Source organism: Platalea leucorodia (assembly GCF_965183815.1).
Source record: "Platalea leucorodia genome assembly, chromosome: Z".
In the NCBI taxonomy this organism is placed as follows: domain Eukaryota; kingdom Metazoa; phylum Chordata; class Aves; order Pelecaniformes; family Threskiornithidae; genus Platalea; species Platalea leucorodia.
This window is the reverse complement of record NC_138858.1, coordinates 20,017,188-20,078,135: the sequence shown is the minus strand read 5'-3', so window position 1 is coordinate 20,078,135 and position 60,948 is coordinate 20,017,188. Positions and strand designations below refer to the sequence as shown.

At 41.6% G+C, this 60,948-nt stretch overlaps 3 protein-coding genes across 3 annotated transcripts; 2 read left to right on the top strand and 1 right to left on the bottom strand.

Annotated features, from left to right (window-relative positions):
- Positions 1-2,169: 2,169 nt before the first annotated feature.
- GZMA (granzyme A) lies at positions 2,170-7,772 on the bottom strand. The gene is made up of 5 exons (XM_082335609.1): positions 7,696-7,772; positions 6,389-6,536; positions 4,569-4,707; positions 3,605-3,877; positions 2,170-2,829 (listed from the first exon to the last, which is right to left on the bottom strand). Exons 1-5 carry the CDS (start codon positions 7,754-7,756, stop codon positions 2,671-2,673), a joined length of 780 nt encoding a protein of 259 aa, XP_082191735.1. The 5' UTR covers positions 7,757-7,772; the 3' UTR covers positions 2,170-2,670.
- Positions 7,773-12,461: 4,689 nt separating this feature from the next.
- LOC309602085 (granzyme A-like) lies at positions 12,462-19,027 on the top strand (the record flags this gene model as incomplete). The annotated part of the gene is made up of 5 exons (XM_082335390.1): positions 12,462-12,522; positions 12,610-12,751; positions 15,369-15,516; positions 17,858-18,124; positions 18,866-19,027. 5 exons carry the CDS (start codon positions 12,462-12,464, stop codon positions 19,025-19,027), a joined length of 780 nt encoding a protein of 259 aa, XP_082191516.1.
- Positions 19,028-33,617: 14,590 nt separating this feature from the next.
- ESM1 (endothelial cell specific molecule 1) lies at positions 33,618-40,273 on the top strand (the record flags this gene model as incomplete). The annotated part of the gene is made up of 3 exons (XM_082335884.1): positions 33,618-33,921; positions 37,880-38,035; positions 40,173-40,273. Exons 1-3 carry the CDS (start codon positions 33,621-33,623, stop codon positions 40,271-40,273), a joined length of 558 nt encoding a protein of 185 aa, XP_082192010.1. The 5' UTR covers positions 33,618-33,620.
- Positions 40,274-60,948: the final 20,675 nt, after the last annotated feature.

The window sequence follows — 60,948 nt, the reverse complement described above, 5'->3', positions numbered from 1 at the left end:
TCTGTCTGTAATGCAATGAAATGGATTAAAGAAACTCCGGCTAGAGAATCCTTTTGTTTCTGCTCATAAATGCACTAAATAGTCTCTAGCAGACAGTCCCCTGTTCTTCAGGCACTATATTATCTGACTTGATGCTACCTACATAAATGTTGCATTAGTTTGCGTAATGCAGTTTATACCGGTTCATTTTCCCCAGTTATCTCATATACCCACAGTGACAGGAAATTGTTATATTCTAGATGTCAAAATGACACTGAATGGTCATAACATTTTTCTTAGCTAGTACATAAACTTGCATGGGCTCCATCCCGTAGTGGTGGAGCTGTACTGGGAATGGATTCATGCCTCTTGATCAGAGAGAGTCCCAGCCTCGATGAAAACTCAGTTCCATTTATTTGCTTCTGCTTTTTTCCCCAGGTTTCTGCTACTGGCAGTGGTGACAGAGGCTTGAATGTTTTGTTTACCATGTAAGTCCAGTTCCATTGGCTCATTTTGCACAATTCACTAAATAATACTCATGTAAAAAACCAAATTTTTAAAGTATTTTGCGCTAGATCCTAAATTTCAAGCTAGAGGAGGAAGGCTGCCCATTTTTTCTTGCACATTTCTTCATGCATTGTAAACTTCTTCTTGGTCAGAACCTGTCCTTCCTTCTGACCTCACCTGGGTCAGAACTACTGTCTGAAAAACGGAGAAATGCTGAATGATAGGCTTTGAGTGGGATCTTCCACTGACAAGGGTGCTGCCTGGGACTTCCAGGGAGGAGGAAGAAGGAGACCAAAGAGGAAGCAGTAACATGGAAAAAATACTCTAGCAGGATGAGACAGTGAAAAAGTGGGCAAAGAGGAAAGAAATTAAGTAAGGCTAATGTATGGGAAGAGTGAAATAGCCCTAGGTGATCAGTTGTCTTGAAGATCAGCTACAGATTTTTCACTAGATTGATGAGGATATTTTTGTTTTCTGAAGGTTTTTATAATCAGTTCTTTCCTAAGCAAGGGTTTGGTAGTTTGCAAGAATAGAAGCAGCCTGGGCTTGTCTTGCTTATTTCCTGTGTGTTTAAAGACCGAATCGAAGTTACCGCCTCGGGTGTCAGTACCCATCAGTGGGCTCCTCTCAGTTTCACTGACGCCATCGTACTTGGCTGGGAACTCCCTCTGCTCCTGCTTTGCTCCTGTGTTTGTGGGCTTGTTTGTGTCTTCAGCCCAAGAGTCAGGACAAACATTTTAGGAATAAGGAACATGACAAGTTCTGACTGTGTGATGTTTGTAATGGACAGAAAACATAAAAGAAGATGTTCAGCATAAAAACTTTCAGTGAAGATCCCTGTAGTTTAGTCCTTCTCCTTCCTTCGTGCTTCATTATTCCTCTATGACAAAACTACTGTTTCTTCTCAACAAGATCAGGTGAAGGCAGTTGCATAAAAGAGTTTTAGTCTGTATTTTCCCATGTTGTGTTTATAAGGGATGTTTAATTGCTCATAATGAACTGAACAATCATTTTTTAATTAAAATTAATACAAGATTTCTCCACCCTTCGAATGTCCTCTGCTTTCTCGTAGCTAATGCCTACTTTCTGGTAAAAAAACCCCAAAGCAACACAAAATAAAACCAAGCCCTTTTTGAGGTGTTAATGGCATTGAAAGTGCCCAAGACTGTTTATACAGAGATGAGTAGAAACAATTTTTCACAGCTTTGCTCTTTAACAAGTGGTTGTTGAAGCACTTAAAAATTACACTGCATATCTGAAACAGCAGTAGTGGCATCATAAAATTAAGATTGTTTTATGTTATGAACAGTGCTTTATCATACTGATACTCCAGCTGAGACATGTTCTGTCATTTCTCTGGAGGATGGGTTTTCAGCTGATTTTTTAACATAATGTTACTGATCTTGGTGCCTTCTGCAAACATATTGCACATCCAAAATGTTATGTACACAGGCTATCTGCACTTCAACAGACGGAGCTTTCCACATAAATTGACAGTTTCAAGCAGTAGGTTTTTATTGCCATTTCTTTATTAAATGCAAAGTACATAAAGAGGTGAAATCTAGAGCTTTTCAAATAGTTAGGAAACGCACACTTACTATGTCGTACAACCAAATGCAGTTGCTGAAACTTAGTTTTCTGAAGCTTAGCAGTCCCCTACACCTGTGAAATCAGGAGCTCTGCTGCAGAGAAACTAACAAGTTTTTCAGGTGTCTGGAGTTGCGCTTAGGACCTCAGTAAACTCTCAGGGTTATTTGCAGAAGTCCAGATACAGAAGAGTGCAGTATATACTCAGCGTGCAGTGAGGACAGAAGCAGCTGGATTACATTTTTGGTCAGAAGTACTCATCCATGTAGAGCTCAGTCCGACTGAATGTGCAATGCGGGAATGTTGGAAGCCTAAGTCACAAATACCCGTCAAATGACTCCATGGCTGACAGTATAAGCTACAAATGCTGTTGTAGCAGAGCACTTTGTTCTGGCCCTGTTAAGATCACATCTGCCCTGAAAACAGACATACGTATTTTCATCTATAAGGACATCAAGCTGCTGAAATTCAGCATGGGAATACCTCTTGACCAGTATAATGAAACTATTTTTAAAAGCGTATTTCAAAACTAGATATTGTTAGTAATGTATTGTTTTAAGTACAAAGCAGGAAACCACTTGGTCAAAATGCCATCTGTTAGGCTCCCCCTATGGTTTTCCTTATCCACTGAACGTATTGCTTTGTGAGTCGAGTGTAGACACCAGGGCCATCAACAGTACCACACCTGTTTGCTTTCCCGAAAGCAGTGATGCCCCTCATCACATTGTTGCATCTTAAAGGTCCGCCTGAATCCCCCTGGAAGAAGGGAAAAAAATTGTCATTAAAATTTATGAAAGCTAAAAAAATGCTTCTTTTAAATAAAATTTGCACCAGTTGCATGGAGGAAATAAAAACGTAGACAGTGCTATTGTGGATTTCTTTTTTTTCCTCTTTGGAAGGTAAGATTTTCATTAGCAAAAAAGAAAAAAAGGCTTCGATCTGATCTTTCAAGTGTGAGTGATGGGGAATGAATCTAGCTCAGTGCTAAGGAATAGTTAGTCTTTTTGAATATGACAAGAAAAAGCTGGAAACTCTCCTCTTGAAAATCAGAAAGTCTCTAGAAATTGGTACCTTTTTTGTAACTTCGTTAATTCAATATTTAAATCTTTTAAAACATGGTAGTTCTTACACAGTTGCGCATTTGACTTGGGGCCCAGTCAAAATGCCTTTTATCAGCAAAACCTGTTTCAAAGCCCTCTGACATCAGAGAAGTTGTTCCATTGAGGTTAGCTGCTTGAGAATGGGCTCATAAGCTATTTTGTGGAGATTTTTCTATTAAAATCATTTTATTGAAGAAGAGACTAGCTATCTGCCATGCCTTGATAAAACCACAATATCCAAAGTCTGTGAAGGTGAATTTATCAATCACAAGTTTTGATTTTAAGGCTTAGAAGAACAAGCCTTGGTAAATTCACTCATTTCTAGTAAAATTCTTCATTGAACTGAAGAGAGGCAGAAATTATAAATGTGTAAAAGCTTATCTTTTATTTTTAATGTAATCTATGTGGATATAGACAGTAAATATACTTACAGAACATGAGTCCTTTCCTCCGTTCTTAGCCCCTGCGCATATCATGTTTTCTGTTATAACAGGGTTGTTTTCATAATGACTCTTGTCGTTGCAGGTTTGCCTACTGATGACAGTGATATTGACCTCCCTCAGGGTATCAGAATGCTTTCTCGGATGATTGTGAGTTTGTCCCCATCCTGCTACTGTGCAAGTTGTTCCTGGTTTGGGATCATCATCTGAGGTAGGCAGGGGAATGAGCTGCACAGCTTTATTAAGTCTTGCTCTTTTCCCAAGCTGTAGAAGATATGGAAAAAAGTTATTATGGGGCAGAGTCTAATAGAGGCCCCTGCATGTTAACCGTTGAATCTTGTCCATTACGGTAATGGGGGATTACTGCAACCCCTTTTTCAGATTCCTCAGTTCTTTGTGACAGGATTTATGTAATCAATGTAAGAATGAGGAAAATGAGTATTCTTTGTCTCATGAAAACCCATTTAGCTTCTGCTGAAATATTAGCTCTAAAAAATACCCTATTTTACCTCTCTGGCTCTCAGACCATCGGGAGGACAAAATAACAGTAATCACTGGAGCTGGCAAAATTGAGAATCAGAGAAGTCAGAAATTTTTAATTAGAACTGTTTTTAGACAGAACATTAGGGTTTTTAACCAAATTATTTCTGTATGTATAACACGCTTCTTTCTGTGGACAATCTTTATTCTTTCACTGAAAAAACAGAACCTGAAATATCTTAGTCAAGCTCCAGAATTTTTCTACTTCTAGTATTGGCATGCATTACAGGAATTGTTGATTGCCTTGGTTCCCAGTGTATCCCCAGTTCCCCAGTCTTCTGGGTTAGTAGACCAGACTATATCACCCCAGAAAAAAAGTAATCAGAAACTCCCTTGGCTCATCTCCCTCACAAGAAGGAAGAAACTGGTACATCGTAGGAGGTGAATATTCAATAAGTGATGTGTAAGTCTATACCTGCAGCAGCATAATGTCGTTTTCCTTAGAATTGGAAGAGTAGCATGGGTAGCGAACTTGTTTTGCAATCTGAAAAAACTGTTTTTCTTTTTCTCTTGCTTTCTGTGAATGAGCTCCAAGAATAACTTTGCCTCCTTCCCTGAGAAGAGAGAGAACATGGTTAGTGACATCCACTTGCTCTAACTCCATAATTCTGTGCTGTTATATGTGGTGCTATAATGTCAAGCTGCTACGGAGTCTCTTTTCTTGTGCCTGAAAAGCAACAGTAATTTAGAAAAATATAAAAGATGACCCTGTTTTTAGAAGTAGTTAAAAAAATTGACTCCATGAATCAAAATTTGTGCTATCCTATTTTCAGCTTCCCAGGAGCATAGACAGGGTTCTGGTACTTGATGCTGAACCTGCCCCCATTGCTTCCCTTTAGGAACTGAACGAGGGGTGGATGCATCAGCTGTGCTGTTGGTAGTGGTCTCACCAACTGTGCCCTCTGCAATTTGTGCTGAAAATTTAGGAGAATAGCTCACAGCACTGTTAACTCAGAGATCATCAGGACTGGACTGAATTGTACCGTTGCTTTGCCCTAATACCATTTCAACACCATTTTCTGAGTCTACGTGAGACATAGCTCATTCCCTCCCTCTAACTTATTCTGCAACTTCATATACTTACTAGATACTGAAGGGGTGACAGTTGTGCCTGCTGTGGCTCTCTGGTATAGAAACCAGGAGTCTAGCACTCCTTGGTCAAGCAGTCCAAGCAGATCTTTATATCAGACCACGGGTATAGCTGTTTGTGGGAGAGCAATGTACTTTACAGCTGAATGGGACATTATTCTTTGAGTAGATGTGTATGCTGGTCCTCCTTTGCAACTTACTGCAGCAAACACAACCCTGAGGAAGTGGTTGCTCCTTTCCTTCAGCTATTAACAGCTGTCTGACCATTGACTGAGCATCATTGGGTTAATTTATTGTATTTTCTCTTAAATGCGATCTCATTTGGAAACACTCTTTACCTTATGTTAATACAAAAGCTTTTGGGCCCTGTATTCTCTTTGTAGTAGGTCCCATATATCTCCCTGTTTGGATGGGGACAGGAGGGATGGATACATTTCTCTGCTGCCTGTGGAGTCCAGTGATTCACTGGTCCCAGGCAGGCCATTGACAGAGCCTGTGTGAGGTCTGGCTCAGCAGCAGCTCCAGTCCTCCCCGCAAAGGCAAGGGGTAGGACGTGTCACTTAAACCTCACATCTTGCCTCGCGGGGCCAAACAGCCATTTGCATCTTGAGTCAGACAGGAAGAAGAAGGGTTGGCTGGCAGACCAACATATCCAGTAGAGCAGAGATCTCAGTGTCTCGGGTCATGTGTCTGGAGGATTTTTGCTCCTGTATAACTGCATGCTGTCTCTTTCTGTGGTGAACTGCATATCTTTTACAGAATAAAATGACAAGAATTTTTTTCTGTTTTCTAAGCAGCTATTTAGACTGGCCAGTTCTCTGGTCTAGTGCATGGGCGGACTGAGAAAACAGGGACAAACCTTTCCCTCAAATTCACTACTTCAGTGTTGCTATTCTGCGCTTGCATGCTGCTAGAAGCTTGTAAAATATCTCTTCAGAAACAGTGAAGATCAGTATACCTTGTTATATTTTTTTTTTTACTCACTGAAACACATTTGTCAATATACACTATAAAACACAGTAATTAGAACATGATCATGGTCATGCTAAATGCACAAAACCACCAGGGATATTAACTTTCCTTCTTGAACAGAGACACCAGATGATACTCACTAAGGACAATCTCTGAATCAGAGCACGAACTTACACATTACAGTGGGCAGCTGTTAACACCCAGTTTTCCTTGATCAAAGCTCCTCCACAAATCAATTTTCCATTTGGTCTCCTGATTAGGGCCATAAATGGTCTCGAGTGTGGTGCTACTTCATTTCCTCCAATAATATCCACACACAAACCTAAAAATAAAAATAGGCCACAATACACACAGCTGGGCTAACAAATACTGTAAGATACTCAAAGTCTCTTATTAAAAACAGTTAAGGTAATTACAAAGTATACAGACACACAAGTATGTACATATATCACAATGCTGTCTTCAGGGTAGACTTTTAAAATTGCTCAGCAGTACTACTTTCTACGTTTGGAGCTGTTGGACCGAGTCCAGTGGAGGGCCACAAAGATGATCAGAGGGCTGGAGCACCTCTGCTATGAGGACAGGCTGAGAGAGCTGGGGTTGTTCAGCCTGGGGAAGAAAAGGCTCTGCAGAGACCTTATAGCAGCCTTCCAGTACCTGAAGGGGGCCTGGACAAGGGGTAATGGCTTTAAACTGAAAGAGGGTAGATTTAGATTAGATATAAGGAAGAAATTCTTCACCATGAGGGTGGTGAGGCACTGGAACAGGTTTCCCAGAGAAGCTGTGGATGCCCCATCCCTGGAAGTGTTCAAGTCCAGGCCAGATGGGACTCTGAGCAACCTGGTCTAGTGGAAGGTGTCCCTGCCCATGGCAGGGGGGTTGGAACCAGATGACCTTTAGGTCCCTTCCAATCCAAACCATTCTATGGTTCTATGTTTCAATGGGACCAAAATTAGATCAGTGCGGTAAGCTTTGAGAAGAAAAACACCGAAGTATTATTACTCTTGCACAGATTTCTTTTCCTGAAGTTTGCTGCTATGGTTAATTTCTTAGCTTTCATTGTGAGTAACAACCTCAGATCTGCCACATGATAAGTGTTATACAATATGTGACTTATGTGGACACTAGGAAACGAAGCTATATAGTGTAAGTCACATTATATGAACCTGTTTTTCAGAAAAACAGAAAATCAAGAGATTAATATATGTTTGCCTCTAGAGAGAAAGGTCAGATAATCATTATGCTAACTCCTCTGAAATCCTCTAAATAGCCTGTCCTCTGTGCAGCTTTAATTAATACTGCCCATTCAGAAATTATTTTGTTTGTATGAAAGATCAAACACATGCAGACAGTGGAAAAGAGCTAATAAGAAGAACTCAAATAATAACTGTGACTACTTCCTTTACATTAATACATGTTGGCTTGACTGGAACTCAGTATGTTCAGCATTTACCCTCAAAAGGATTGAACTGGGCACTTACCTCCACGAATTACTAGGAGAATGACAGCAGCAGAGATGGACAAAGTGAGGAAGGCTCCCATGATTTCTGTCTGGTGCTCCCCGTTATTCACTGCTTAATATATATATCTAAAAGAAAAGGATGTGGGTTTTGTTTTTCCTCTAAAGGTTATTTGACATTTGTAACTGTGACAAAGGCAAAAAACCTCCCCAACAATGTAGCTTACAGCAGAGGCGTTAGTGAGAAATTGCGTCATCTGTTGTGGTGTGAAGATAGGATCTGCCCCCCTTCATGTCGTCTCTGTAGCATTTGCAGAGAGCTAATATATGACTACTGGGGTGAAATCTTGCAAGCCACTACCTGTCCAGTTACACAGTGTGCGGGACTCAGCTCACATAAATTTAGGCTTGATTCAGTTGCCCACATGAAAATGTATAGTTTAATTCTAGACACCCCAGGTGGCCACCAGGTCAGAGATGAATCCCAGCCCATTCCCCATTAGAGAGCTATCATCTGTGCTGTTCAGGAGCCCCTCCAGGCCAAGGAATCTGATGTTTGCTCCTTTCAGCATCTGATCCTACCTCATTAGCTTTGCACTGGATGAGCATCTGTATAGCACTGAGTGTGGTTTAGTGGCCTAGAGCTAAGGGTATAATGCCATTTAAAAAGTGTCTTAAGGTGTCTTAGATCTGCCTCCTGGTGCAGGATGCCATGGGTCTTCTGTAGATTCTATGTCAGATTTGCCAGCCCTGTGCCCATGTCTGGGAAACACAAGGTATCTCAAATGTCACTAAATGGATAGTTTCAGGCAACTGACTTGAATCCTGAAAACTGAATAAATCTTATGAGAGCCTTGTAAAGGCACAGTTCCTCACTTCCAAACATATACCCAAATAATAGAAATAACTTCCATCAATATTAAATAATTTAGAATATCAAATATTCTATTAACTAACTAGGTACATTCAGTGAAGCGTCACTACCACACAGCCTGGAAGGTTTCTTGAAAGACTTGAGCCCCACTACAGTCAGCCTGCAGAAGGCTTCTGCGTCCTGGCTATGTCACGTCTTTAGGCTCAGTTGGCCCAGCCTGATGTGAGTTTTACCTGTAGAAGACCTTGGACAGACAGCTGGGTGAAATGTGCCATTGCCCTCCCTTCTGGGACAGAGGACAATTGTTGGTGATTTCTCTGGAGAAGGCAGATGTGGAGCTATTTTTAGAGATAGCAGAGCTCTTCACTGCTGTGGCTTGTCAGAGACACTGTCACCTGTGTGACATGGTGACAGCTCCATGCACGGCAAAATTGCACCAAGCTTTTAATTTTCTTTCATTTTTCTCCTCACTACCTGCACATTCCCTGTAACTATCAGCAGTTTGTAGCACTGGCGTTCTTTTTTTTTTACTGTTCTCCCGAATACAGTATCACCAGGTATCATAGGTACCATTCTTTCATTTATCACTTATAAACAGTTGCCAAAGTCTGATTTGATGACATTTTAATTAGCTGTCTTACCATATTGAAGCTGTTTCCTCTCTGGACTATGCACAGACATGATCAGGATGAGCACTTGTTGAGCAAAAATCCTGTATGCTGCGATCTGTTTAAACTCATACTACTACAATGATTCATCCTTGGATATTCCTACATGAGGTGCCATGTCTAGTGAAAAGAGGTTTGGTATGTATCATCCTATGTTTACCTGATCTATTTTCAAGAAAAACCTATTTGGGAGACACAGAATAAAACATTAGCAAATGTTCCTCGCTGTTTTCCAGGCAACTAAGATAAATCTATGCCTACCATCTAAAACCAAATCTATAGCTTGCTTATATTTTTTTCAATATCTAAATGCACTCCTATTTACTTCTAAATCCTACTTACTTCTAAAGATATTTTTCTGTAACTCCATAGTATTAGCATACCCATGCCTTTTTAAAAATCCCCTCTAATCCTGAGAGATCCGATTTACACTGATAATTAGAATTAAGAATATGCAGTCTAAAATACTGTTTGATAACAACTGATTGCTTTCTGCTCAAGCTTCTTCTGAGCAACAGCTCTGACTATCACATAGTCCTAAGAGTGGTTGCACAGATATTAAAGATCAGATTGATATGCCCATAATCAACCTCTAGTGTTGTAGCCAAATGCTTTTGTCAGAGTGTCCTCTTCAGCTTATAACTTATGTAGGTGAGGCTGAAAAATTGACATCAAATTTTAGGGTGTGCAACAAGTTGGCTGGGCTCCTTTGGTTATGGCAATAAGTTAATTTATGGTCAAGTTTAGATTTTATTGGCCTTTTGCATGTGAAGAGAAACCTCAAAGCAAAACTTCTTTCTCTATTTGAGTGCATTGTCAAAGTCTTTTATTAGCTCCTTTGCTGCATAAGCAATCGGTCTTCAAGAGGACTGAGATATGTAAGCAAAACGCTCCATCCTTTCCCCTGCAGTGCCCACGAGGTGTAGCCACTGTCTCAGCAGAAACCACTGCCTGAGTAAAAAAGCAACAAGTCCACCCAGCTTCTATTTCTAGCCTTTGCCTTTGAGCAAATTTCCACTAAGCCTGTGGGCCAGTGGATCACTTTCAGCTCTGTTCTGTACTATGTCGAGCGCTCCTATCCCTTATCTCATACTCAGTTGTTTTGATCTTTTTTCTTCCCCGGTCACTATGCTCCGTTTTCCTTCATGCTGCTTTCTGTGGTGCTAAAGGTGAACATCAGGTGTGATTTTAGGAGACCAGTTCAGGAGACCAATTTAAACCGCAGCTCTAAACCTTCCAGAGCCGGCGGGTGCCCGAGTCCAGGCAGCGTTGTAGCCGAGCCGCAGGGCTGGCGCCTGGGGTGGGGAAGGGCGGGCAGGAGAGTGGTGCAAGCGGGCAGCTGCCAGGAGCAGAGCGAGGCAGAGCTGAGGTGTCTGCTCCGTCTCCTCCCTGGGCTGTCCCATCCCCAGCCCCACTCCAGTGTGTTTGCCTGGACACATCCCGCAGCGGCTGGGGGACGCACTCCCAGGCACTCGCCGGGGAAGGGACAGGACATATGCTGGGGATGCCTGTTTGACTTTCTTCTCTGATACCAGTCTCTCATGATATTTACCTGTTGTCTTTTCTGCCTCGGCTATTTGCTCAGCTTCCCTATTTTCACCTATTTACTCTGTGATATCAAAGAAAAATGTAGTAGCACAGAAATACACGTAGATGTAGTTAACTCAGAGAGGCCTCAAAGCCTTGTAGTGAATCAGTGTTACTTCTATGAAGCTGAATGTACTGGGCAGAAAGAATCCAGCATTAGATATTATGCTCTGGAAACGCAAGCCTTCTCCTGTCTGGTCTGTTGCCCATTTTGTCTCTTATGCTGCTTTCTAAGCTAGACACTTAGTGGGAGGGCAAAGCCATAAAGGACTCGAACATGATTATGCCTTTAGGAACCTCTTTGCAGAGATAACCACCAGTGGGTGAATAATCCCAGGATTAGCTGGAGGATGGAGAGTGATTTCGGGATAACTAGAGCTGGCTCTTTTATGAGCTGATGAATTCTGAGAGTCACGTGTTTTCTTTTCAAAGAGCATTGGAAGAGTCTTCTGAAATATGAAATGTGTTACATTATGTTGCATCATGTACATGTTTTCAAACTGGTTTATAACTAGTAAGATTCTGTGCCATAGAAATAAACATTTCAATGCTATAGTCTCATTCAACAATCTGGAGAGGTGTTCTCTAACTCTTGAATAAAAATGAAAGTTAGCTATGTTGGGCAAGTTACATTTCTGATGCTTTCTAAAGGTACTTAAGATCATAGCAGGCTTTTCAAGTTCTTCGCACAAGGGCATGCTGTTTTTTTGTAGTGGTTTACCAGCAAGACATGCAAAACATGGGTGCAGACACAGAGGTTTGCAATACAGAGATGTCTCTCCCACCACTGTGTCTTTTTATCCTTTTCTGATGAACACTGATCAGATATTTTGTTTGCATTTGATACTTGAATGCTCTAGGGTTTTCCACACCTGAATCCTGCGCCCTCAAAAATTATTGGTAAGAAAATAAAAATTGCTCTGCCCTCCACTGTGTTTTGTGTCAGGTGTTCCTAAACTTATCAAACAACAGACACCTGCCAATTCCCCGTGGCTCTCATAAACTTAATGAATTAATCTTTTTCAGCCTTTCAACTGAAAATGTTACCTGGGCAGTATAATTCTGCAGAGGATTTGCTGGCTGCTGCTGTATCTTGGTCCACGGTTTGGGAATGACTTTTTTACTCTACATGCCCTGAGTTTTCTCTCTCACTGGTGTTCTGTGAAGCCTTTTCAGGTGGCCCTTGTACTTGTTCTCCCTTTTGTTCACCTGCTTGAAGATGGACAGTTTCATTCTTCTCACATATTTCCTTTATTTTTTTTTTTTCCTTTAAAGTTGAAAGACCATTGAATTCTCTGAGACACTTTTAGGTTTTATTGTACATTGATCCCATGTAACGCTCAGGAGTTTTCTTATGCACTTGTTTTCTAATACAATACCTGTGGTGAAAGGCTACTGAAGTTCATGTAAGACTTGGACCAATTAATATTGACACATGTTGGGGATTCAAGAAACAGGCAGGTTTTAAAGAAACCTGAAGAAAGAACCTAAAGAAACAAAGCTGCAGTTAAAATAAGACAATATTAATGATGTAAAGGGAAACTTGAAGAGCGGGAGCTATTCATAAAATGTTTCAACCACCATTTCCTGCAGGGGACATTTAAATAGAGAAGAGTGTATTGCAATTTACAATGTTCTTGTCAGTAAATAGCAGCAGCTATGAGAAGCCACCTGTTAGCTCTCCTGCTCTCTCTAATCGCTGTTATCCTACCCCCAAGATGTAAGTACTCCTCTAAGGATAAAAATATCCCAATTCCCACTTCCTCTGGATAATATTTAACATAATTGCACTTCTATTGCATTTCAGGTGGCTGCACAGACATTATCGGAGGACAGGTCGTGCGTCCTCATTCTTGGCCTTTTATGGCTGCTATCCAGAGAAAGCATGCAACTGTGTGTGGAGGAGCTCTTGTGGGAAAGCAATGGGTTTTGACAGCAGCGCATTGTAAGTAAGTATCTTATACTGGGGCAATTTTAACTCTTCATTGATGTGGGGCATGGCGTGCAAGCCTGTAAGTAAAGAAAAGTGGTTACTGATTTCTTAAGAATTGTTAAAACCTGCAGTTTTCTTACTAAACTGATCTAAGAACTTGTCATTTGTCACTTGTTTTGTAAACTACTGATCTGCATTGTGTACAATGTTACAAGATACAGACTGTGATAATAAAAGACCCAATTCATTATTTATGCATCTGAAACAGCAATGTCTTAGAGACGGAGATATATTCCAAGGTGCTTTAAACAAATCTTACCTATGTGCCAGGGACTAAGCCTCAAAACCCCCTGAGAGATTAAGTTGAATTAGATGGAAACGCTATTCGTGCTGGTTTAAGTGACCTGGGCTCACAAAAGCTGAATGTCAGTCATGACTATGACAAGGAGCCTTGTCCTTTTGACAAGTCAAAAGCGGGTGCACAAGCACCCCTTCCCCAGGTGGGATACCCCAAGGCTGGCACAGCTGCTGAACAGCTGGCTCAGGATAAGGAGGACATCTACTGTTCACGTTGGGAAGTAAAATGCCCCTGTTTTTGCTAAAATATTCTCTAAATTGTATTTTAGTTCTCCAATTCTTTTTCTGTATTTTGAGTAACTAAAAGCAAACCAATTACAATCAACCTCTGCAAACCTGACCTCCTCAAACACAGTGTGGGCAGCTCGGCCAGCCTTCTTCCCTCAGTTAGTCTGAAATAGCAGACACAGCTCCGTCTTTCTAAGTGAATTTGACTTCCACACTTCTTCAGCTGACTCAGGTTTGGTTGTATTTTTTGTAAAGGGTAGAAATATTCACACCTAGCATGTGCTGTTTTGGACATTTACAAAACAAAAGCCAAGTCTTTCTCTTTGGAATTAAGGGATTTTTTGATGGGAGCTGGAGTCTCTCACTCTTCAGTCAATGGGTTAGAGATATCCAGTTAGTTATGGTTATAAAAATTCAGATTTGGGAGCCATTCAGTGGAAAGGGCACTGGTTTTTCTCTGGTCCTGTGGGGAGGACAGCTCTGGTCACTGGTTTGGTTTTCTAGCAAGCACATCGGTTTGTGCTGACTTTGAGTCTTTGTCACTGGGGCAAAGTGAAACAACATCTCTCTGGTCTCCTTCTCCTGAGCAGTATGATGATGTCCATGCAAAACCCACCCACCCCTATACTACGTCCAGACTATTCTTAGCAGGTGCAATTGCAGTGCATGTAAGCCTTCCTAACTAATGAATATTATGTGATAATTACTTCTGAAATAATTTTTGTCTTAGACAAAATAGCATGAATCCCACAACATGAATTTCTGTGTGGCCTGCAAACAACCTGTCAGAGACCTGGATGAGGTTGCAGTGGGGTTTTTTGAGTTCTTTTCCTCCCAAGCTTCTCTATATGCACAGTGGTCGACTGCCTGGGCTTTCTGCAAATCCAGCAGTTGCACCTCTGTTGGGGATGATACATGAAAGAGTCCCAGGGATAGAGTTTTGTGAGTCTTGTATCATTCTCACTGTGTAAGCATGCTTTGTAGATAAAAAGAGAAATTTTTAGGCTCCATCACTGCCTTTGAAGCTATTTTCACAGGCAAACATTCACATACAAATAAATGAATTGTATCTTTCAGTAAGACATGCAGCTGGAATGAAGAAAATAATAACTTTTTTTTTTGTTTGAATTGCTAAAGTCTTTGTTCTGGCTTGAATAAGTTGTCCTGTGGGTAGTGAGATTATGTTCTGAAGATGAAGCACAGGAAACCAGTGGTATGTCTTCTGGCAATGTCATCTTACTGGGCTGCATTAAGTTTAGCAGGGCAAAATGAAGAAAGACAAACTCTAATAAATACATTTCTGATGATACTCAGAGAGCTTGGGGGAGAGGGAGATTTATGAGTTGCTTAACTCTTACTGTTTATTAGCAGGAACTGGACATAAAACTCTTTCTGGGTTTTGGCAGTCTTCCTTTTTAATATTCCCTATAGGGGTGTCTTGAGTTAGGCAACACCCATTCTTCTTCCTTAATGGGCTGAATCCTGTATTTAGTGAAGTTAAGGACAAAACTCTTATTAATATTAAAGATGTCCACTTTAGTAGAGCACTTACCTGTATGCATAATGCTCAGAGTAAGTATTTCATTATCGATATGCGTACTGACATCCCGTTGATGTCAGCACGACAGCCGACGTGCTATTAATCAGGCATGTTTCAGTCCTTTGCAGGATTATATCATAAGTCCAAAGGAGACCATTAAAAGATTAATGAAAGGCATCAGCACCAGCAGTCCTTGTGCAAGGGACTCTCCTTAAAAAGCCAGAAGGCTTTTTCATGAAATTAATTCCAAACTCTGGAAATCCCTGAAGGCCAGCTATCACAACATTATTTCACCAAACAAGATTTACAGTAAAGAAATGTAACTTTGTAGAGAAAAATACAAGCTCATGTCAAAACATCAAAATGAACAATATCCTTCCCTATGTTTTAATCACGTTGTTGTAAAATGAAATTGTGAGTGCTATGTTACCTGTCTTTTGATTATCTTGAGAGATGTTGCTCAGTTTCAGTAGTGACCTTCTCTCCCTGTACGTTCTTTAAATTACAGATTAAACAAATCAGAAGTTAGAGTTGTTCTTGGAGCCCATCAAGCATCCATAGCTGAAAAAGAACAGCAGATATTTAAGGTTATGCAGGACTTTCCTAATCCTCAGTTTGGCAGGTCTTCCAAGGAAAATGATATAATGCTCCTCAAGGTACTGTGTTAATTACTGTTGTATTATTATAAAAGGAATTTTGCTGATGATCATTTTGGCTATTCTTTGATATCAGATTGCACACTGTTTAGATAGCTTAACAATATCACAGAACACCCTGCTTTTGGTTGTGCTAATCGAGATAAGGTTACAGGATCACTGGCACTGTGAGCGGGGATGACATTTCAAGCCCATTCTGTGCTCTAAAACTCCCTTTAACCCACTCACGGCAGCAATCCCTCCAAAACACATTCTTTAGTAATTTTTCAAAGGCAGTGCTGAAGTGATGTATGCAATGGAGTCCGGGTCACAGCTGTATCCCAAAGGGATACCTTGTGCTGGACTAAGCAAAAATGGGGATGAAGCTTACTGTTAATTATTTGGGGTAATGACATAAAGTAAAACTATGGATAATACAGGATGTAGATGAATTCAGCTGTGGGAGCCCAGAGTGGTCACATAGTGAAGAAGGCTCAGGACACTGCAGAATGAAGCATGGAAAGATGTACTTGCCAACATCATCATCCTGGATACCACAGTGGGGGAGGGCTGTCAGAATTTCCTGCATACCAGCTCCTGCTCATCCTGACTCATGCCTCATGTATCCCTGCTCTGAGAACTCTGTTCATCCAGCACTGAGATTGACATGGAGGCAGCCATTGGTGTTTTGGATAGGGAAAGGGAAGTCTCTATGCAGGAAACCTGTAGACGGTCAAATGTTTCTGGAGGACTGCCTTCCTGGTACCAGCAGTTTCAGTGCTGATCCAAAGTCGCTGAGAAAGATAAAACTTGTACACCATCTTGCCTACACCTTTAGAAACGCCATGACTTCAGTTTGATGGATCTTTATTCAGGCTATGCTTTAATGTTATGCCTGTGATAGTGAAGAAATAGTTCTATGTGAAAGATCAATATGTGTATTTAAAATAATGGACTAGGTACAGTGTATTATGAATATTACCACACTTCTGAAATAATTGGTGGAATTGTATGGAAAAGGAAGTCATGACTTGAACCTGATTTCTAACATTTTGATGGTATCACCAGTTTGGTATGACAAAGATGACACAGGGAGGAAGCTAGCAATGTCCCTTTCTGGAACTAGCTGGAGCATTTACAGACATCTGTGCCCGCAGTGACTTATCACTGCCCAAGTGTGAGAAGCTCCTTCCCCCAGATGTTAGTGAGCATTCTCCATCTGCTTCACTGCAAAGGCAGACAGGTTCATTTCACTGACTTCTCCTGTGGCCACCAGCCACTTATCGGGAGCACCAGGTTATCTATGAACACAATAACAAAATGGATCACTAGGAATTAGTATTTCTAGAGCTGAAAGTTACAACTCTGTTCCAGAATGACATGGATAGCATAAAATCCTTTGTCTGAATTTGACACAGGAACAGGGATAGCATTAGCATCAGGGCTCACCTCCTATCTCTACAGTTCTGCTGTAATGCAGTACTAAGTGACTTGGGATAAACTTTCCATCTTTTGAAATTCCCACTAGCACTGGTGATAATAAACCATAAGGATTTTTTGTATAAACTTGTGATTTGTTGGAGTGCCTTTTTAAAAAGTTATAAAGCCAGAATTGTTTAACTGACAACCATTCAGCAACACGTATAACCACCTGTGAAATGAATCATGGTGCGGTCATCATGTGTAAAACAGAAAATAGTAGTTGTGAGCCTTACCAAGCACATTGAGGATACCTGTTAGTGTTTTGCTAGGTTTTCATTTACAGGCTTAAATTGGCCTCTGCTGAAGGATGAATCTGTCAGGTAAAGGCCAACAAAACACAGACCGTTTGGATCATTTAAGCCCTTTTGAATCTCTCAGAGCAAAAACTTGGCAGTCTGAAGAGTTCAAGACCTCATTTTTCCCCCAATTATGTAGCTGCTGTCATGTCTAATTGGTTATAGCTTTTGTTTTCATCTTTGTTACTCGGTACATTGCACTGTGCTTTGAGACCTTTCTGTGTGTCAGTCAAGCACCAGAGTCTGATTTCAACACAGAAGTTCAGTGGCAAATTAAGTTCTTGAATAGGATATAGATCCAACAGCCTAACTCCTGTGCAGGTTTTTAATTTCCTACTGTAATCAATGGGAAGCTGGGCTTGAACTCACTACTGCTGCCATAGGTAGGAAATTGCTATACAGACACCAGGGAAATTCTTTTGGATTTGCAAAGGGGTAATTAAGCTCGAGACCAGTTCCTAAATATTGAAAAGTGATTTATAAGGAAAGTATTGGTAAAATGAGACTAAATGCCAGTTGAAACTAGATTATACTTTCCTCCCTTTCTGCATAAGAAAGCATTTTTTTTTCCTTCTTTTTTCCAGCTGAATGGTATTGCAAAGATGAATGAATACGTGCAACCTTTGCTTCTGCCTGACTCTTGTGAAGATATCAAACCTGGCACAATGTGCCAGGTGGCCGGCTGGGGAGTCACATCTTCAGGAAAGCCATCAAAATATCTTCAGAAAACAACTCTTAAAATTGTTGGTAGAAAAAGCTGTGAGAGCAAATATGGAAAGTACACAAAAATAACAAGCAACATGTTGTGTGCTGCAGGGAAAAATAAATTTTTGAAGACAGATACTTGCCAGGTAAGAAGTAAAGTTACAAAAAGGAGGGCATGTGCTTTTAACAATGGTTCGCTTTTCACTGGAAACAAAGCAGTGCTAGACACTTAATGAGGCTGATCAGATTCACAGTGATTTTAACCACGTTTGTAAGAAACCTTATTGCTGTGAAAAAGAAGTGTTAAGACTTTGAGTAGTTTAGGTCAATGTACACAACAAGATCAAGAGTATGGGAATTTGAGTCTGGGATTGTCTCAGTTAACTTCAGATGCATTTCTTTAGCTAAGGTGCTCTCCTTAGACACCACCTGTGGGTATTGGAGAAAAAAAGAACTTTCGGGGTCTGAATCCTCTACTCCTTTCCAGATGTCATCATCTGACTAGTACAGAATTAACTGTACACTCAAAAATGCTGTCTGGATCTTGCTTTTGATGTCTTCTGTGCCGAGTCCAGAAGGGTCAATTGCTAAAGAAGTGAGAATGAATTTATACCAACAATAATAAAAATACCTTTTGAAATAGAATTATGATAGTACTGTGCTGGCCTACAACATTTACATCAAAGGCTCCTCAGGCTTTAAAAGCAACCTCTCCTTATACCTCACCCAACTCCCATGAAGTGATGTAAGCCAGCTGATCCATTTCATAGGTTGGAACAGGTTAGACACAACTTTTCCAAACATGCTTATGCACTGCAGGTGGCACTGCACGCTCCTCTGGAGAGCAATGAACACACATTGATATTTACTTCTATTTTGTGTTCTAGGGAGATTCAGGTGGGCCGTTAATCTGTGCTGGTCGATACAGTGGGATTGTTTCTTTTGGAAAAGGATGTGGAAGAAGAGACATGCCTGGAGTTTATACACGACTGACTGAAAAATATATTGACTGGATTAAAAAAATAATGCGCCTTCACAGAGATCCATAAGACAGGCAAGACAGTTTTAATAAATACTGTGCTGTGCATTAGAACTAGATGCTGCTGCTCTAGTGCATCACTTTTTAAAAGTACCTCCCAACTTTACAGCTTTACTAACACCACCACAGCTTTATGAGAACAGTTCAAAATATTCCACTTTGTTACAGATAACATGCTTACTCATCTTTAGTAGGAAATAGCCTCTTAGATAACACAATTTGTATTGGACTTCACCCTACTTCTTGGTGTGATGGGAAAGTACTGCTCACCTTCTTCATTGTGCCTGGGATGAGGCAACATTTTTGAACGTGTACTTACAGAAAAATTCAATTTCAGACTGATAGTGAATGAGATGTCTGCTGAATGAGAAAAAACAAAACAAAAGCTTTAAGCGTTCAAGTATTTCACTGTGAAGTTATTCAAAACCAAATACTTCAGTTCTCTGTTACTAAATATTTATTTAACCAAATTAGTTTCCAAAGAGTTAAAGTGTTAAGCAGATAAACATTTTTCCAATTGATCTTCCATTATGAGAGAGAAAAAAATAATTTCCTCTTTTTTTCCTAGATTGTTTTTCTTTTTTCTTTTGGTGATCAAATCAACAAAATCATCTCTTCTCACAGCTTGGTTCATGATCTCACCCTTTCAGTGGATGGTCTGTTGAAAAAAGTATAAATACTGATCTTAATGGGAGTAATTATACTTCTCTAACACAGTGCCTATCTAACATCTGTCAAAACAAACAGGAATTTTGCTATGGATTTCAACAGACTTCTACTAAGAGAAGGACCTGCTGTGTTTCTGAAGAAGCCTGTGATTAGCTTGGTGTATTCCCATTATCTTCCAAATATTCTCGAGGTGTTTTTTTGCGAACAGTTTAGAAGTGACGATCTGCAGGGTTTCTCTGCTTGTTTGCTTATTGCATTAATATGTACGGAATACTGTAAACTTTGGGACGTTGCAGAGGCATGAATAAATAACTCCAACACATCAACATACTGGCCTTGATTATTGACCAGCGGCCATGCCACTGCACAAAGCAGGACAAGTGCTGTCTCATAACAGCTGTGCAGATAAAGGAGCAGATGGACACCACAAAGCTGGGTTGGTAGTCGGCCATGGTGCAATAAAACCTGCCGATGTAGTGTATGGGGGCTTGGTGTATGGGGGCTTGATCCAATTCTCACTGAAGGTCACAGGAAGATCTTAAGAGATGCCGGTGAGAATTGGCTTAGGCCTGGAACACAGACAGAAACTGGGGAAAAAAAAGGGGAAGTGATATCAAAGTGGAAAGAATAATATACCGCTTTTAATGCTTTTCAGCTGGGGGTCTCAGAGGATGTTGCAAACACAAATTAGTCCCTGTTACAAACTTCGTAAGGTAAATGACAGCAAGATACCCTTCTGCCCATCCCACAGGAGACTTTTCACACCTCGCAGCCCAATAACAACTAACTGGTGTTTAACCTCTCGGAAGCAAAGATTTCACGCGATCTGTTCATGTGAATGGTGGCTGTATCTCAGTCACTGATGGGAAATAATGAGTGACAGAGTCTGGAAACCATAACCCAGCAAATTAATTCCAGTTCAGATATTGGGCTTTCTGTGTGTGTGTGTATGTGAGCTCCTGTAATGAGTTTACTTCATTTACAGCATCTTTTTTTCTTTTATGGATGATGTAGCAGGTGGAGGGGCATTACTGCCAGGCCCCCAGGGCAGCATCAGGCCCGACTGCCCCTGCCTAGCCCCCGGGGCTCCCCCCACCACCACCCACGGCCCAGGACCCCTGTTGACCTCCAGGGCCATCAGCTCCTGCCCCAGCAACGCCGCAGCAAGGATGGTCTCTAGCTCCTCTCAGCCTAGCCCGGCCTGGCCCGGCCCTGCCATGGGCCCTGCTGAGCTGGGCCTACCCACAGGCCCACATCCCGGCCTGGCTGTGGCCTGTCCCCAGGGAGGTGCAGGAGCAGCGAGCCAAGCAGTAACCTTGACCAATTTTCTGTCCACCCTGAGGCGAGCAGAGTCTTTATTCCCTCCACGTGCAACAGGAGGGCAGTCTTTGCTAGCCTTGAAATCCCCATGTCTTCAGAGAGTGCCTGCCCATCCACCCCTCTGGGTGAGGGGCAGTCTGGGCCAGGGAGCGTGGTAGGAGTTTTGCAGCGGGGCTGCAAAACGCCCCGCAATTTTGCATTTTACTCACACCTGTGAAAGCACACGGTGGAAGGATGACTGGTTCTGCTGCCGGGGGTAGGCAAGGTCCAGGAAATGGTGAGTGTTGGCTAAACAAGGTGACCACTGGTGTCACTCACTGCTGAAACCACTGCTGGGCTGGTTCTCAGAACTGAGCTGAAAACAGGAAAGCCACAGAGAGGAGCACCAGGTACGTTACAGTTTTACAACAACAGATACCCACAAAGCTGGTGAAGGGCCTAGAGCACAAGTCTTATAAGGAGTGGCTGAGGGAGCTGCGGTTGCTTAGCCTGGAGAAGAGGAGGCTGAGGGGAGACCTTATCGCTCTCTACAACTACCTGAAAGGAGGCTGTAGCGAGGTGGGGGTCGGCCTCTTCTCCCGGGTAGCAAGCAACAGGACGAGAGGAAATGGCCTCAGGTTGTGCCGGGGGAGATTTAGATTAGATATTAGGAAAAATTTCTTCATTAAGAGAGTGGTTAGGTGTTGGAACAGACTGCCCAGGGAAGTGGTGCAATCACAGTCCCTGGAAGTGTTCAAAAAACGTGTGGATGTGGTGCTCAGGGACATGGTGTAGAGGTGGAGCTGGCAGTTAGGTTAACGGTTACTCGATGATCTCAGAGGTATTTTCCAACCTTAATGATTCTATGATTCTATGAAAACTAAGCTAGAAACGCATTCTTACTAGACTGTGAGGAGCTCATATTCAGCAGCTTGTGGCAGAGTTTACTATAGATTCCAGTTGTTTCCAGCACAGCATTTGCAATTCCTCTTTCCTTCACTAAGAGAAACGTAGTCTTGTCTCTTTTAACCTGCCATGCCTCAACACTAGTCTCTAGATGCCTGTGAGGTGTCCCCTTGCACATTACCTCCCAGTTTCCAAATACTGGCTTCTTGTACCAGACCAGCTCTCCCATACTGTTTTTGTCTTTACTCGAAATTTCTGAGTGGATTAAAGGAGACCTGCCCCAGGAATCCTTCCGCCTTTGGCCAGGGCAGGGCTCCTGTCTACGCTTGCACTTTGCAGCTTGGTCTCTGCTGAGTTGAATTCTCTGTCAGGCATTTGCATCTATCTCTGTTTTTACTGAGGTCTTCCAGGTAAGTGATATTTCTTAAGGATTATTGTGGAGAACTATGACTTGCTTATTGCCTGTCACATAGTCATATTTGGGCATAGAGAGCAGCCCCTAGGGTTGACCAGGCCATGCAAGGACATGACATGTGCCACTGACATGCAATGTATGGAGCTGACGTAGAGTGTGCAGTGCTGACATATGGCTGACAGCTCTCTATCCAATAGAGGGGGCTGGTAACGCACACATTCACACATCAGGCATATGTCACGTTCTCACATATTCACACATCACAAAGGGATGCAGATGTCAGTTAGCTTTAGTCCTTAGTTTGTTTTGCTCTTGTACTGGGCATTAGTGACTGATGTTTTGTACTTGCTTTGGCTGTACATCTAATGCACTGTATGTTCAATGTGGGAATCTTTTTTTTTTAAACAAACTTCTAGTTCTCAGTACAGAGGGTGGCATTATCTATTGTCAACAACTGTTGTTTCCTGAAAGTGCAGTGATATGTTTGGAGCATAGAGTGCCTCCACAGTTCCTAGTCAAAATCTTTGTTTTATCTTCTGACTACAGAACCTCCCGCCATCTAGCAAGCTGTAAAAGTAACCTTCCTTTTGGGCAACTCAATCTGGCATCAGGAACAAACATTTAGAAAACAGAATTAAAAACAAAGAAAGCCATCAGATTTTCAAGATAATTTTCTTGGATACTTGCCAAAGAGAAATAAAGATAAGCTCAGAAGACTCTTTCGAAGACAGAATAGGTCAGTTCACCGTAGTCAGACAAATTACAGCAAGTCCTTTTAATATGTCTGTTACACCTTTATTTATGATTTACTAGTTTCCAAAATTTCTCATCTCATTAATGATCTAGCAGATGGTTCAGACACCTCCACCCCAGTATGTTTATAACCCCACAATCATCTGATGAAGCTCTTTTTGGACTGACTAATAATATTTAATAATCAATATCTAGCAGATTGCAAGTAGGTTAAATTTAACTGCAATTCAATTCAAGGTGGCAGAGGCTGTTTCAAAGCCGTTGAAATCAGCTGTGAAATGTGCATTCAAAGTCAGCCACTAATTTCACAAAAAGCCATCAGGTCTAAAAGCTGTACCAAGACCCACATCCTTGTCATGACAAAGAGGAAACCACAGAAAGATGAGCAAAAAAGTCCTTATTTTAATGAAAAATAGAACAGAAACTTACAGATCTTAGCTACTTCCAAAAGCACAGATTAGATTCAATGTATAAACAATGGAGTTTCACAGGATTCATTCTTACATATGTTTGTTTGTAAAAAGCAAGAAACTTTGCCCTATTAACACACTCTCACAAAACCCTTGTTTTGATAAAATATCAAACCTCTCTGCAGCCACATAGAAAATTAAGCTAAGCAATAATTAAAACAGTGACACATCGGTAAATGAAAAAAAAAAGTTATTTTAATTACTCTTAATCACTGCTGTCATAAAAAAATACTAGTCACGAGTATTTAGTTAACCACTTCCATTTAAATGAATACATGGCACATGGTTGTTGGTTTAGGTTATCATCTTGAAATCATGCAGAGGATGTTACCTATCAGGACGTAGTGTCCAGGTTTCTTGGAACATCCCTATCTCAAGTGGTCATAACCAAAGCCACATCACACATCTTTTCAGCCCCCTTGGTATCAGATAAAAGCAGCTGCATGAAAAGAAGGGGAGCTCTGGACTAGCGTGTTTGCAAAACCCCTGACATCTTCAAATGGCAGTGGACCACACTGACAGTGATGTGGCTTTCACTGATTGAACTCTAGGGCATGCACATCCCGTGCCAAAAGCCACAGTCCTGTCCTAGCACTGGTCTTAGTAGAGTTCAAGTAACAAATGGTCACACTGTGCACACAATTTTTCTCTGAACTGAGGCTTCAGGCATGCTGATGGAGCACTGTGGAGAAACATGCCCTGCTTCCTTCCACTGGGGATTGTGAGAGGTCCCATCTTTCAAGGTGGTCCAGCCAGACCTTGTCAATGAATTCCTACTACGTACAATCCACATCATAATGAAAAGAATAATGTGGAGGCAGGAACTGTACTTGCAGCACTAAAGATTAGGCACAGGCACAGAAGATAAACTTGCTGATACTGCTGCGTAGTTCCTTTTCTTCCTGCAATATTTCAAAGGGATGGGTTCTAACTGCAAGTTTTCTTGGGGATGCCTCTACGCTAAAACAGGAGTATATGAGAAGATGAATGTGCTTAAAAGTGTGATATAGGGGGCCATGGTGCTCATGATTCAAGGTACGCCAAATTCAGAAGTTATCACCTCTGTAGCCAGAGGGGAGTGGTGTTTGTACTCCTCCGGGTGTGGAAACGGGTGGTTTGAGTTAACTTGCTGCTCTGTGAATTAGTTTGTGGAGGTGTGAAATGAGACTCTGCTGCAGCAGCAATCAGCCAGGCAATGCCACAGTGTGATCTGACAGGGACTGCACACCCTGAATTGTTGAACAAAGTCGATTTGTGTATTTTGTCGTACGAACAATGGTGTCGATCTTATCGGGTGGTCTCGGCCTCATTATGCAGAAATATTGAGAGTATCTGCACGAGGTAGGAGCACAGCTCGTGGTAAGATAACGCAAGAAGTAGACTCAGTTCTAATGGGATAAGTGTTTCTCTTCCAGGCCTCTTGTTTGTTTGGCACCCAGCTACTAAAGTCGTTGTCACGGTAATGGTTAGTAGTTTTGATATTCATATTTGGGACAGTGGTTTTCAGAACGGTTTGTTATTCCACCAGCTGGGTTGGGTTGGGTTTTTCCTTCCTCATGGTGCTTGATTCCAGCTTAGCCATCCCGGGCAGTATTCATCTGCCTAGCCAAACACTGCTGGTGACTCTGGATGGGTTTCAGTGGGCACAGCCAGGGGTTCGTAAGTCCTGTTTCAGGCACATAGCTTAGGCAATAGACAAAAAAAAATCCTTTCCCTCTATGTTGGTTGTAGAAAACAGACTTATTTGTTTACTACCAATGCTTTATAAAAAGAAAAAACATTTTTCATTTTATAAAACAGAAAAAGCCACTAAAGCCAGAACTGAAGATACTGTTGCCCAATTCTGGCCCAACTGGCCTCAGGGGATCCACGTGAGGGAATATCTTGTGTAACACAGCTTTGGGGGTTGCTTCCTACTGTCAACAACCATCTGTAGCTGACCTTCCTCTTGGTCCCCTTTGCAGCTTCTTGACAGGCAGGATGAGATATTTACCCAGCACCCGGCCAGCATTTGTAGTCTGCAACATTATAGGCCAACCCCTGGCACAGTGAAGAGGATCCATAATACAGCACGGGGGGCAATTAGAACATAGGATTGGGGACTGAGCCATAACTATCTGATTTTAATTAAATCATCTAAGAAAGTATATCTGCTTGTGAACTATTTCAAAAATTCTGCTTGTTTAAATAGTTTGTTCTCTTAGGGACAAGAAACATCTAATATAACCCATGGTCAGTCTATGACAATTCAGAATATAAAGAAAAAGAGAATAATATGCCAGTAGGGAAAAATCACATATTCAGTCTGTCAGATTCATAATCTGGGAAAATAGCTGCAGCTTTGAATAATTTACTCAAATATTTTCCGGCATTTGTCTTAAAGGATTAAGCTTCTGGGTATTTGATTAAATGACTGTAAATTAACATCAAGTTTTTGATCAAATAATTAAGTTGATCTATGAATAAAATAAAAAAGCAATACAAGTCACCAGATTTTATTTCATTCTCTCAAATAGGCTGAACAGATATAAATGCATATAAATTACCAAATTTCTGAGTAAGAACACAAGGTTGTGTTCTGCACTTGTAACACTGCTTAGTTTTAAGACCTCTTTTCTTTTAGCAATATATTAAGAAAGTTGAAAATAATGAGATGCAAGCTAAAATACATTTGGAAGTGATTAAGCTGTTTTTAGGTTTATGGCTTATAATTCTAAGCTTTCTGGCAGTTTTGTTGCTTAATGAAACACAAACTTATCACAGGCAATATGCAGCTGTTACCTCTCATTGCTTTCTAATTAGACCTTGTTTGCAAACATTCCTTTCCTTACTTTGAGTAAAAAACACACACAAAAAGCTTTGAACTGGCTGTGGTTTCTTTACAGCAGAGATCATAACACGTTGAAAGTATTGCGTGAAATCCTGGCCCTACTAAAATGAGTGGCAAAGCATTTATGTCATTGAGGTCGGCGTTCACCCACAATATGTGTACCCCGGGAAAAAAACAGAAGAGTTCAAATATTTGAAAATGCAGCCATATGATTGATGAGGCAAAGGACAAAGGATGTAGGAAGCATGTGCATGCATGAAAATCCTGTCGATGCCCTGGGGAAACAAATGGACCTGTGCTAGATGCCTCCAAGTGCATCGTTCTGGGAGACCTTGACTGGTGTCTTCTTCATGGAAGTCAAGATATTAATTCATGTCCAAACCTGCTCACTGAAGTAGATACCAATTGCATATAGCATGGAAATGCCCGAAGACCAACTGTCAAAAGTCTCCTTGAAGAAGACTCTGCACCAGTTAGCCCAAAGTCTCAAAGAGGCTTCAGTCTGGGTAGACAAGATGGACAGAGTGTGAGGACTGTGAACAAGAGCAAGCAATAAAGATGGGCTGAAGGGATACAGTCTTGTTCCACTCTTATTTTTAGGGTGTGTTTTGTGTGTGGCATAAGTAGGCTTGTGAAGAATGCAGCTGCATATAAATCAGACAGAGAGAGAAGACATTTAAGTAAAGAGGTGAAAATGTTAGCAGTGAAGAAAACCAGCATAATGAAGACTAAGGGCGAGCTGGAGAGATTGTGTAGCAGAGAGAAGCTAGGATAAAACAGCCACTCATCCTAAGGGAAAAAACCATGTGTAACACTGCAGAAAATTCTTTAATAGTTCCCGTCAGTGTCCTTACTCCTTTCAGCCTTTGGCTGGATCTTCCCTGAAGTTTTATTACCTGGGAGATGCTGAAGTCCTCTTACAGCCTTTCTGGGATCATCTCATTAGTCTGGAAAGTGTTTATGCTTCAAAGATGGGTACTTATGAACAGGAAGAGAGATTTCTTCCTAAAGAAAAATGGTGATGGATATAAATTTGATCATTTTGCTTATCCAGATGAATTAGTTCAAATTATTATCCTGGTGATATTGCAAAGAATGCATGGAAATATTAGCTCATGAGGACACCTAACCCGAACTCAAACAACTCAACATTTCACACGTATGATCACAGATTTTCTTGTTAGCAACCCATGGAGTACAACAAGAGCTGAGCTTTTAATAGCTTTGTCATTCATTACAGGAAATAGCTACTTAGTCAAGTCTAAACTATATATAAAGCATAGCTAAAACTTTTGCAGAAATGTTGCAAGACAATGGCACTGCTTAATTGCAACAAGATTTTCAAAAACACGTTTTAGTACAGAAATATAGAAATCACATTAATACGTAAGATACGGTTCTGTTTCCGTAAGAGTCTATAGAGATGCCACCTTTTTTTCCTTAAAGACCAGAGATCAAAATCATCTTGAGTTGCAAGAAAAAGGATACTCCCCACCAATCCTAAAATATTTGATTCTAAAATTTATATCTAGGATTTGAAAACCAAATGGTGCACTTTGAGATTCTGCACAGGTACCAAGAACAAACATTTCTCAAATGAGAATTTGGCTTAGTTATCAAGGATTGACAGGGTCAGAGTACAATTACCATTTGCATTAAGTAGGGAAAGGATAAAATTCACAATAGTTGTCATTTTATTGACCGTTGTCTTATTGATAATGTCACGACAAAACTAATGAGAATGCTTGTTCCAGCCTAATATGTTTTATTCTAGTTCTGCAGAAAACTACTGAGAGCACAGGCTGCATGGCAATAGAGAAATGAGTGTGTATTCCTACACCAGTTAATTATGTCAACTAGTGAGAGACAAAATATCTTTCACATTATCCCAGCATTAAGACTGCGTACCATATGGGCAGAATATATGCACCTGAGCACCTAAGCAGAACATGCAAAGAACCATCATTCACATGTTGTTTTCTTTTATTGATAAAGCAACCGAATGTTTGAAGATCATTCCCAAAAGTCTTTTTATTTTTTTGGCAAATGGTTGAAAATCAATAACTGTGAAAAATAGTGGAGATATTTTTCTGTATGGAATGCCTTTTTTTTTTCCCCTAGGTGGACGTATGGCTTAATCATGGTGATTTAGATTCCTAGGACCAAAAGGTCTCACAAAAGAAACAGCTACTGACAAAACTATTGATAAGGTAGGGGGGGGTGTAATGGCAGAGCATTCGTTTGGGCTGTGAGTGATCAGTCAAATTTAGCATTGTATTCAGAAAAGTAAATTTTCTGAAGTAGAGAGAAGGTATTTGACTTTCTTGTACTTTTAAGAAACTCTCTAATATAGATCTTAAAGGTCTTGGGCACTGAATCTCCTTTCTTCCTCTGCAAATGTAGATGATCTGAAAGTAGTAAAAAAAAGACTTCAGCATAACAGAATCATCACCTACTTTTTCATCATTTTTCCTCAGTTATATCAACTACCTATTTACTGTGTGTGACAAATCCAACTTGCCTGCCTTGGAGAAAATTGACCCCTGCCATGTAGCAGAGCTTTTCTACCACCCTCTGATTTTTTTTGTCTTTTGAACGCGTTCTCCAAGCACAGCAGAATTATTTTAGTCGATTCATGAATTAATTGAGGGAAAGCCAGTGATTTCTGCTATGCAGATCATCACAGTGGTTGTAAGATCACTGGGAATAGCCACACCGTGCAGGAATGACACAGTACAGAGATCTTTCAGTCAGAGCCAGATCATGACCACAACCCATCGAGGAGCAGGACTGTCCCACATGGACTCAGTAGCAGAGACCTGAAATGTGCCCAGCTCCATTCCTATGGCCATAGGTCTCAGGGAGGAAACTCAGAGCAGAAGTTAATTGCAGTCAGTTTGGCTTCTAGCTCCCAAGCTGGACATGCCACATATTTTTATGTGGAGTTCTGGGCAAGTATATTTTTAATATGCTCCAAACAGTCTATGGCTCTAGTTCCTGAGGCTCTCTGCAGATAACCCCACTCTATCCAGTCATTTCTTCAGTAGCTCCTGAAGTCTGTGCATAGGTAGCCAGCCTACCCAGTTCTCTGCGTAGCACCTGGTCTGCCTGGAGAAAGGATGTAAACACCTCTTGCCTTCAGCAAGTAGGAAATGTCCCAAAGCATCTATTTTTACCAGAGTGAAGTTGAGTTGCCATGTTACAGTCGAAACAAAGAGTAATTAGCAATTCATTGAAAAGATACAAGAAAAGAAATCATACAAAGGGGAGTCCTTGCTGCTATCTCACTTTCCTGATTCTTATCTTTTACTTCCTATTTCTGGCTTTTCATTTTGGACTTTGCAGCTCAGCTTCCTTTCGGTGTTTCCCTTTGAATTTTTGCTTCTCGTATAGCATTGTGCTTACGGCTTTTTGTAAAGGAAGCCTGGGAAAAGGTTGGATTGTTCAGGAATGTACGGTAACGTATTTTTAGTTTAGGGACTGCCTTTTGGAAATGAGCAACAAGGGTCATGCATTAAACCTTTTCCTATGTTTAAAGAGATATTAATGCTTCCTGCTTATCCCAACTTTACATGTTCAAAAGATTGGATAACGATAGTGGCCAGAATGCTTAAGTTCAGAAGAACTGAAGTGAATGATACTCTCTCTATCTAAAGAGTAAAACGAGCAAAGCCTTAGAGTATTGGCCTAATGAATAGACGGCTCCCACGTACCAGCACAGATTAATCATGTATCATGAGGTATGTCATTTCATGGGGATCTTTAACAGGTGGGGCCAAACTTTTCAGAGGGCATAAATACAACCTGAAGACCCCCACACAAGCTGCTTTTGCTTGAGAAACGGGTTCTTTGCAAAAGAACTAGAAAATTTGTGCTCTGAAGTATTCAGCTGGAAACAGTTCACAGCTCACTGATACTAAACCAGTGATTGCTCAGTTCCCTATAAAGCATTCCCTATAAAGGTTGAAACCTTTTCTGCTTCTAGAAGGAATGCCAAACATTATATAAGATGATGTAATTATGATGTAAACTGGCACCAAGACAATTTATACTGTAAATTTGGAAAAAAAAATAATTAGCACTGATCTGCTCTGATCCAGAAAATCTTCCACATTTAAAGCATAGTTGTACAAGTTAAATAATGGTGCCAAATTTTCTGCTGTTGATAGCTGGGGAAGCTTCATTAATTCCCATTGCACCAGTTTTCAAGGGAGAGCTTAGTTCAGGGCTTTACAGGATCAAGCTGTTCATTGGAAAGAAAAGCTTAATGGATTCAACAGGTAAAACAACAAAGAAACATTAAAAACAGAGGGAGTGACATTGGATTTATTTCACTACTTAATCAGTGGACTCTGTGGAAGATCATCGTATCATTATTTCCTCCATGATACTCATGTATAAGCCAGACCTCTATCTGTTCATATTGTTTTCTTCTATTACACGTATTTTTTGATCCATTGTAATAATTTACTTTGGCTCCTAGCTCCAAGCACAGAATACAGTTTCCATCTTATTCCAAATAATATTGGCTAGTTGCTACGGGAGTGTGCTGTTTTCTTTTACGATTTATTTTCCTCACCACATCTGTGTGCAATTTTTTTATTTATCATCTCCCTAGGACGTTTTCCCTGTGAGAAACTCAAACATGAAATGCAGCCCTTTAAGATCTTGTTTGGTGTTTTATATAAGGAGCATTTCCTAAATGTATTTACAGAACAGGATTTTACCAGCTGGTGTTTACTACCAGGCATAAACACTTAAGTGCACGTGTGGATGGGTCTGCTCCTCTGAGTGAGCAAGCAGGTTTGAATTTAAGGGCAGGAGTGAATTAACTTAAGGGAGGGACTTCAGGGAGAGCCTTCCTGCTCCTTACTGCTGCAGACCTGTGAAGTCTCACACACTAAGTATGCAACCTGCTTCGTTGGGCTATTTCACCCTTGCGAGCAGATTTGGCCAGGAGACTGAAACGGTTACTGCCCTTAGCTGTGCTCCCTGGCCCTCTGACGGAACTTAGCCTCTCTCTGCCACTGAGGGACTGGCCAGTGGGATTTACATAGGCTCCTCAGCCCCATGGGTTACAGCCTGACCTATTAATATAAACCAATGTCAATTATTTTAGTTGATCCTAATGCCAGCAGAAATGGGCAGTGGTTTACATTACTCTGCTGACCTGTGAACTATGAGGGAGATGTTGGGTTCAGGGTTTTTTTTTTAAACAGGCTTTTGCCATGTTGTAGTTGTGATGGGGTCAGGGACAACACATCCATTTCTAATTTATCTGCTCATTGTAACCTTGCACTTTTGTTGCGCCTCAGTTTTTAGCTGCAATCTTCCCTTCCATGTTTGAAGTATTCCTTTCACTTCCCAGAGGGTAGCTGCATTGGATTTTGAAGATGAAGTTGTCTGCTACTGCTCATTGCTGTCACCTCATGGCTACCAATAGCACTTTGTTGGTTTGTATGAGACTTCAACCTAATGCTTTAATTTTTACACTTTAAGTTCACTGATTGGTCCAAGATTACATGTGAAAACAGCCATGAGCTAGTGCAGGAAAACATCTGCCGGCTGGCAACTGTGATTAGAAGAACTGTATTTCGAGTAATTATATACTGTATGAGACGGATGCCTGCAAATATTTGCCTTAATGTAGTCTCCCTTTGAAATGTGTTAAACATAATATATCCTCTTCTCTTCTCTTCCTCTGTGCTTCTCTTTCTCTGCTAAGCTATGCCATGCTATGCTCTCTTATCCAGGTTCTTATGCCCATAAATACCAGAAGTATATGAACAACCTACCCAAATGCAACATACAGTATGTTGGTTTTCTCATCTTCTTCACAAGAGAGAAGAGTTAAGCTTTTTGTTTTGGATCTATTAATTCACATTTGTATTCATGAAGAAAAGGCTTTCCTGCTCTCCTGTATTTCCAGCATAGCCCTTCATTTTATTTGGCAGCCTGCTGGCAGTGCCCTCAGCCCACTTGAGACACAGGATTCCCAAATGGCAAGCTGGTCACATGCAAGTTTAGATTGATTCAATTCCCACTAACTTCAGTGGCAGCAACTTTTGGTATTCAGAGATTTATTTATGGCTAGCTTTATTCCCTTTTTCCTTTCCTGTGGATCTTTCTTTAGAGCAGAAATTTCCATCTCTCTGGTGGCTCATCTGTTTCACTGAACTCTTCGGTTGTTTGCTGTTTCTTGTCAAGGCTCTGGCACCATGAATAAAGTCAAGGGAAATGGAGACTTATTTTCTGTTTATTTACCCTGATTTCATTGAAGACCAACATCAGGGCATCCCGCAGAGTTTGAGCAGGATAGAAGTGGTGTAAAGGGGAGGAGAATCAGCCCCCCCGGATCCATGTTAAGGCTGTGCAGACAGTACTGGTGATGGATGGGGATTTCCCCCTTTGGTTGCGAGGCCGGGGCAGCTCATTGATCATTCCTGAACTTCCTGCGGAAGATCCCACAAAATGCTGTTTTCTGTCTGACCTGTTTTTAGTTCTAGCAGTAATCTTCTAGTGAAATGTTTAATTGATCTCCACCTAAATACTGATTAAAAAGTACCATTTCGATGCAGGCAGGAAAAACACTACTGAAACATCTGAGCTCGGCTGTTAAATGGCATGATCTCACTTTGTTCCTTAAAGTAACTGTCCATGTCCCTTTGAAGGGTAACGCAAAGATTTATTCTTTTAAAGATTTTTCTTTCAGCAGTCAGATGATTTCAGTGTGATTTTCTTCTGGCCACATGAGCTGTGTTAGTGAGGCAGAGCTGTCCTGTCAGCAGTGTGTCCAGTGTCAGAGTGATCCCTGTCCTGCAGGAAAGTATGCAACCTACTCGGGGTTGGGTTTTTTTTTTGGTTGTGTGTGGGTTTTTTTTTCTTTTGGCAGACGTCCTTGAGCATTTGAGACGGATGTGAGAGAGTTTTTAGTCCTCATGCAAAACAACCAACTAAACATAACAGATTACATCAGCTCAGGCTTTTCAATTCCTGGATGGCAGCAGAGTGCTAATCCAACCTTCATCCTGGATTTCATAAACTGAAACAAGGGAGGCTGGCAGGAGCAGCGCTGCCGGATTGAGGAAGCTGACGACGGTGCAGCATGTGGGCAACACACTGTATAAAGCTCATAAACTTGTAGGCTGATGTGTGCAGCTACCACTTTGGATTCTGTACTGCTGCTTCCCTCGGCACAAGGCACCAGCAGGCTGAGCGTTAAAGCCTGCTCTTTGGGACGGAGCGTTTATCCCTGCAAGACATGAAGGGCTTCCTGTTTCTCACACTCCTCCTGATGCCCATGCACGCTGGAACTGCTTGGAGTGCGAAATATGCAGTAGATTGTCCCGAGCCCTGTGACAGTAACGCATGCAAAAGCACCTTGCGCTGTAAGCGAACGGTGCTGGATGACTGTGGCTGTTGCAGAGTGTGTGCAGCTGCTCTGGGGGAGACTTGCTATCGTACGGTCTCGGGTATGGATGGTGTCAAGTGTGGTCCTGGGCTGAAGTGCCAGTTTTACACTGAGGAGGATGACTTTGGTGATGAATTTGGTATCTGCAAAGGTAACAATATTCACTTTGCATGCACCCACTGTGGCAATTTGACAGCAGCCTACATATAGAGCTTGCCTCCTGCTTGAAGGGTCTAAAATGGGATTTTTCCAGCTCAGCCCTTAGCCAAGAAGAAAGTGAAAAATACCTGCTGGTATTAAAAGGTTTTACATGTAGGCGGGACATGGTTATTAATGTAAGACTACTGTTTAGACTTGGGGACATATGTGAGGAAATACGGATGGGGTGTGCTCGGAGATGAAATTTTTGATTGACCCAGGCACTAGTCCTGATCCTTCCGCTGATTTGGTGGGTGGCTTTCTATAAATTGCAAAGACTTTAATCCTGTGAGTCCAACCTTGTCACAGGGTCCCTGCCCCTGCCAGGCTCTCCCTGGGGTGAGGTTCCCTCGGGCATTGCCGGCCGCCTGCCCAGGGACCGGGTGCTCTCTCTGGGGTCTGGGAGATGGAGACAACAGCACTGCCTGAGTGCCTGGGGACATTGTTGTGTTTAATTCAGTCCTGCCTTTGAGGTGCTCAGCTACCCTAGGGATGTGGTTAGAGGAGGCAAACAGAGACCCTGCCTGAAAGATGGGAATAGCAGAACAGGAGCTGACTGTGAGATGAGCAGCCAGGCACTGCTCTCAGCTTATTCCAGGTATGCTGCATGCTGATTTCTTTAGTCATCATAGACTATAATGGCATTTTTCATGTAAGAGCTATCCTCACTCCATGCAAAAAGGAGAATCTTTAAAAGGAGAGGAGTATTAAATTACTAAGAAGTAGGGTGAAAGTTTTTAAAATAAGTAATTTTTTAAAAGGCTTTGCAAAGTATGAATGCAGTGAATTTTCCTGTGTTCATGTACCACTTCAGTAAGTAGATACAGGTATGCCTTTGAATAACTTCCTTAAAAATGGAGATGTCTTGGCAGTTAAACATCAGGAGTATTAATAGCCTCAGTTAAAATAATGACTTAGGACCAGATGCTGCAAAAATCATTCAGTCTGAGTCACATACAGCACACACTTATTTACATTGGTATTTAAAATCAGATTCATGTGCATATTTGAGGGTGAAACCCAAAATACTACTTTTATTTCTAAGATTAAAATTTACGCATAAAGACAGTATCTTTGGTGCACCCACCAGGAAAGTATTTTACTGAGACAGTTGACTGATCTTCAGTTTATTAAAAATTACTGCAGTGTGAGATACCACCTATAATTCTTTTAACAGTTCTTTGGATGATTATATACTTTTCACTGTCCTCATAGGAATTTCTTTGCAATAGCACACTTCAAACGGGAAAAAAGAAACATTGAGGGACATGAGATCTGAATCCCTGTAGCTGAATCTTGGAAGCTCTGTAGAAAATATAAAGGAAAATGTTTTTTTTTCCAGTGAGTCAGTGGAAAAACTCTCATTAATTTCAATAAAGACATATCTTGACTTAGAGTTCTAAATTGGTATTTAAGGCTTATATTCCCCATATATTTATTTACACTAAATATTATAGATGTAATTTCTAATTCTTTTTCTTTTTTCATCTCAGCTCTGAGATAGTACAATCTCTTTCTGTATGTATGTGACTTTTATCAGGCAAAGTATGGGACCAAATATTGTTATTTTAAACATCGATTTATATCTGTGATGCCAGATCACTCATTTTAATAAGTTCCATGTTTGTAATAATTCAGAGTCAAGATGGTTAAATTCTCTCTGGCTGCCTGTGACTGGTTTACTTAGAAGTTGTGGAAAAATGACTTGAACTCTCTGTTCTTCCATTTCTTATTTCTAAAATGGGTAAAACATGGACAGTATATGTTTCAGAGAAATTTTTTGAGTACTTTTAGTATTATAAGAGTGCATCATATTATTATCAGTAGCAATGTCATTATTGTTCAAAACAGACTAAGGAATACTGGCGCTCTGCCCTTTTGTTAGTAAATACCCTCTAAACCTGACGTCTAACTGTCCCAGTAAAGAACCCGCTCTTGCTTCCTTTAGGTCACTGGGAGCTATTTGCAATTTATTTAGGAGCAGGCTCCTGCTGAACAAAATCTTCTAACAGCAAAATTGACTCAGATCTCAGTTTTGTCAAATCTGAAGAGCAGCATCAATGCCAGGATTATTCCACACTGAGCCAAGTGCTTTGGGCTCAGACTTTTTTCCATGCTGTTGTGCACAGCTTTGTATCCCAGCTCCCTGGGCTGAGCAGCTGAGCACCTGCAGCAGGCAGATTGATGCTCCATGTGGTGTGTGCTCTCAGCTCATCCCTCAGGGAGGACTGTGCACACAAAAACTGTTTTGCTTTGGCAGGATTTTGTTTTATGTGGACAAACACCAGATCAAGAGTGTCCTTGCTTGGGAAGGGGAGTTTGGGGAAGCTCAGTGAGGTCCTCCAGGCTGGAGGGATTCACTGTGCAGTCCCTAGCAGGGAATTGGTTGATTTTCCTATGCTTTTCATTTACCAAAGCTTACCCATTGGGCATGCAGAGAACTGTAAAATATTAGTTTCATTTTGGGGCATTAGTCTGATTTTCAGATAGCCTAGGCTGTATGGTGAAACTAAATATTTGCATTGATTCAAGAGGAGAGTGGACAAACTGAGAAGGATAACACTGTTGTGGGGTGTTATATGCACAGAAACTATGTCTGGCTCAGGAGGTCCCAGAGCTGAAAATGGGGGAGAATATGAGGGTGGAGGTATCATTTGTGCTTGCCATGGTCATCTTCTTTCGTAAGTGTTTTGTGGGAGCCTGGGCTGGATGGATCCTTGGTCCAGCCCTGAGTGGTCATTCATCTGCTCTTAGGAGTTCAATAGGAAACTCTTCAGGACTTGCCATTTAAAGTGACCATGCACCCTGGGTTGGCAAAGACAGCCTGAACGTAAAGACCTTTCTCCTGGGACATCTCAAACTTGGGATGATCTCTTGTTTGGGGATTTGGAAAGGGAACGTTGGAGCTGGATTTTCCTTGTCTCCATCTCTTCAGCTATGGTCCTGGAAAGGTACCCTGTTCAACAGCAAGGCAGAGGAAGACAAGGGCTGTGACCCCAGGATTAAACCCTCCGGGAAGTTATATGAACCAGCATGTGGTATGTGCCAGCTATGGGATGGGGCAAATCCTCTGCACCTGACAATTTTTTTTAAAAAACATTTGGTCCCATCCTGACAGCTGCCCTTTGGTGCTTCTCTATGAGCTTGCTCAGGGATGGGAGATTTGAATTGGGGCAGTAAGTGACCAGATGCAGTATAAGCTGGCAGCCACCTTAATGCGAGTGATCCCTTTAGAGCATACTCCCTATTTAGGCTGGAGATGTAGGTGAGCTCTTTGCTGTCTGCTATGGGAAGGCAGATCTTTCCTGTATGAGAAGTTGTCGCACAGGGGAAGGCTCTTCCCCAAGAGCTGGGAGCGTCTCCAGGCGAGGATGCGTTTGCTGGATAGCTCCTCAGGGTCCGGGCGGGAGCCTCCACCGAGCCTATGCGCAGTGGCCCCTGCCACAAGCAGCCCGGCGCCAGCAACACGTTGCAGCTCTAAATCATGACAGTCATGTAACCCAGATAATACCATGCCAAAATAGTGAATTCAGGAACTTTCTGAAGTCATCGTCTTCTCTAAATCCGATGCTAATCCTTTAACTACATCCTCTATGATTACATACTTACATATTCATATTGCCTTTAATTTGCATGTTAATACTAGGAGTGTTTCAGAGAAGGATTACCGATAGCACATTGTACATAAGTTATAGGAAAAGAAATCATGTATATAATGTGTGTCAACGTTTGTTAAAACTAGAAAATACTTTTAACAAGCAGTTGGCATGCTGAAATCCCGTAGTTAAGGTTTAGCTGACCTCCACTCAAAGGTTTTCCACTTTTAAGAATATAAGCAGACCAGCTATTAAGAGTGCTGTCAGCTGACTTTGATCACTGAGGAGTGCTTTGCTATATTGCTTTTTTTTCAGAGTGTCCCTATGGTACCTATGGAATGGAATGCAGGAAAACCTGCAACTGTCCCTCTGGCATCTGTGACAGAGTAACCGGCAAGTGTCTGAAGTTCCCATTTTTTCAGCTGTCTGCTTCAAAGCCTCCAAATAGACGAAAAATAGTTTCACACACAGGTAAGACTTCATGGGGCAGTTGATTTTAGTAGAAATCACCTTGTACGTGATCTGCTACCACGCTGTGTACTCTGTGTGTGAGTGATGTGTACTTTGGTGGAGCTGTGCAAAGAGCTAACAATGCAAGGTACATTTATTTTTCTTATTGGCAGCTCCCTTAACATAAGGCAAGGAATTAGGTGAGCTGTGACACATGGTAAAAACATTTTGAAATCCTAACACGGGTGAAATACTTGGCAGCTGTTGCATGTGCTAGAAGTACAATGTCACCTGTCCAATGGGAGGCTGTGCTAGGATTTGCATTAGTCAGTTCAGATGTGATGCATGTAGCTGCTTTGTGTAGAACAGGATTTCACTACGTCGCATTTACTACTGTTAGCTAATATATGGTAAAAATAACAACTTTTTTCCATGAAAACAGAACTTTATACATTTTCAGATGTTGGTGAACTGTTTTATGAAATGTTTTATTGTAGTCGTTTATCACAGTATCTCTGGAACAAGTTCTTACCTTTTCAAGATTATGTCTGAAGCCTGTAACAGATCTTTCCAGAATTAAGAAAAAGACGTGTGAGAAACTAGAGTGGTTTTGAGGCAGGAAGGAGAGATGAGTGAAGTTTTTAAAGCTGTGATTAAAATTTCTTCCCCTTTTATTTTCCACCTGATGATACTGAGGTATATTTGCCTCAACAGTGTTCACTCTAAATTTAAACACCAATCTAAAGCAATACAAATGTAAAGATTTTAACTAAATACCAAAGATTTAATCCTAGACCTACTGGGAGCTTTTCTAGGATTTCACTCAAAAGTCTTTGAATTTTATTTCTCCTCCAACTGCAGTTTTTGTGTCTTATTTGGATTTTCTCCTGTTATATTAAGCTATCCATGCTTAATATATGCTGTCTTAATACATGCATTATCTTTCCCCCAATTTAAAGAAAATTAGACAGAAGCAAACTTCTTCAGCTTATGCTCATACCACATTTAAAATAATCTTTGAAAAAGACTTTGCGACATGGATCAGTTCTGATCCTTTTGTATTTTTGTACGATTGTGCTCTTTTGCCTTTCCAGGTTTTGTTTATTACCAAGGGTGCTGAAATAACATGAAAAAAATATTCCTGTCTTGCTTTTTTCTGTATCTAGCCTGTATTCCAAATCTTCCCACGTAGCCTGTTTTCATCAGTTCCTCCTCCCTTTTCCTCTCCCTCCCTTGCCTTTGGTCCCAAACCTTCTGCTGCCTCAATCTTTAGCAGCTTGTCTGATCCCAGCCAGGATGAGATCCTGACCCCATAGAAGCAAATCGTATTTTTTACCCATGCAAAAGTTTCACACTGATTTCTGTCCTCAGAGGTCTGTCACTGGAAGTAGACCAGGGACACTGTGGGTAGTACTGCATGGGATGGTCACAAGGCGTTTCATTTAACAGTGGTCTTCAGAGGTAGCTATAGCATCTAGGACAGATCCTCAGCAAATTAAAACAGCTGTGAATGCTTCTGTATTTTAAACAGGCCAGTTTCTGGCCCGTATATTTTATAAAGATATTATGGCTACATATACCCTAGTAAATTTAACAGTGCCAGAGTGTGTTCCTGTGTATTGCAATTTGACCACCTTCATGGTCAAACAGTAGGGCAGCAGCCGGCATGCTTTGTCCCAGCCTAGCTAGCCGTGCCAAACAACCTCAGCCACAGCTCAGGAATCAGCGTCAGCCAAGGACCATTTCTGGTAGACAAACTGGATATCTTTTACCTTTTTTTGGAGAGTAAGAGATTTTAGTGGCATGCACCAGGCTATTCCATGCCAGCTGGCTTCAGTCAGGGAATAGCCCCAGGCATGTCTAATTTACTGCTGTAGCTATTGAGGATGTGCTGATTGGTCCCATGTCACACTGGAGTGTTACAGTGAGAACTGGGAACTGAACTCAAATCACCTGCCTTATGCTTAAACATCTGGCTTATGCCATAATTTGGCAGAAATTTTGCAACTAGATAATTGGAGGCATTCAGGCAGATTCCTGCAAGAATCGTCAGCTAAAGTTTTTCTGAAGTGTTCCCAAAAGCAGGAACATTGCTGCAAGACAATATTTTAATTCCCTTGTTTTCATGAAATCCACCTTTATTTTTGTATATTTTCAGAGAACGACATGGCATCAGGGGATGGCAATTCTGTAAAAGAAGAATTTGTTAAGGAGAAACCTATTCGCTCTCCGGTAATGAAATGGCTAAATCCTCGCTGATACTTACTTACACTTATAAAGACTTTCAAGTGAATGCATTTCTCACAGATTATTGAATATGCAACAACACACTTTAAGAACAAAGTAGATCTATAGCATATGAAAATGTAACCTCTGAAGGCCAATTGTGATTCTGTTTTTCATGAGAAAAATGTTTACTTAAAAATAGACTGTACAGTGTATATGATTTTTGATATTTGTTTTGATAAGTATTTGAACAGAGAAATGTATTGTGGATTTCTGAATGTACAGTAATATTAAAAAACCAACACAATTCAACCTTCCTCATTTAAATAATGCCAGAGGCTGACTCTTGCAGCCTGAGGCTGGGAAAGCTCTCACTGAATTCAGTGGACAGTTTGGGTGAGTGAAACTGTTGGCGTGGAGTCAACGTGAAAGAAACGCACATCAACAAATCCCAGGATAGAAAGCAACACCCCTGAATCACAAGAATAATAATAGCGTAGGAGCACACCAGTGTGAATTAAATAAACCAATGTTAGTCATTAGTCATTTTCTGGTTTTTGGAAGTTTGGTGACAATTCCTCAGAGAGAAATACGCCTTTCTTCAGTGAGAAAACACCCAGCATTTCAGTTTATACATTGTGAATAACTTAGCCAAGACACTGCAGATATATATTGTATTGAGGTGCATTTCCGAAGTTGAATTATGTATGGAGAAACAGCAGCTTGATAAATTATACAGATTTCTAGAGGGGGTCCTGAAATGAAAGAAGCTGCTTAGCATTATTTAAATATATGTGTTTCTGTAAAGCAGCTACTTTGGTGCCATTAAGGCGATGTCTGCATTTCTTGGGGAAGAGCGGGTCCAATGACAGAGGCCAGCAAACGGACCTTTGTACTTTCCATCTTCACCGCTGGCTGCGGCCCAGCTGCAACTCACAGGGAGTTCATCTGATCCAATGCAGGGAAGACTTGGACCCTCAGTGAGTGGTTGTGCAGCCACATCCTACACTACTCTGGTGCCCAGTCCTTTGTTTCTTACTTGCATGAGGAAGCGGTCCCATTTCAGCCGGGAGAGTAACTTATCTACGTTAGAGTGTTGTAGGAACTGTCAGTCCCTCATTCAGTCCAGACTGGACGATATATTTGTAACATAAAAATCCACACTGAGATGGGTTTGCTAATATGTCTGGAAACAACCAGATCCTTGGATAATGGAAATTGATGTAGCTGTGTCAGAGTGAACCTAGATTGCATGAGTTTAGGAACTGCCTCGTAATGTAGAGCACTCTCATTGGAAATGTGGTTTGAATTGAATATTTCCTTTGAAATCAATGTGAGCTTTGACAGTGTCTTCAGTGAAAGAAGGAGCACACAGTACCACAGCCAAAGTTTGGTGCAGGATCTGAAAACATGCTTTTAAAACTACAAACAACAGAAACTCCAAAGCCTTTAAAGAGTCCAAATCCTGATCCAAAGCCAACGTTGGTGGAAGCAGGCCGCTTTCGCCTGGGAAAGCAGCGCTGAACCATGCTGCTCTAGAACAAAAGGATGATGACAGCAGTAGACACCCAAATATCAGTATGGCAATGCAGGCTCTCTTGCCACGATAATCGGAGACACGTAACCATAAATCTCAAACTAGCATACACCACATTTTAACCTGTATTGAATGTTTATGTCTGAGAGAGAGCAGTATTATCTTGGGCTATTTATAAGGAACTGTATTGATTCTCATCTACTGATATCAAAAGTAATTTTTTCTTGATTTCAGTGAGAGCAGGATCAAACCCACGGTCCTTCAGCAGACTGAAGAGAATTATTTAAAGAATGTAGTAAATATTTACATACATTATTACTATTTTGCAACAGTGTCATAAATGACATTATGAGTTCTTGAATGTAAATCTAATAAGCTGGTTGGTTTTAAAAAGTATATGATTATTATTGTTCAATAAAAAAACAATTGAAAGCATCGCTGTCTATTGTGTCTGCCCATTAATGATAGAGTAAGACTGCATGGTGCACGCAGGCTAGGTGCAGTTTTTCTCCCAAATCCACAGAAGCAGTTTCACAATGGCTGCATCTATTTCCATGAATTTGCTGGGGACCATTCTCCATTGCTGAAGCTGAGTGGTGGCTCGCATCCAGAATGGTTTCTGTCCATACCATTCAACTGTCTTCACCTCCAAGACAATGTGGCTGGACCCAGGTTGCCTACTGGGGACAGCCTCTCGCTGGCCAACCCCAGCGCAGGAAGGGTTTCGCAGTCCTCTTGCTGGCCAGGCCACCGCCGTGCCAGGGACCATTTAGCCCTGGGGCAGTGACTGCAACTCCTTGGCGCTGTTTGATTTACCATATAGGAGTAACCTGTGAAACCACACCTGACAAGTCAGGAGAAGGGAGAAGAAGGAGAGGAACACCTGCAAACATTTTTGTGATGTTTTCTTCTGTTTTCCATCAAATTTATAAAAAGCTTTTCCATTTCTTCAGCTGTTCCAGTGACAGATTGCTGCACACAGAATAGGTTCCAGGATGAAATTATAATACAAATAAACTTTATCCATTGTCCTTGGAAATGTCTACCTGTTGCTACTAGTGGCAATGGGACTACACTGGTAGAAGACATGATGCAAATGATCATAGAATTATAGAATCATAGAATTATTTAGGTTGGAAAAGACCTTTAAGATCATTGAGTCCAACCATAAAACTAACACTGCCAAGTCCACCACTAAACCATGTCCCGAAGCACCACATCTACCCATCTTTTACATACCTCCAGGGATGGGGACTCAACCCCTTCCCTGGGCAGCCTGTTCCAGTGCCTGACTACCCTTTCGGTGAAGATGTTTTTCCTAATATCCAACCTAAACTTCCCCTGGTGCAGCTTGAGGCTATTTCTTCTGTCCTATTGCTTATTACTTGGTAGAAGAGACCGACCCCCACCTCACTACAGCCTCCTTTCAGGTAGTTGTAGAGAGCGATAAGGTCTCCCCTCAGCCTCCTCTTCTCCAGGCTAAACAACCCCAGTTCCCTCAGCCGCTCCTCATAGGACTTGTGCTCCAGACCCTTCACCAGCTTCGTTGCCCTTCTCTGGACACGCGCCAGCACCTCCATGTCCTTCTTGTAGTGAGGGGCTCAAAACTGAACACAGGACTCGAGGTGCGGCCTCACCAGTGCTGAGTACAGGGGCACTATCACCTCCCTGGTCCTGCTGGCCACACTATTCCGGATACAAGCCAGGATGCCATTGGCCCTCTTGGCCACCTGAGCACACTGCTGGCTCATGTTCAGGCGGCTGTCAACCAACACCCCCAGGTCCTTTTCCGCCAGGCAGCTCTCCAGCCACTCCTCCCCCAGCCTGTAGCGTTGCATGGGGTTGTTGTGACCCAAGTGCAGGACCCGGCACTTGGCCTTGTTGAACCTCATACAGTTGGCCCTGGCCCAACGATCCGGCCTGTCCAGGTCCCTCTGTAGGGCCTTCCTACCCTCCAGCAGATCGCCACTTCCACCCAACTTGGTGTCATCTGCAAACTTACTGAGGGTGCACTCAATCCCCTCATCCAGATCATCAATGAAGATGTTGAACAGGACCGGCCCCAACACTGAGCCCTGGGGAACACCACTCGTGACCGGCTGCCAATTGGATTTAACTCCATTCACCACAACTCTTTGGGCCCAGCCGTCCAGCCAGCTTTTTACCCAGTGAAGAACATGTCCCTCCAAGCCGTGAGCAGCCAGTTTCTCCAGGAGAATGCTGAGAATGGTGTCAAAGGCCAGGTAGACAACATCCACAGCCTTTCCCTCATCCACCAAGAGGGTCACCTTGTCAAGCAGGACCTGCCCTTCCTAAACCCATACCGACTGGGCCTGATCCCCTGGTTGTCCCATACGTGCCACGTGATGGCACTCAGGATGATCTGCTCCATGACATTCGCTGGCATCGAGGTCAGACTGACAGGCCTGTAGTTCCATGGATCCTCCTTCCGACCCTTCTTGTAGCTGGGTGTCACATCTGCTAACCTCCATTCAACTGGGACCTCCCCAGTTAGCGAGGACTGCTGATAGATGATGGAAAGTGGCTTGGTGAGCACTTCTGCCAGCTCCCTCAGTCCCCTTGGGTGGATCCCATCCAGCCCCATAGACTTGACTGTGTCTAGGTGGTGTAGCAGGTCACTATCCATTTCCCCTTGGATTATGGGGGCTTCATTTTGCTTCCCGTCCTTGTCTTCCAGCTCAGTGGGCTGGGTACTGGGAGGACAACTGGTCTGACTATTAAAGACTGAGGCAAAGAAGGCATTAAGTACCTCAGCCTTTTTCTCATCCTTTGTCACTGTATTTCCCCCCCACATCCAGTGAAGGATGGAGATTCTCCTTGGCCCTCCTTTTGTTGCCAATGTATTTATAGAAACATATTTTATTGTCTTTTATGGCAGTAGCCAGATTGAGTTGGGCTTTGGTCCTTCTGATTTTCTCCCTGCATAACCTCACAACATCCTTGCAGTCCTCCTGCGTGGCCTGCCCCTTCTTCCAAAGGTCATAAACTCTCTTTTTTTTCCTGAGTTTAAGCCAAAGCTCTCTGTTCAGCCAGGGCGGTCTTCTCCCCATCTGGCTCGTCTTTTGGCACATGGGGACGGCCTGCTCTTGCGCCTTTAAGATTTTCTTCTTGAATAACATCCAGCCTTCCTGGGCTCCTTTGCCCTTCAGGACGGCCTCCCAAGGGATGTGAAGTGATGTTCATGGAACCAAGGGCTCTTCTTTATTTTCCACCCTTTCATCTTTCTACCTTTCCTTTCACATCTCTCCTGTCTCCCCACTGCACCCTGCAACTCTCCCCTATTTTGCACATGTGGATTTTCTTTTAGACTCTTTCCTTTCTTCACCCAACTCTGTGTTCCAGGCATCCTCTTTTCAGCTGACCTTTCCTTCCCACACAAGCCTGAAGTTAGCTACAGATGCTCTTATCTCCATGAAATGGTTCATCACACAATGTGCTCCTGTCATCTAGTTTCTAGATTTGTTTTTAGTGGGGTCATATATTATTTCTAGCATGAATATGTTTGGCAAATAGGCCTCATTTCTAGTAGGTAGACTTTATTTTCTCAACTACTGAACAGTAAGCTAGTAATATATGCACCGCCTCTTATTTTATATTTAATGTGCAACGACACTGATAAGACGTATGCTGTAGTGCAATAATATAGTTTCTGTTACAGCCTGTATTATAGGATGTTGCAGACACCATTACAGTTCAAACAATATATCATCATATGTGTTAGAGTGATGTCGGAAATACACAGAACAGAAAAGCCTGAAATATATTCAGATGTATTCTATCCATGATTCAAATAATATATAACAAATATATTTCCAGTGTAGACCAACTTTTAATGAAAAACAGCATTATCAGCTTCTACTGTGTAAAACATCTTTAACGTACTTTAATGTACAATTTCATTATATAAATACATTCACACAAGCGTTGTGAGTTGTATCACTGCCTAATCACCACAGTGTGATTAACAATATAAATTTGCCACTCTGATCTGCTGTGACATACGTATTAGGGTAAACACAACAAAGTATGTATTTGAAATGAAAATATATTTATTATCATGTCTGTACATGCTTGCTATCTATTTAAATGGACTGTCAGGTCACAGCAGTGCTTTGAAAGTATTTCCTGACACCTGCAAAGTTGGTAAATATTTCCTGTTTTTGTTGTGTCTGCTGAAAATAGGAATTTTACAAGTTGGACTGATAACTTGACAGGCACCAGGATCTCCAGTTTGGCAGGTCTTAATGTGGTTTACACTGGGGTTTGTGACTGTCTGAGAGAACTTGGGCTGACAAACTGGCATGTTCTGGCTTTCTTGCTCTCCCAAAATAGGCACCAGCACTCTTCAAGCATAGTCCGTTGTCCCTCTACCTTCTGGGTGGCCACAGACCGTGCACAACCCAGCTGCATGACTTAATTTTTGCAGAATGGGTGAGTACAGCAATTAAATAGGTGTTAATATAGGAAGACCTCCAAAAGCTGAAGCATTCCTTCCCATCTCCTTACACAGCAGCTGCCAGTGACCCCAGTGCATGTGCTGGGTGCCTCGGTCATGGCTGGGGTCATGTCGCACCCAGGCCTGGAGAGCCTGGCTTTTCTGCAGATGCTGGCTATAATCTGACGGCAGTCGTGTATCCCCTGTGCTGCCTTCCTGCAGGATTTTCAGGGCAGGCAAAATACTTCATGTAAGCAAACAAACCTGTGTTTGGACAAAGAAAAAGACAGAGATTTCCTTAACTTTATTAGTACACGATGCTCCTGATCCTCCCTGATCCCCTCCCATCCACTGCGCTTCCAAAGTAGCTGCAACTCAGATTCATGTGCTAGCTCCCTTCCTACTTGTGAAAGCTATCAAGTAAATATTCAACTGAAATTAAGGGCAACAGTTGATCATACATGAGCTGATCTTCACTATTCTAACAAGACACAGATTAATTTTTCTTGAAATGACATAATTAATGCAGTCTTTCTGCTCTGCAAATGCCGAGCCTATAAAAGTGTTATTTGATAAACTGGGACAACTGAAATCATATAAACATTACTTGAAAATATCTTTCTCACAAGAGAAAAATCTATTTTTGAAGAACAAATAATGGATTGGAATGCCATTGAAATCCAAACACAATATTAGTATGTTCCTGAAAAAAAAATGGTACAATGCTGGGGGAGAATGCACCAGAACCCTTGCAGCTGTGTCACACTTTCCTGTTTGTTATTTTTAGTTTTCCATTCCCGCTTTTTATTTTGGGCTTTGCTTTGCTTCCTATGCAGCTTCCCTTTAACTCCTGTATAGCTCTGCCTTACATATTTCAGGCATTTGGCTTTTTTTTTTCCCCTCTCTTTTTTTTTTTTTTTTTTCTTCAAAGGAAACCCAAGCAATGCTGTCCAGTTTCAGGAACTCATGTTTCTCTTGGCAGTGGTTGAGTTCTTGGTTTTCTAAAGGCATTTAGGAAATTTACATTGCTAGTTTTCAGCTTTGAACATGCTCAGGCTTTGTAAGCATAAGAAAAGAGCAGCACACAAGGAGAGCCCTAGTCTGCTCTTCAGTATGTCCTGGTCCTTGCACCTGGGAAACTGCCAGTTTCCAGTCCCACATTAAAGTTCCAAGATGACATTTAATAAAAAGAGGAACAAAACAGGCTCTAGTGAAACATTATATATTATTATAAAGAAGTTTTTTTCCCCCCACGTTTATACATTGAAGTATTTGTAATCTTGTACAGCCATATAGCCGATCTATAGAACAGGAAATGTTATCACCTCCTAAAACTGTACCACAAATCTCACATTACTGAATGCTTTGCTAGCAGCCTAGGACCTATCCACACAGAATTAGTTAGGAACCTCAGCTGGTGTTTAAAAAAATACGAAGTTTTTTTGGGAAAAGTTTTATTTCCCCCACAATAAACGTCATTGCAGGGGAATGCACTTCATTGCAAGTGTGCACCCAGAGACTCAGAAATCAGCAGTCACATATCCAGTCCAAAAGGTGGTGTTAAACAACCCAAACCAAACCCTTTAAGATTTTGAAACTGATGCCGTGATTTCTTGGCACTTAGCTCCCAACTGAGACTTGAAAGCTGAGGGCTGGCAATATTGATACTGCCCAACAGTAAGTATGAAACCAGAGCACACAACAAATGAAGATGAACAGTAAAAGCATCTGTTTCCCTCCCCTAATTCTCTCACCTCCCTACTTTAAACAGCCTCCTCAAGCTGCAGAAATTTGGCTGCTCCCATGACAAGCAACAACGGCTGGCTCCCTCCGGTCAGTCTGAGGGCAGGCATACCCACCACTGCCAACCACAGCACCTTTCCACCACCACACCCAGCTTAACATCGATAGAACAATGTTTGATGAAAACTATGCACAAATGCCCTGGGCACAAAATTAAGTAATTACCAAAGCAGCATAGGCTATACTTGGGTCCAGATCTTTCCCAGGTCCTGATGGTGTTCAAGTCTATAGCTAGCTTGGCTCTGTCTCAGATAAGTAGGTGGTCTAGTCTGAGGTTGTTTTCTATCTATCACCAAGACGGACAAAAAGTAAAAGGTGAGATCATTCTCAGCCACCTCAAAGGGGCAAATACCGGGACACCAGAAACCTGATGGCTTTACGTAGGAAGTACCTGGTAGCTGTTCTCAACTCTACCACTTGGTAAGGTAGAGCAATCTTCCAGCACTGCTGCTCCCCTCAGTGAAGAGTATAACATAAGGAGGGAGTAAGAATGGTCATATTAGGTCAGACTGAAGATCCTTCTAGCCCAATATCCTCTTCATAATGACCCTTAGCTCCCTAACAGCTGTCCAAACTGCCAGTCTTTTTCTCAGGACCTCCCCAGGATCTGTCAGCTCTTTCCAGTGACCAGGTCTATCATAACCAACAAGTCAGGGGACTGTCCTGGGAAGCACCTACCAGTGCAGGTGGCAGAGATGCTTGTGCTGTGTTGCTGAATAGCCCTGAAAGACTCAGCTGTGAACGGAGGGGTTGGGCAGACCCCAGCCTAGTCACTTCATGAACTGGTGGCCCACCTGCAGCTTCTCTCACTTTTTAGTCTAGAAAATTCTTTGTTTTCTATTATCTCAAGTGACTCTTGAAGAAGCACCATCTGTTAATCCCTGGCCCCACAGTGTTGATTCTCTGATGTGAGCCACGTGAGCCTCCCAGCTGCCCACAGCATGTTAGCAAATTCAGCTGTGGGGTATGCATCTGCTCTTTTCCCCCTTGCCATATGTCTGGGCAGAGCTCAGCTGGGCAGTAAACCCCCACAGCTCCCTGGATGCCTTCGCAGGGTGGTGCATACTCAAAAGCCCTTTCTGGTTACTTAATTTTAAATTTATGGGCTTTTTAATTTTAATTCTTTTCCTTAGGCTCTTAACTTTGCAGTAGTCTCAGTGATGGAAAGAAAAGACCAGGCTTAAAGGCTGTTGAAAGGCTGCATTTCAGGGGCAGGCTGTACTGCTGTAACTGTGTGACATGGCAGTGGCTGGTGTTAACAGGAGAGGAGAGGCTAACGGCCTTAATTCTCCAGTTAAGCCTGAGCCTATAATCAGCTCACTGGCCACACACTGGCCTCTCTTACCACACACTGGATGAGAATTCTGTCTCAGGACACTTAATTTCCTAGGATCAAAATAAAATGCCAAAAATAGGTCTTGTGGCTGATCGATGTGAACTACCTGGTTGCACGTGGAACAGTTTCTGCCTGTTCCATGTGCTTCTCTCCTGAAAACTACTGCATTATCAAAGTCCTAAAATGGCTCATTTTCTTTATTTATGTCTTTAAATGTTGGAATGGAGAGAGTAGTTCTTATCTTTGTGATATTTTTCCCCATGTTATATTAAGGTGAGGAGATGCTGAAGAACTGGAAAACAACAGAGAAAGGAGAGAACCATATCATGGTTCAGAAACTCTTTTGTTCCATCACGACACAAAGTACTTCTATATTACATGGGGAACTTGGTGGGAAAAAAAATAGATATAATACATAATATATCCACATAAACTGACTTTTTACTTTATACAGCATTTGCCATTTTCCTTTTCTGTTTGGGTTTGTAGATCCCCAAACCTTTTGGCCCAATCCTGTTTCCAGTAAAGGAAATAAATAGGAAAATTTCTGCGACCGGAAAATAAATAATGGGAACAGTAGCACTGCCTGAGGAGTATGAAATTGTGCAGGACTTCATATGCTGTTTACTAGCAAAGCAGGAGTTGCTGCAAGAAATGCAAACATAAACCTGGGTTAAACATTCAATGGAGATAAATGCCCCTGCATTTATCCATATTTATTTGTGTTTATTACTTGGATGTTATTTACTTTCCTCCATGCATGTGAATACCCTTACTGTACTTTCCCAAATTTTCAGCCATCTCTGCTCTCTGGAATTCCTTCGATTTGCAGCCAGGCCTCTGTTGTGAGTGAGAAGTAAGATCTGTCCATTATGTTGTGCAGGGAAAAGAGGGTATTTTTTTATGAATCAAAAAATGTGCTCTCTATTTAGAAAAACACAATATATCCTCACTCCACGTAAACAATCTGACCTTCAGGTGGAACGCAGCCAGAGTAGCTATAAATAGCACCCTTAATAAGGAAGGAGACAGAAGCGTTTGGAGTTCAACTGGCAGTGCTCACATACGGAGAAATAGCAAATGAGCTACCTGTAGCTCTTGTGCTCTAAAAAGCTCAGATGCAATTTATACAGGAACTCAGCTGAATATGCGCTGAGCAGGTAGGAGTATTTTTCTTCTGAAAACAACAACGGGGAGCCCTGTGTATTACAAAAACCTTTCATCACCACCACCTCCACCATTTCATGAGCATCTTGCAGTCGTTAGTGTGTTCCCCATTGCTGCGCTCATAGACAGAAAGGCACTACAGCTTGCAGACGGCAAACTGAAGAAAGAGGAGGCCAAGTGTCCCAGCCAGGAGCCCACTGGTACTCCAGGCCAAAGCAAGGGCTCCAGTCAGCTGTTGCAGGTACCAGACTAGTGACCTACGTATTGGATCATCCGCTTTCATGAAGTGCTTCAAAACATTTGCAAGGCAAACCTCCAGGCATCCAGTGGCTTAATAAGAAGAAGAAGAATGACTATTAGTTTGACTTCTGGTTGCTATGATTTGATAGGGGGGCACTTGGTTATAGTTCAGGGTGTGCACTTTCTCTGTATCCTAGAGCCTTATAGTTTTAATGAAGAAGCTCTGAGCATGAGATGGCTACTGCTGCAGTTTGATTTATCACAGCTCAGCAAGTTTGCACAACAGTTACAAATGTTTCCTCCAGCTCTGGACAGATGTTTGCTTCTAGCAGGCTTGTGCATCTTCACAACTGTTTCTCCAGCAAGACTCATGTGAAAATAATTTTGTTCACACAGATATTTTGGGAACCAGTATTTTTTCACACAAGTATGTTTGTATGTAAGACAGAGGGTGCACATGAATTATGCTGACTGACTGTCATGTGCAATTAAATTTTATTGATTTCTCAGGGAACATAAAGTAAATCACAGGAAGATCTTCTCCACAGCCCCTGCCCACATGTACCTCTGAACCTGCTGGGACTGTAGAAGCAGAAAAGTCCAGAAGGACAGATAATAACACTAATATCAGTTCCTGTTGTATTCCTCAGACATGCCGTAAAAAACATTGTATGTCCTAGGTTTTATTTTATTTCCCAAACTCATTGCAGTGGCATGGAAACGTGGAGGTCCCGCTTCCCTCCTCAAAACCAGGCCTGCTTCTCCTACAATGCAAAAAACATCCTCCACATCAGAACAAAAACTGAACAGACAGACCATCAAAGCCGTGTAAAAGCACCAGCTGCCCGGACACGTGCCAGGACAGCAAAGCTATTTACCCAAGGAGCCTTTCAGATGATTCAGGTCAATTCTATTGTACATGGAGTTGACTCACGTAACTATGAGACCTCATTGTCCCTTTCCCTCTCTGTTTCCCTCCTTTTGTTTCATGCCATTGTTTCTAGGTAGACATTAAAATGCTTTGGGACAAAGACCATGTCTTCCTGTGAGCTTACACAGAGTGAAGTACAAAGAAGTCCCAGTCCCGTGCGGGGCTGTGCAGACCCATGCTGCTCTGAGAAAAGCACATGCATATAAACCACAGCAGCTAAGCATGCATATATGCAACTATGTATATTTGAAATGTTGGCTATAACTAACATGCATAGTGATATATCACTCCTGCAACTCGTAATTGCGGTTCAATATCCCTGATATTCCCTCTATGACTCTATAGCATGAGTTACACACAACTAGAATCAGACTAGCAGTATATCCTCATATCTGGACAACGTGTTATATATTACTGCTGTCTGTATTAGAGTAGCTCTTTGAGCTCCTATTTAGTATTCTCTCCTTGCCTCTTGCTGGACTAAAGTAAATTCAGCCTGTCTACGATGCTATTTTTTTTCTTCCTGTCTGCATTTTTTCTAATCCTTGTTATAAAAAAGTTTTTATATATTTTTATCACTAGAGATGTTTTTCCAGGGTACAGTGAAAGTTATTTCGGCAGACAAACCATGTCTCATTCTCCTCCAATTCTGTAAGACAGAATGACATCTCATTCTAAAACTGATTATCTATTGCTTCTTCCACACCACGTTTAAATTATTTTCTTTAATTATATTTAAAATGTTTACTTCTTTATACTATTTCTGGCCAGTTCTTCCTGGTAAGGGTAAGTTTCCTTCCATGATCTGGAACATGCAGTAAAGGAACAGAAAAAAAAAAAAAGAAACATTGAGCCAGTGTTTGAAGCTATGAAGCTTTTAACACTATAGTGCAATGGCTATGTCCTACACTTGTAATAAAAAATAATAGCCATATTTACCTCTTGTATAATGATTGCATCTATCTCTAAAGCACATTTCCCTTTCCTGTTTAAAGAGGAAGAAAGTGAGACCCAAAATACCAATGTAACATAACTGGGTTTACCCACCAGATCGGGGAGAACTGGAAACAGACTCAGGTCTCCTGCTAATCCTTGAGATGTTGAAAATCATTTGTTATTTTTTAAAACCTAAGCCTATGCCTTGGGGTTTTTCTGCTTGAGGATGAATGGCTCTGGTTCTGCAGCGCTTCCCCAGTAAGTGCTTACCGAAGGGCAAGTGGGGTTTGTATGAGGGCCATAAAGACTGCAAGAATGAGTCCGTTGGCCACGGTGCCAAGTTTCCAAGCAGCAGCTGAAAATGTCTCCAGAATCATTTCCTTGCCATCCATGCCTTCATGAAAGGTAAATATTTTTCTTTCTGATCTGTACACTTAGCACTTTCAAATGTTTTCATCAGCCACAGGATGCTGTCCTCTTGTTTGAAATAAATGATTCAGTCAAAAGTTATATTTGAGAAATAGTCTATTACTAATAAAGTACATTTTAAAAAAAAGCCAGAAATCTTGTTTACACTCAGACACTCGTTACCCCCTGAACAGCAAATCTCCTTATGCTTGAGATTTTTATTTACTACTTGGTTTGTTAAAATGAGGCATCATTTTTGGAAAAGAACTTTCTTTGTGTCTTGCAAGTTGGAATTATAAATCCCAAATCCTGTAGAGTATTTCTGAGTTTGGGAGAAGAGGCATTGCCATTGAATTCACACCCACACTCAAGCTTCTGGGGAGAAAGAAAAGCAAACATATATATCAAAAGGAAAGAGAAAATCAAAAACTACACCTGGCAATGCTTACTGGTGAGAAGTGGCTCATCTTTGCCTACCAGGTTGTGCCCCGGCCAGGTCCTGTCTGTCACATTACTTCCCTGCACCTGGATTTCCTTTTTCCCTGTCATTCCCCAAAGTGTGCCTGCTCTGCTAGTGCTTTGGTCCTCTCCTGGGCTGTGCCTCCCTCCTCCCAGGCATGCTGCTTGCTGAGCACCACATGCTTCCCAAACCCTGTCCAGGCTCCCCTCTTGCATCTCATTCATAGCCCTCCTAAAAATGCTTTGGGTAGAGCTACGTGGGCTGTGTGGAGGTTACCCTCCAGACCTGGCAATGTGAACCTGCAATCATGGCCCTTCCTGGGGTGGAGATGCCACCTCTGCGGGGTGACATGAACACAACCAGTAATACTCTTGTATGCATGGGTTAAGGGATCAAGGACCCATGGAAGCAGCCTGGCAGGGAGCTGACAAGTGGGTCCTTCTGAAGTCTGTTCTTTTCACTGCCAATCTGAAACCATCTCTTTAGACAAAACAGGCACTGGGGGACTGGCTGGGCCACGTGCATCCCCCAGGGCTCACGCATCATTTCTGCAGCCGTGCAGCACCAGCAGCGCAGGCTGTGCCCACACCATTGGGCTGTCTGCATGTAAAAGGCTTTCTGTTTTAGCAATACTGGCAACACCTCTTCACCTGAGAAAGAGACTACTTTTGTTGGCATCACTCAAACCAGTTCAGAGTGGAATAAGCTTCATTGACAGGAGACTTTTTCCGGAATAACTGCATACCCACTAAGGCTTTTGTTGGCAATTTTCTTCAGGCTCACAGCCAATGTTAGCATGATGCTGTAGCCCACTGCAGGGTGGCAATTCATTCAAATCATAATGCCAAAGAATCCCATTTCCAAAGGAAAGAGCCAAGTGCTCTGCTCCTTTCTTGTCATTAAGAATGAAATCATTTATCTACCTGTGTAAACTTTCCTGGGATTGTACTTGTGTTCCACCACCTTGACTGAAAATGTGTTGCTTAGCTCATGCTGATTTAAATCTCCTATTTAAATAGGATTTTTACTGGATGGAATCTGGGGAGTTGACAGTGCAATGGCAGAAAGGTGGGATCAAATAAGGAATCGACAAGCGAAGTAACCTGGACATTTTGAAGAATTACTGTGTTATTTTTTCTTAAAAGCAACAGCAAAGTGCTCTGGGAACATTGAAAGTTTGGATTCTGCTGAACACTTTTTTTCCATTGCAGCTTGCTGAATTTTATGTGAAATCCAGAGAAAAAAACAGTGAAAAACATACACCTTTGTATCATGCCATAATTCACTATAAGTGCAAATAGTCATTTTGTACTTTAAAGTGAAGTTCTATAAATAAAATCAGTGCATATTGCTATGATAATGTATTATTTTTTTTAACTAAGAACTAGTTAGTGGCATCTATATTGTTCCTCATTTTCTCCAGAATGTTGTTGGTAACATTCATGAGTGACTTGTGGTTATCATAACAATGGGTAACTATTTACTTTTAGGAAAAAAAAAAAAAAGACAACAGATAAAGGATTTTCTGTTTCTTTTTTCATTTGTTTGTTTTGTGTGGAGAGGAAGAGTTTAATATATTGTACTCTGAGCCAAAATCATTGTAAAATGACATTGGCACCAATACCTGAAATATGTTGGAGAAAAACAAAGCTTAGGAAAAGCAAGAATAAATATTTTGCAAGAGAAAAAGATAGTGAGGTTTTATGTTTTAAAAATGTACTCTCTGTGGTAGACCTCAATGGCTGAGAACTCACTTCTCCAGTGGGATCAGCTTTCCGACTGGTGTGTTTAAACTTAAGCATGTAAGTAATATTGTAAGCTCTACTCAAATGTGCAACTGTAAAAGTACTCGGAAATTTCCCTGCATGAGATGAGAGTGCTCTGCATCTCACAGGCATGGGACACCGTAAACACCTCTGGAATAAAAGGAGAGGGTGTCTGCACTCAAACACTCCCATTTCTCTGTCAGTCTCTTGATTGCTGTGACCCAGCTGTCATTAGCTAAATAAGTCAGCAGAGGACATCACCACAGCTGAAGCGTCTTCAGGACCTGGAATGGACTAGACCTGTGTTACCCTCTCTGTTTGGAACTGCTGGATTCGAACATTCAAACTGGCTGGGTTTCCTGGAGACTCTTTTTGGGACCTGTGATCCAGCCACTGGAATTCTTAAATGGAGTGGAGTGATTTCATATTCACTTTTCCTCTTTCTGTGCTGGGTTTGAGCATTGTCTCAATGAGACCAGGCTGTCTGCAGGGAAACATTTGCCAATTTGCCAATAGCTTGCCCAGCAAGGTGGTAACTCTAGGTTTCACACTTGGCTTTCAGATCTAACTTCAGCCCAGATTTACCTTCAAATCAGTCAGATTTACCTTCAAATCAGTCAGATTTACATAGTAAGGGACACTGCTCTCTGTTTGCAAACAGAAGACAAGAGGGCTGCACGTTTCACCCATGGGCATTTGCATATCTAAAATCTCACCTGTGTAATTGCCCTCTCAGGTAGACAATACACTTTTTATTGCAAAACTGAGATCTTATTTAGGAATCTAAGACAGCAGACAGGTCCACCTAAGGCTGACAAAGGCAGAATGTATCTGCAGTTCCTTGTAACTGTGGCTGAGCCCTCAGATTACTCATTTTGCAACCCAGTGAAAATTTGCAGAGAGCGCGCTCCATTCACACTGCATATTGCGTGCTGGGTACCTCTGCGTGCTTGAGTTCATGGCTACGTCAGACTTATGTGATGAACAATGCTAAAAACCCCAGCAATGATGAAACACTGCCAAGGTGAGAAGGAGATGCACATGCAGGGCTAGGCTTTTGAGTGGGGCCTACCACACTAAACAGAGGTATGCTGCAGAGACCAAGAGACTGGACTAAGAGAGCTTAATCGTGTGGCCAGTTAGTGTGTGTTAGTCCCAGGGCTACAAGGGGCTACAAAAAGCTATGGCTGGCCTGATCCAGTGATGGTGAGTCTTGCTTGGAGGGGCAGGTTGGAGTCAAGCCCTCCAGGTGTCCCCTCCAACCACCACTTCCACAATTCCGTGTTTAAAGTGCTTGTACAGCTGTACCAGCAGTGTCATTTGCTTTCCTGCCAAACCTCTACACTCCTAAAGCCAGGTCAGTCGCAACAACTGCACACACTCCTCTGACCTACTCCTGGTGTCCTCTAGAAGGTAAGAGGAATTCACTCAAAGAACTTATTTTTCTCTATAGATTATATAAGGGAACTAGGAAGAATAGATCAGCCTTAGGTGTCCGCACTGCAGCTGTCTCAGGTCGGGTGAATACTACCCTACGCTTTCAACTGAGATAAATACCACAGTATTCTTCTGGTCCCTGTGTTAAAATAGCATTTATAGCTGTATAGAGATTGGAAATAGTGAACCAATATCATGAGGATAACACAATGCTCGAACTCATCAAGGGAGTACATTACCCTGCAGTTGGTGAATGGAAGTTAGAGTAGAGTAGAGCAGAGTAGAATAGAATAGAACAGAACAGAACAGAACAGATTATTTCAGTTGGAAGCAACCTACAACGATCATCTAGTCCAACTGCCTGACCAGTTAAATATCGTGCAAAGCTGAAATGCAGTGGCAAGAAAATCAAGGCCTTTTTAGCATTATTTGGCTAGTGGGAAGTAATAAGAACATTCTAGAGTTGTCATTAGGGAAGAAGAGGAACATGTACAATATCTGCTGATTTAATAGATAAGTGCACATCCTGGGTGAAATTAATCTTTTCCAACAAGATATGGAACTGTGGAAACAGGAGAGACTTGTGAGCTTTTAAGAAAGTTTAGTTTTCCAGAACTTGGGTATTTCTGAAAATGGGACAGGGTTTGTGAATAAGCGTTTTTATCTAACATTGACCTCCGAACGCCTATCCTTTGTCTGTTATCTTGAACATTGAACTGTGACAAATATGAAAGCAATCAGTTAGCCAAACATAAAACCAACCGAAGTGGCCGCGAGCATCCAAGCAGAGGGAAAGGCATCCCAATTGGGTGCCATGATTATGTAATGATCATGATTGACATCTCTGCTTCCCAAAGGCACTTCACAATAGAAATAACATTTTACTGTGGCACAGAAGAATAATAATAAACATTCTCCAGAGAGATACTAAAAGTATCAAAATCACGAACCAAGGTTTCAGAAGGATATAACAAAGTACAAGCTAGTCTCACCATCTTGGTGGAAATGGCTCCTGAGGTGGTTAGCAGAGAGCAAGAACTACAGAGGAACAAGAGCAACAAAATGCTTAAGGACTCAGAGAAATGACAGACCCTTTCTCTTCCTCTCTGCTGAGGACTGATCCCAAACACCAAACCAGGAGGAATGAAGAGCCTGAAATGTCTTGGATGAATTGTAATTCTGACTTCCTTCCGTCCTGTCTGGTACTTAAATAGAAGATCCAGATCCCTATCTTAAACCCTTATCGAGGAAGGAAGATCTGTGTTAAAACTCTGAGCGTTCAGAGGGTGAGTAACCGCGGATATGACAAGGGAATTAGGCATTTCATTCATTTCTAAAATGTTTTAACTGAGTCCATCTTCACCAGGTCAATCGTCTGTGGCAGCAGGTGAAAGGATATATGAGCTATATGAATGAAATATTAAGCCACAGTTTTGTTCAGACCACACACTTGCTCAAGCATAGCCCGGGCACAGTGCACGGGTACACAACTTGAAGCAGACATCCCAACTAGTGCTGATGAAAAGGCAGCGTGTTGGAAAAAAAGTAATAGGAGACCCTAATCTAGAGGTCTATGTGCTGGGAGAGAACCCAGCGCCCAAGGTCTTCAAGGGTGATATCAGAGAGTGGGAGGTGAGCTTGCTGGTGTGATGGGGACTTCACCTGTTATCTTGAGCTTCACTTGGAGTGGAAAGAACTTGATCTGGGGAATGCACGCTTTTATGGTTTGAGGGATGAATGTGCTTAGAGAACAAAATCAAATAGGAAACTTTGTCATGGTCTACTTAATAAAACATCTGTGGTTTTTTCCCTTCTTTTTTCCAGTGGGATTTCCAGAAAGAAAAAGCTATTTTGTGCAGGTTGTGAAATCTTAAACTGATGCTGTTGGGAGGGAATATATCTGATTCAGTAACGGAACAAACAAATTGCTTTCAAGGCCTGGAAGTCCAGAGGATGAAATGTCACAACCAGAACAACCTAATAATCTGAGATTTCTTAGAATTTCCTCATCTGAAAAGCAGCCAGATCTCACTTGGATGAGCTTGCAGATGAGGACAAATTCACAGGAATCCAGTGGGAGCAGGACTGCGCATGGAGAAACTTTTACAGAGTGTTCTGGATTACATAGCCTGCTAGAAAGAGAACAATTGGGTATTTTAAGAATGCAAATAAGATCTACAGGTTATCCAGAAGTTAAATACTCCAAAAGGAGAAAAGAAGGTAATTAAAAACCTCTGTATGATGTCATATAATATGGATTCTTCTTCATATTACATAACATACAACTTTTGTTGGCCTGTACTTAGTAGTCCCTAACACTAGCAGCAGTAATGAAGGAAAGCAGTTGTGTCACACACTCAAAGCAGAACACTACATACCAAATACAATAAATCTGCAGCCACTAATAGGATGTGGATACCTAGTTTTGACTCTGAGCTTTTGCTCTAAATCTTACAACACAGTTTCTCAGAAAGATGCTACTTAACAATATATGAAACAAAGATATTAAACCCTGAGAATTTGGTAGTGAATCTGAATAGCTACTACATTACTTGTGAGCTTACTTTGTTTGTTTTAGCCAACAGATCTATCCCTTGGTGGTCTTCCATGTGTGGGTTCTCTGGGACATGCTGCCATTTTGCCTTTTACCACAATATTTCTACAATGACTTGGAAGAAAAAAAATCTAAACCTCCCAAAATCTGGTTTGACATTACATTTCTTGGTCGCTCTGCTGTAGCTCTTTATTGCAAAATCAAGATATTATGCAAAGGTCACTGGCTAGCAGTGTACCACATGTCCAGAGAGACAGAAATAAAAGTAGGATAGCCAAAGCTAGTGAAAAAGATTTAAGATCTACGTGTTAGATGTGTTGGATAACTACCCTGGTAGTTACGCTGGTGGCTTTTGACACACTAGTGAATATAATTCATACACTATCTTTCTGCAGTAAGGATATGGGCTTCATTTACTTATAAAGAAAAGAAGTTGACAAACCACCTCGAAGAAAACGTTTTTGGCCATGTTTGCTAGTATGTGCTGAAAGGACTCTGAATTTTTTAATTAACTCTGTATCTCTGTGTGATCTGTGTTTTGTCTCAAACAGAAACTTAGCCCAATTACGCAAATCTACACACAGAGACTCAAACTGTTCAAGGTTGTCTTCATAAATTTTTGAACCCTTCTGGCTTCTGAAGAGGAACATGATCACAAAAGAATTTTTAAGAATTACTGGAATCATTTAACAAAATAGGAGATTAAGTACTAATAAACAATAACCTGTCATTGGTGTTTTCAAAAGATCCAAACCTAGTTCACAATTCCACGTTGAAAGTATTTGTGAGGCCTCCAATACGATACCCGAAGACTGTGATTAATGTCATGTGCCTGTTTATTTTTCCCCTGAGAACCTGAAAGGGTAAAAAAAAGATCACAACTAAACAAAAGCATATCAATAACAGGAAACTGTTGGTGAGAAATACCCTGATCTTCCTGTAAATTCACGTCACCACATTCCCCAGGGACAAAGGTGCGTGAACAGCATGGTAAATAATTATGATTTAATATGAGGCCTTGCAATGCTGTTTACAGTTTAACAACAAAAAGGAATTGTTTCTCAAGGCGCAAAATAAGCAAATAATAGAAACACATATCAATATAATCAGGAAATGATGATGTTATGTCTGGGTCAGCTGCTGAAAACAGATTGCAATCTATCAAAGTATCAACCTGATATCTCTGTGCAGCCCGCAGAGAAACGTCAGTGATGGGAGAGAGTCTTTCCCTGGTTTGCATGCCAGTCATCTGACTTTGATCATTTTATGAAAGTGCTGGGGACTGGGGTCTTGCAGAAGACTCGCCACAGCTATTTTCGCTTGCTGATGTTTAGGGAAATTGACACTTCATTGAAAGCACCTAAAAGGATTTCTTGCATTTTACATTACAAAACTGAAAATAAAACACTGGGGGAGGAGAGAATGGAAGGAATAGGAACAGCTGGTCTCTTTCAGGAAAGGTTATGTTGTTGTCTCTAGCCAGCAAATCAGGAATAATGATAAAAAAAATCATTGCAGAAACACAGTGGTGAATTTCAACAGACACCGGTGAAGCTTCTTAGTTCCTTATTAAAAATATATTTTAGTGAGAAATATAAAAAACACATAGGATGTCAGTTTGCAGCTATTTTTCCCTAGAGAAATATTTTTTAGGGATGCCAAGGCAAAATCAGCTGT

Excerpts from the sequence above, each read along its gene's own strand:
- GZMA (XM_082335609.1), bottom strand. The coding sequence starts at position 7,756 with ATGGGAGCCTTCCTCACTTTGTCCATCTCTGCTGCTGTCATTCTCCTA. Across the intron at positions 6,537-7,695 it reads TCTCCTAGTAATTCGTGGAG|GTTTGTGTGTGGATATTATT; the intron begins GTAAGTGCCCAG and ends TTTTATTTTTAG. Across the intron at positions 4,708-6,388 it reads ACAGCTGCCCACTGTAATGT|GGAAGGAGGCAAAGTTATTC; the intron begins GTAAGTTCGTGC and ends CTCTCTTCTCAG.